General features: G+C 46.1%; 4 protein-coding genes across 4 annotated transcripts in view; 1 reads left to right on the forward strand and 3 right to left on the reverse strand.

Annotated features, from left to right (window-relative positions):
• Positions 1-2,911, reverse strand: part of Btnl2 (butyrophilin like 2) — a 16,105-nt gene extending 13,194 nt beyond the window's left edge. Inside the window, exons 1-2 of the mRNA XM_038344002.1 lie at positions 2,699-2,911; positions 1,300-1,383 (exon numbers count right to left, since the gene is read on the reverse strand). Of these exons, the coding sequence (XP_038199930.1) occupies positions 1,300-1,378 (79 nt within the window). The 5' untranslated portion in view covers positions 1,379-1,383; positions 2,699-2,911. The remainder of the gene's footprint in view (positions 1-1,299; positions 1,384-2,698) is intronic.
• A 6,521-nt stretch (positions 2,912-9,432) lies between these two features.
• LOC119823000 (H-2 class II histocompatibility antigen, E-U alpha chain) lies at positions 9,433-14,283 on the forward strand. The gene is made up of 5 exons (XM_038342730.2): positions 9,433-9,570; positions 11,753-11,998; positions 12,423-12,704; positions 13,219-13,387; positions 13,930-14,283. Exons 1-4 carry the CDS (start codon positions 9,489-9,491, stop codon positions 13,374-13,376), a joined length of 768 nt encoding a protein of 255 aa, XP_038198658.1. The 5' UTR covers positions 9,433-9,488; the 3' UTR covers positions 13,377-13,387; positions 13,930-14,283.
• An 878-nt stretch (positions 14,284-15,161) lies between these two features.
• Positions 15,162-36,004, reverse strand: LOC119823797 (H-2 class II histocompatibility antigen, E-D beta chain-like). Its single transcript, XM_042055773.1, has 5 exons — positions 35,874-36,004; positions 20,652-20,918; positions 17,437-17,718; positions 16,535-16,709; positions 15,162-15,243 (listed from the first exon to the last, which is right to left on the reverse strand). The coding sequence occupies exons 1-5, from the start codon at positions 35,968-35,970 to the stop codon at positions 15,162-15,164; spliced, it is 903 nt and encodes a 300-aa protein (XP_041911707.1). The 5' UTR covers positions 35,971-36,004.
• Positions 36,005-41,159: 5,155 nt separating this feature from the next.
• Positions 41,160-54,455, reverse strand: LOC119823798 (H-2 class II histocompatibility antigen, E-S beta chain-like). The gene is made up of 5 exons (XM_038343855.1): positions 54,356-54,455; positions 49,959-50,228; positions 42,515-42,796; positions 41,727-41,837; positions 41,160-41,320 (listed from the first exon to the last, which is right to left on the reverse strand). Exons 1-5 carry the CDS (start codon positions 54,453-54,455, stop codon positions 41,160-41,162), a joined length of 924 nt encoding a protein of 307 aa, XP_038199783.1.
• Between the last annotated feature and the right edge of the window lie 2,218 nt (positions 54,456-56,673).

Genomic DNA, 56,673 nt, shown 5'->3' on the forward strand with positions numbered 1-56,673 from the left:
TGATAATCCTCTATGCTGCTGGCCTAGGGTCTCTATTGCTGCGATGAAATACCATGACCGAAAAGCAGGTTGTGAAGGCTCACACTTCAGCATTGCTGCTCATCACTGAAGGAAGATAGGACAGGAACCCAAACACAGCAGGAACCTGGAGGCAGGAGCTGGTGCAGAGGCCACGGAGGGAAGCTGCTTACTGGCTTGTTCTCCATGATTTGCTCAGCCTGCCTTTTTTTTTCTTTTGTTTTGTTTTTGAGATAGGGTTTCCCTGTGTAACAACCCTAGTTGTCCTGGAACTAGCTCTTGTAGACCATGCTGGCCTTGAACTCACAGAGATCTGCCTGCCTTTGCCTCTCAAGTGCTGGGATTAAAGACTTGTACCACCAAGTCTTTTTTTTAGAACCCAGGACCAGCAACCCAGGGACAGCACCACCCACCATGGACTGGGCCCTCTCCCATGGATCACTAAATGAGAAAATGCTTTACAGCTGGATCTCATCCAAGCGTTTCCTCTACTGAGGGTCCTTCCTTTGATGACTCTAGTTTGTGTCAAGTTGACATACAAAACCAGTCAGCACAGTTGCTATGCTGAAGAATTTCAAGCATTGTTTGTATACCGGGTTCTTCTGCAGTCCCAGTAAGACAAATCAGGAGTTCAAGGTCATCTTGGCTACCAGCCGCAGGAGGTGAATTAGAGGCCAGCCTGGGCTGTGTGAGCCCTCTCTAGGCAGAGGGAGGAGCTGGGAAGCTTAGCAGAGAAAGATGCTTGCAGCCTAGCCTGAAGAACCGAGTTCAAGTCCCAGGGTCCACATGGTGGAAGAAGAGAACCAGCAATTTGTCTTCTGACTTACGCACACAAGCAGCGCCATGCACATGAGCCCCGTCCCACATAAATGTAACATTAAAAGCTAAATAAAAGTAGTTATAAGAATAAATTTATTTAATTCAGATTTAAGATGAAATAAATAGATACTGCTCAAAAATGCTCTCCAGAACTTAGAGATCTTGTGTCATCCGCTGGTGGGATTTACACGTGACATCCTTACCCACAGGGTTAAAAGAGTGAGACGAAAACTGCGCATGCTCCAACTGCCGAGTCAAGCGCACTTCCAGGTGACTCTCATTGCCATCTAAAGTTGTTACCCGCGCCCAAGAGATGAGCAACTGAGTAAGAGCTTTCCAGAGCCGGGGTTGGAAAGCCCAGCGCGAGCCCTGGACCTCTACACCCCGAGTTACTGCACCATCTGGTTGGGTTGTGCATCTTAGATCCGCAGGGCGTGCCAGCAAGGGAGGAAGGGACCCTACCTGGGTGCTTCACAGTCAGCAGAAGGAAGAGCAAAGAGGCAGCCACACCGGGCAGACTGTAGCCTGGGTAATCCACCATCCTCCCTGGAGCAAACACAGGAAAGAGTGCGGCTGTGATACCCAGCATGTCCTGCAATTTCCGCCCTGCTTGCTGTGGCTTGTTTGCTTGTCCCGCCAACTCGACACAAGCTAGTGCAGCCGTTCTCAACCTTTCTAAAGCTGTGACCCTTCAATACAGCTCCCCATGTGGTGACCCCAACCATAGCATTGTTCTCTAGTGGCTGCTTCATAACTGTAATTTTGGTAGTTATGAATCATACTGTAAATATCTGTGTTTTCCGATGGTCTTAGGCTACCCCTGGGAAAGGTTCATTTGACCCTCAAAGGAGTCGCCACCCACAGGTTGAGAAATGCTGAGCTAGAAGAGGGACCCTCAGTGGAGGAGCTGCCTCCTTCTGATTAGCCGGTGGGCAAGTCTTAAGGTGTTTTCTTGGTTAATGATTGATGATGGTGGCCCAGCCCACTGTGGGAGGTGCCGCCTCTGGACAGCCAAACTGAGCAAGCCATAGGGGGCCAGCCAGTAAGCAGTGTTGCCTCATGGTCTCTGCTTCAACGCCTGCCTCCAGGTTCTTGCTTGAGTTCCTGCCTTGACTCCCCTCATAGTAGATGGTAAACTGTAAGAGTAACCCTTTCCTCCCCAGGTTGCTTTTGGTCTTGATGTTTATCGCAGCAACAGAAAGCAAGGGAGGACAGTGTCCAATGGTGATGCTTTTTTAATAAACAACCAACACCAAACCCGTCACTGTCAAACCAGTGTCTGTCTCTAGTCTGTGTGCTTATTGATCGCAGCTGACCCCCTGCCTCACAGCTGACCGCTCCCTGTGAGGCGCATCTGTAGTTACTCCTGAGGCTCCACCCCCTGACATCTCACATAGTGCAGGCTGGCTGGCTTCTAACTTGTTGTGTAGCCAGGGATGGCCCTTTATGTTTTGTGAGTATTGAGATCAAAATTCCATGCACCCGGAGGCAATACTGAAGGCAGGAAGATGTCCAGCTTGAGGCCAACCTGAGCTGGAGGAAGTTTCCTGGTTGAAATGAAAAGCAGTCCCCAGCTAGAGACAAAAGCATTAAAAAGAGACTCAGCCTGGTGTGGTGGCTCTCTATCATCCCAGCACTCAGAAGGCTGAGGCAGGAGGATTGCCCTGAGTTGGAAGTCAGTAAGGGCTATAGCGTGAGAGCCTGCTTCAGAACACCACTCTCTGAAAACCGTGCAGTGGAGATCAACAGGAAGTGAGAGCCATCGCCAGCTGTTACACAGGCCTCACTTCCTCATTTCAGTAAGGTTCTCCAAATCCCGAGCCCCGCCCATCCTTCACTAGAGACTCTGCAAGCCACTCACCTGTCTCTCTCTCCTTTGGGGGAAACCGAGGCTCTTGCGTTGTGTTGCCTTTCTCACCCAGTGTCCCTCATCCACACGGCAGGTGTCTAAAGACGGGTGAAGTCAGGACTCGCTGGCTGGAGATGCAACCGCGGAGCAGACACAGGAAGCGGAGGCATCTTTGGGTTGGGTGAAGGGAGACATGAATGCTGCCAGCCTGGAGGCAGAGCCCAATCCTCAAGGTTCACTCTGAAAGGAGACTCCTGTCAGAAGAGCACCCTCACCTCCGCCCATCGCAATACACCCAAAAGCGAAACTCAGAGGCCGGGTGGACTTTGGCTGGGCTCTCTCTGATTTCGCTAGACTTCTAGGCACAGGTGTAGCGTTGGCACCTACCTTGTCAGAGTGCCAGCGCTCAGGCTGGACCCTGCTCCACACCCTGTCCAGCAGGTAGGACCTGGCGCCTGGTAGTGCCCCATATCACAGCTACCTTTGTCCTGCCTGCGAGGTTGCTGAACATCTATAGTTTTCTACATAGGGCCAGGCTCCCCTCGGAACACAGTCTGTGGTCCTGCAGGGTTGGGAGCATGACCGTCTATTTATATTCAATATTATCCCTACTGAAGAGAAAACTAGATCTTAGTCCCACTAAAGAAAACTGAGGGGGTGACGTTCCTTCCCCGAGACCAGAGCATCAGGCCAAGATGCTCTGTGTGTCTTGGTTGCTTTTTTTTAAATCTCTTTTGCTAGAAAACAAAAAGCTTTTAACCAAGAAATTATAAGGTTCCTGACGCAGTGTGTAGGAGGCTGCTGGGCACCCCGTTGTGTGCTCTTCTTCCCACATCCCTTCCTTGGGGCTCCCCTGAATTCTTCCATGCTAGTGAGGGGTCTCTAGATCCACTCTCAAGAGCAGGTAGAGCAGTGTTTAGCTTCTTTGGAAGAATTCTCTTTATTGTAACTGTGTAGCGGCAGAAGCATGCAAAACACTATGGTTGAGTTCGAGCTGAGTGTCTTGATTCCTTCTCTCTCAGGATGCTCTGCCAATCCTGCTCCGTCTAGCACACAGCTGCTGCTCTTGGTGCACAGAGGCCCCGCAGGGCAGCATGGGAGGAGCTAATGAGGACACAGAGCCATTTCTCCACCAGAGCAGAAGGGATGTGCCCTGTTTGTAATCGTTAGTTTTGTTTTCTTTCTTTCTTTCTTTCTTTCTTTCTTTCTTTCTTTCTTTCTTTCTTTCTTTCTTTCTTTTGTGTGTTCTTTTTGATACAGCATTTGGATGTCCCAGAACTCACTCTGTAGCCCAGAGATCTGCCTGCTTCTGACTTCTGAGTGTTGGGATTAAAGGTGTGTGCCGCCACCACCTGACTTTGTAATGGTCAGGTCAGTTTTAATTGTCAGCTTGACCCACATAGAATCTCCTGTGAAGGGACTCTCCATGAAGGATTGCATATATAGGGTTGGTCTGTGGGCAAATCTGTGAGGAAGTATCTTAGTCAGGTTAGTAGAGGCGGGAAGACTCAGTCCTGAATGCTGGAGGCACCATTTCATGCACTGGGTCCTGAGCTGCATAGGAGTGAAGAGGCAAGTGGAGCTGAGCAGGCATTTTACAAGAGCAGAGCAGCCATGACATCACAGGAGCGGAGCAGCCATGACACCACAGGAGCAGAGCAGCCATGACATCACAGGAGCGGAGCAGCCATGACATCACAGGAGCGGAGCAGCCATGACATCACAGGAGCAGGGCAACCACGACAGCCCAGGAATTTGCAGCCAATCCAGTTTTCTGAGGAAAACCTTTTGGCAGAGATTTGCCACTTGAGGAAAGTAAAGAAAGCAGGGGCTGGGGACGGGGTAAGCACAAGGGAAGGAAGGGAGAGAGAAAAGAGAGAAGAAAGGAAGGAAGACATGGAGGTCAATCGGTCAGTGATATATGAAACTTTCAGACATTTAAGTTTCAGACTGGGCAGTTCTTAGCTCTGGCATCGTCTGTTTGTCTGCTACTGGCTCTTTGGACTGTTGGGTCCATCTCGGTCCTAAAATCCTAAAAAGTTCTGAGAAACCAGTTTCTCCGAATGTTGAATTTCTCACTTAAAACTTTAATTGACTTTCAACTTGACGTTAAGAGATTTTGCAAATATGAAATTATTGTTTTCAACTCACCAATTATTGTTTTCTGAAAAATGACAAAATTGATTTTGCTGCAGATACAAGCAAGGTGCCTCCAGAGCTGGGAGGACCATGGGGTGTGCCCCAATCCTTCAAACTCCCCAGGACCACAGAGAATCAGACTCCAACCAATGCTTAATTCCTGTTCCCATAACTACGAACGTGCACGGCCTCTTGTCGCTTTGGCGCGCACCACCCTGCGAGGTGAGAACCTCCAGGCACTGAGAACCCTTCACTTGCCCCGTCAGAGTCAGTCAGGCCGTTTGTCCTCTTGGGTCCATAGATTCCTTCACCGACCCTGGAAGGTTCAGCTTGAACCCAGAGCTTCCGATTGCAATATTGTCTAACGGGAATCTAGCCCCCTCTCTCAAAGCCGGCTCATGGCTGTCCTCTCCAGAGAAGATGCGTTCCCAGAGGAACAAACCGGAGAAGTGTGGCCTTAACACTTCTGGCATTCAGGCTCATGTCGCACTGGGAATAAGATGATATCCTATTTGAGAAAAAAAATCAGAAGTAAAGCTTACTGGATACTGGCCCCCTCCAGCATTTGCACCCCTGAAACCTATCCCATTTTTTTGTCCTTTCTCTTGGCTGCTGTCTTGATCACGTGACCTCATGGCTCCCTCTCTGTGAAATGCGCCCCAATGACGACAGCTCCACGTGTCACCGGTAGGTGGCGGATTTGTCCAACACAAGGTGCTAGTGTTTCAAGGTGGTCGAAGAGACTGGCAGGATTTGGCTAAGGTCTGAAGAGCTGTGCCCCAAACCTCACAAATATTAACTTTCACCTCATCATTGTCTCTAATTGTGGTTGTGTATTTCATAGAAAACTCAGTTCAGGGCCTGGAGAAATGGGGCAGGAGTAAAAATAACGAGAGCTGTCACCAACTACATCAAGGACCCCTGAGGATCACCAGGACCAAAGTTTTGTGAGCAGGATGTGGGGAAGACGGAGCAATGGAGAGAGGCTGCTTCCTCAGCTTCAAAGCTGCTGCCATGTTTCTTTGCCTGGGATTCTTTTTCTTTTTCTTTCTTCTTCTTCTTCTTCTTCTTCTTTTTTTTTTTTTTTTTTTTTTTTTTTTTTTGAGACAGGGTTTCTCTGCCTCCTGAGTGCTGGAATTAAAGGCATGTGCCACCACTGCCTGGCCTTGCCGGGATTCTTAAAACACACCTCAAAAATGATCAGCTCTTCTCTCAGAGTCAGCCCAAACTCCAATAGTAGATCACGGCTGCGTGAGTCCTCCATCAGCTCAAAGGCTTTGGAGGAGTCAAGAGCACCTGAGGACGGTGGGTGGCCCGGAAGACTGGGGGCGGGGTGGCTCAAAGTTTACTTGGGGCTGTAGAGGAAGGAGGCTGAAGTATTAGGGACGCTGTATTCTCAATATTAGGGTGAAAGTTCCTTGCAAATGTATACAAAGTGTAGTAGTTAACAGGGAGGAGGGAAAATTACACCTCCGAGGCTGTGCTCCCCTATTTAATTCATGTCACCGGGACAGGAAGCAGTTGGCAGCTGTTTAGTTTCATGAATCCATGTGGATTTAACACAGTAAGTCTGGGCCTAATTTCATTCTAAATAGGAAAGTCTGACTCTGCCTACAGACCCCATAACTGATAAACCCAGTAGTGTCCAGGACACAAAATCAACAGACAAAACCATTAGCTACTCCTGCGCACTGGCAACAGGTTTTCTAAGAAAGAAATCGTGAAAGGAATTCAAACCTCGATAGTCACAATTCTCTACAAACTTAATAAAAAAAAACACTGAAGAAACCAGGCTTGCTGGGGCCCTGTGTCCCTGCTTCAGTGTGATGAACCACAAGTTCAAAGTTGGCCAGGGCTGCAGTGTAAGTCCTAGGCCAGCCTAGCTGAGACCCTGTCTCAGGATTATACTAGAATTTTATGCTGGGGTTATGATTTGGTGGAGGAGCACATCCTTGGCATGAGATGAGGCCCCAAATTTAATCCCTAGTATTGAAAACAATAATGAAAAGAAAAATAAACCGAAGAAGATACAGAAATAAAAACCCTTGCCATGTTCATTGTTTTGAAGAATTAATATTGTCAAAATGTTATTTTACTAAAGACAATTTAATAATTCAATGCCATTTCCACCAAAATAACCGTGCCACTGTTCACAGAGCTATAGAAATCAGTCCTAAAATTTACACAGAATCACACGAGACCCCAATAGCCACGACAATCTAAAGCAATAAAAAAGAAGCAGACCTGGGTGTGATCCTGAGCAGCTCAGGGTGCAGAGGGTGACCAGGGAGGGGGTGCTAAAATGAAAGCCGGGGTCTGCAGAACCCAGGCCACACAAACCTAAAATGTACTGAAGCCGCAGAACTGATCCGGGTCCAGTGTGGAAGGACTCTTATGCTGGGAACTGTGGGGCAATCTGAGTGGGAAAGTGAAGACAGACAGACAGACAGACAGACCTGTAGCTGGAATATAGATATATCCACACACATTCAGTAATCTTCATGAGTCGCCTTTGCCTCTGAGGCCCTGCTCAGCCCTTGGGGAACGTGTGGCAATGTGGGTTCGTCCACTCTCTGTTTTCTGAACACATAAACTTTGTGGTCTGGGTGGTGGAGAGTACAAGGGAGCTGTGTCATGTGGTGGGCAAGCTGTCACAGGCTTGGACATGGGCATCCACTGGGTGTCATCCTCAGTACTTGTTCCTTTGTGTCCCGTGGGGTCTGTTGGAGCTGACATCAGTGGGACTCCCCAGAGGCCTCTGACCTCTCTAAGCTAGAATAGAAGTTCAATGCTCTGACCAATGCTCCCCCAGCCTTAGGGTACGCTTCTTGTAATATATGCCATTCTGTGTCCTGAAGGAACTATGACTGGTAGCTCATCACAGTTTAATGTCACCAAGGAAAGTCATTCAGGTGACTCCAGAAATCCCCTCAGACATATGAGAACCTAGAGTTTTGGGAGAACAGGAAACCACAGACAATGTTCAAATAGAAACTTCCTCCCATCACAGAGAAGGGGAACTGAAAGTCATTCTCTGAAGTCGAGTTTAATGATCTCCTGAGCAGAACCAATCAGCAGCCAGGAACTTGGCAGCATCATAAGTTGCTGAGTAGCACTGTGGATTTGGAAGTACTTTAAACTTATCACACACTTGCCAAGAAGATGGCATTACAGAAGCTAACAAAAGATAGATGCAAAAATTGTGTTTGGATTTGGCTCTGAAAAGGGGCCAACCTATATCATAGCATTGGAGCATCAACCTCTCAGTCTGGAATGATCCTGTGGACGCTCCTGCCTCCAGGAAATGAAAACCTAACACTCAGCGGACAGAACTGCACTGTGGGTCTCCTCCTAGTGACCTGGGAGTTAATACCACATGCCCAAAGTGTCTGGCATGATCAGACCATCAGCAATCAGAGGACGGCTGCCCTCCTGGTCTGTGGGGGTCTTTGTATGGCTAGATAGGACCTCACACTACAGTGTGGAAGTGTAGAAGACCCATCCTGAGCAGTCTCCGTCCAACTGACATTAAACAACAATCCAGCCCCAGATGGGCAGGCTCATTTCCCTGTGGCTCTTCACTGGATCTTAGTCCTTTCTGTGTGTAACTAAATATTTTTCTGTGCATTACATGATTTTCAGAAACAAGAGCTGTGAAATCTCTTAACTTTCAGGAGCCTCTATGGAGAATCTCAGAACACACTTTTGACTCAGAACTTTAATTCTTATAAGACAGGAGAACTTCCACAGCTCATTGATGCAGGCTACAGGGTGGTAAAGTAAGGTCTTCCTGTGGACATTGCTTTACTGTTCCCAGTGGAATAAACTGGGCCTGAGCTATTCTTTAATAGTGACCTGAACACCCAAAGGAGGTGTCACCCTCAGGCCACATTCTGGCTAGAGATCCAGACCATGACAGAAATTGGAGGGTTATTCCGTACAGCCCCTGGCTTCTAGTGATTGCTGCCCATTTTCCCAAAATAGCATCCCACCTCTTTCTAATCTTTGGAGCCTTTGGACTCAGTTTATTTCCCAGTGTTCTCAGAATACAGTGGATGGCAATGGTTCTAGGATCTTGGGCTGAGCTGACCATGTTGGGGTCCAGCACACTAGGGACGGGCATTCAGCCAGCCAGAGTGACCCTCGAGTGACATTTTGTTACCAGAATCCAGGCATTCCCCATGGCCCAGTTGTTCAATTTCTTCTTAGATGATTCTGTGTCCCTTAAAAGCAGTCTTCCCAGCTGTCACACTCAGAGATACAATTGACATTTTCACATTAGTGATTTTTTAAATTTATTCTATCTTCATCAATGTATTTCAGACAAAAATTAAATTGGCATAGAAGAGGATGTTTGACCAACATTCCCAAACGCTTGAAGTTTTTTAGTTCAGTTTGTTTAAAGTCTTCCTTTTTGAATAAATTAAGAAATTTCTTCTTGAAGAGACTCATTTCTTGAAATCATAAGTAGAGATATGTTATTAAATAGTGGATTGCATAGGGCCTATTTGCTAGAGTCCTTTGCCTAGCAACAGATGTGTCAACCTGAACGATTTTTCTGATTGGCTGAAACTGAAGTGATTGGATTTTAATTCCTTTCCCTTCTTGTTAATTCTGCCTCAGTCTGTGATCTCTTCTGACCCCACCAACCAGCAAGAAGAAAATGGCCACAAGCGGAGCCCTGGTGTTAAGACTTTTCTTCGTGGCTGTCCTGATGAGTCCCCAGAAGTCATGGGCTATCAAAGGTAAGTGCTAAGCAAAGCAGAACCAGGGACGATAGACAGTGAGCATTTGCAAGACAGCGTTTGGGCTGAAGAGCAAGAGTGGGTCTGAATCTGAAGGCTATAACACAGCTCTAGTTCAGGGGAAATCCTTCCTTCCAACGTGGAGTAGGGCAGACTTCGTCGAGCAAGACAAGCCGAGGCATGCATTGCTGAGGACCGCCATGGCAGCAGAGGCCAGACTTTGGGGTGATGGGGAAGTCGTTTTTAAAAGGCACCAAGAAGGGCATATATCTGGGCTTTAATTTTTTAGAGAAAATTAATAGTTAAAGTCCTACACAATGTTGTGAAGATTAAGTGGGAAAGCATCCTTGAGAAGCCCTTAGAGCTGTTCTTGGCTGTGCTCTCAGCAGCTTGCTTTCGCCATGTTGGTCCTGTTGTATTTCAACCACAGGCACCGCCAAATCGACCCCAGAGGATGGGCAGGGAAGTGTGTTTAACTGATTGACCCTTGGGGCAGTGGTGGCGACGCCCACCCCTTGGTGTGACACAGGAGATGCTACAAGGTCAGAGGTCACCACTAGTGAGTTACACCTGCCGGAGAGTAGCAGCTTGAGCGAGCCGAGACTACACAGCCGACTCTGTCATCATCTCAGAGGAAATACAGTGTGCTGGTGCAGACACCTGCTCTGAGCAGGGCTCTGCGTCCAGGGGACCCTGTCCATGGCTTTAAGGTGGAGTCTCAGCTCCAGCCATGCAGCAGCCGCTTGGGCTTCTATTGCCCAAGGACTTAGGAAGGCAGATGCTCTTCCTGTGTGGGTGTGGCTGGAGGGAAGGGGCATCTAGAATATATGTTTGTGCAGAGAGGCAACTGTAATGAAGTCCCTGGGTCAAACATTAAAATCGGTCACCTTACTCCTAAAGACAACAGAGAAGCAGTGGCCTCCTCATCCCTCTCACTGGTTATTCTCCTTGTCAATCATAATAGACCGTGTCCACTAAAGCTTAGTCACACCCTAAGTGGTGTTTAGATAAAGGTCAAGTTTCAAGGTCAACCCAGGGTTGCCCCTTCTCACAGAGGAAGCTTTGGAGTGACCTCATAAGGTTGCACGTTCTCTGTCTCAACCTCCTGGGCACCCCAGGCTCCACTTACATCTCTAAGGGTCTAGTCCTTGGTGCTTAAAGCAGTTTCTGTCCGCAAAGTGTCAGCAGTGTTTGTTAGAGGCCTGAGGAGGTTCTAAGAAAGTTCTTGTCTCAAACCAATCCTGGTGGAGTGGGACTCCAGCAGAGGTCAAATATTGAGTAGATAGTGATCTGCTCCCATCACAGGGTAGGGAAAGGGATCAGGTGTGCTTAGTTCCAGAGTTCCTAATCAATCCTTTCAAATAGTCTTCTCTCTTCAGAGAGCACAGCACCAGGAGAAAAGACGGCTGGTGTGCTGACCTAAGAGATTTACATCCACACAGCAGGGAGCCAGGAATGCTTCTTTCTTATGCAATGCTGCTAGATTTCTAAAGTTATGAGGAGGTCATTAGACATCCACTCAAAACTATGTTTTCTGAATGAACCTGCCTCTTCCTCAAGGCTCAGGGAACATGGCAGAAGAGAGGGCAGAAAGAACCTAAGAGCCAGAGGATGGGGAGGGCCCTGTGAGACTCTGCCTTTCAGACGTGACAGGGCTGCTGCTTACAGGAATGAACTTGCAGCGGCTGTGGTTACCTGCCCTAGCCAATTAAACAATCCAGCAGGATGGGGGAGGGGCTCTTGAGACCCCGCCCCTCGCTGAGGAGTTGTTCACAGTTGATAGCTGCTGAGGAAGAGTTAGTTTTCTTTTGGTGTGTTTGTGTTTGTGTGTGTGTGTGTGTGTGTTGGAGTGGCCACTGGTAGGTGACTCATGCTTCTGTGGGTGACCTCATACGCAGGCACACGAGGACAACACTAACTTCTTGACTGGTAGGTTGATGAAGAAGGCTGTGTCTTGCCTCTCCCTCATCCATTCGCCATCTTTGACACAGCTCCCTTCTTTCTCACCTCCCTGCTTTACTCAGCATGGACGTCCATCACCCAGACCTTGTCTCCCAACCCCCACCCTATCCTCTACTCTTCTACTCCTGCCAGCCCCCATCCATCCCCTCCAACGCACACAAGTGGGCTCTCCGGCTCCCTCTTCTGTCTCCCTCCCTAACTTCCTTTCCTTTCTTTTCAGAGGAACACAGAATCATCCAGGCGGAGTTCTATCTTTCCCCAGATGACAAAGGAGAGTTTATGTTTGACTTTGACGGTGATGAAATTTTCCACGTGGATATTGGAAAGTCAGAGACCATCTGGAGACTTAAAGAATTTGGACAGTTTGCCAGTTTCGAAGCTCAAGGTGCATTGGCCAACCTAGCTGTGGACAAAGCTAACCTGGAAATCATGATAAAGCGTTCCAACCACACTCCAGACGCCAATGGTACTCCCTTCTCCTCTGCATTCCCTCCTCCTAGATGTGGGAACTCAGAGCTTTAAGATAGATGCTCTAGAAATCTCTTTCCCTAAACTCGCTAAGACCTAAGCTTGCTCAGCACAACAAACCCAATTCTCAGGCCACAGGCTCAGAGATGTTAGAACCTCAGGGCTTTTTTGTTCTGGTCTTGGCTTATTCATTCACTATCACTCATGAAGTCATTGCCCTGAGTCTACACAGGGGAAGTTAGGAACAGGTTTGGGGGTGGGCGTGGGTGGGTATCACACCACAATACTGATTCTGAAATGTTGGAACTGGGAATTGGATGGCATGACTCCTCAGGGCACAGCTTCAGAGTCCTTAGTTAGAATTGTATCATGCACCAGAGTGGAAAGGAGAGGAAAGCTGATTTATGTCGTGTTCCCCATAGTGTCCCCAGAGGTGACTGTGCTCACCAACAGTCCAGTGAGCCTGGGGGAGCCCAACATCCTCATCTGCTTCGTCGACAAGTTCTCCCCTCCGGTGGTCAACGTCACCTGGCTTCGGAACGGACAGCCTGTCACCACAGGCGTGTCAGAAACCGTCTTTCTACCCAGGGATGATCACCTCTTCCGCAAATTCTACTATCTGACCTTCCTGCCGTCCACGGAAGATTACTATGACTGTAGGGTGGAGCACTGGGGTTTGGAGGAGCCTCTGCTCAAGCACTGGGGTACGGCACATCTGTTGGTTCACGTTAAGACATCCTGCGGTGATGCTGGGTTCTGGACCCTTAGCACTCACAGTGTAGGGATGGGAACAGCTCAGTGGTACAGCACTCGCTTCACATGTGTGGGGCCTCAAGTTCAATTCCCAGCACCACACACTAAGAGTTCAGCGTTTCATAATGTTGATTGCAATTTATACCCTTCTCTTCTCTCTTTAACCGGACTCCTCCACTTAAAAAAAAAATACATGTATGGGTGTTTGCCTGTGTGTATGTCTGTGTATCATGTATGTATCCGGTGCCCTCGGAGGTCAGAACCCCTCCAACTGAAGCTATAGACAGTTGTGAGCTGCTGTATGGAAGCTGGGACTGAAACCCAGGTCCTCTGCAAGAGCAGCCAGTTCTCTTAAATGTGGAGCCATCCCTTCTTCCCCAGAATGCATTCTGTTGATTACACTGGTCACCACTGCTATTCCCTACCACCGTAATTGACAGCTACTTTATTTTTTTTTTTCCCCAGAATTTGAAGAGCATACCCTCCTCCCAGAAACTAAAGAGAATGTGGTGTGTGCTCTCGGGCTGTTTGTGGGCCTAGTGGGCATCATTGCCGGGGTTGTCTTCATCATCAAGGGTAGGCAAAGACGGAATGCTGCAGAACGCCGCCAAGGAGCCCTGTGAGACGGCTGGAGGTGGGTTAGGTGTGGTCGGAGGCAGACAGAAGTGAGGGTATCCAAGGGAAGGAAGTTGGGGGGGGGGTCTTAGCATTGGCTGATATCCCAAACCTCCAGGATCCATGATCCCTTCCATGGGTGTTCCTGGACCACAGTTTGAGCCTTGGAAATTTTCTTCAGCTCCCAAGACCATTGACTCACTGAGAACGCAGTGTCCTGGTGACTTGGGGACGTTAATCCCCAGACTCAGGCACTTCTGAACTCGGTGTTCCAAGGCAGCAGCCCTGCTGCCGGAGTCAGAAGTCTTTGAAGTTAGGCTCTTAGATCCTTGGCAGGAATTGGAAATCTCTTGAGTCAATGACTGGTATTGATCCTTTAGTATGAAAGACGCTTCTAGGGGGATCTAGGAAGAGGCAAGGCATGTTGACCTTTGTGCAAAATCGGGTTAGCAGTTCATGTTGGGAACCCAAATCGACACTTAAGGACTTTGGCAGCATCAAATGATCAAGGGGGTAAGGAAGGAAGCTGACTCCCTGGTAACCGTGTGTGTCCCACCACAGGCGATGCCTTCAACAGAAGCTGAACGAGGAAACTTGCTGTGACATCCGCTAAGCCTCAGTTGTTCACCTCAGCGGAGACCCGCACCTTCTGCAGTCTCCGGCCTTAAGTCTCCACAATGGCGGCAGGTTCTCTGGTCTAATGTGTAGCTGGGGTTCTCTGCCTCCTTCCTGTGTTTTACATTTTCCATCCTTTGCAGTCGCTACCTAATTCCCCTGACAAATATTACAATATTCTTTCTCTGCTGTGAAACTCTCAGAGCACTGCATGGAAGTATCGTCTGCTCTCTTACGGCTTGCTGTTTCTCCAAACTATGGAGTTTTTCCCTATAAAAATAATAAACATCTTGGATGGGTTGTGAGGTGTTTTTCATGTCTGATCAAGTTCTTGGTGGCGAGGAGGGGCCCGATTAATCTGTGTGCTCCCTCTACGTTGAACGTCGAGTACCTTCACGAGCTCTGGGATTAATCAGAAACCCCAGGTTCACTAGGGTTCTAAGCTTCTGCAGATGCAATTGTTTGAAGATGAGTCCTCGCCTGACAAACCCCAGAGCAGGGCTGCTGTGCTGCAAACTCAGGATCAATGTGGGGAGATCTGTAGGGAACTAGAGGGGGACATGAGGGTGAACGTGACCTTCCCCGCCTCCACCCCATTTTATACATGTATGGCATTCTCAGAGAAAGTTTAAAGAGATTCAGTATGCAAATAAGGTCAGCACTAACTGGACTCACTATCTATGTGCACATGCATGCATTTATATATGCCTGCGTGTACGTGCCTGCGCGTATGTGCGTGCGTGTGTATGTGCCTACGTGTGTATGTATGCACGTGCATGTGTGTGTATGAAGAAGTCATGGATTCTAGAAGTGAGAGGAAGTGTTTGAGGGATCATGGAAGGATCTGGAGGGGAGAGGGATGGGTGGAAATGATGTAAATATATAAATATAACATACTTATGTCTAAGCGCCCCAAGTAATTTTTTTTAAAGAAGAGATTCAGAATTAATACTTGGTTCATGTTAACAGAATCAGTGGATGTGGTCCACGCTAACTGAATCAGTAAAAACAGTCCACGCTAACTGAAAAATGGGGAAAAGCACTTGATCACCTGGATAGACTCAGAAAATGAATTGTGTGAGAACTTAGCATTTGGATTTAAAGGTTTTTCTTTTTCTTTCTTTCTTTCTTTTTTTTGAAAGAACTGCTATCTTACAAAATCTGTAATAAGAAGGAATTTATTTGATCTGGGAAAAGTCAGCTGTCCTGCTTTTCCCATCAGACACAGGCACAGATACCCGAAGCTTCCCCACTTGGTACCTAGGGCACACTGTGGCTTTATGGTGTCGGGCAGTGGAAAAAATGGCAAAATAAATAAACAAAAGGTATTAGGATTTCAAAGAATACAAAATTTAATTGGTTCCTTTTTGATATAACCAGATACTTAGGAAGAAAAAAACCAAAACAGACAAATGTATGTGATATTTTGTTTGTGCTGTAACAAAGCTTGCCTGACGAGCACCTGAATGCAGAGCTAGCCACACTAGTCAGCCATACAGGCCAGGCAGTGGTGGCTCACACCTTTAATCCCAGGACTTGGGGGACAGATAGATCTCTGTGAGTTCAAGGCCACCCTGGGCTACTTGAGATTGAATCTGTCTAAAAGAGAAACAGCTCACACAAAGGTGATCCCAGCATTTGGGATTCCATGCCTTAAATCCCAGCACTAGAGAGGTGGAGACAGGAGTGATATGGCTGGACAGAGAGAGGAATATAAAACAGGAAAAGACAGGAGCTCAGATGCAGACTGAGGATTCAGTCTGAGGATTCACAGAGACAGGATCGCCCCTTTGGTCTGAGCATTGGTAGAGGTAAGAACTCTCTAATTGCTGGCTGCTCTGCTTCTCTGATCTTCCAGCATTAATCCTTATATCTGACTCTAGGTTTTTTATTATTAAGAACAATTAGATTTCATGTTATAGCACCAGACAAAGGACAGGGTAATTTAAGGGGGCACCACAGGGGAGAGGAGGGAACTTCTGCAGGCCCAGGCACGGGCTGAGCAGGCCATCAGGGAGCACACGTCTGCAGGGTCCAGAGCCAGGAGGAGGCAGGTCCTGGGGAAGCACTGCCAGTGGAGGAACTTGAGCAGGCAGGACATGATTTCAGACATGGAGACAGGAGAGCTCCTTCCTTCAGCCTTGTCACCTCAGCTCAGGAGTCCTGCAGAGCACAGGGGACAGTGGAGTTTCCAGACCTAACTCTGCAGTGTCTTCTCTCACCCCCTCAGGCCTCCCTGACAGCGTGACTGAGCAGAGAGAACGTCTCATGCCCCCAGCCAAAGCTGCTTCAGAGCACAGGCCTTCAGTAAGAGCAGGGAACAAGGCTCAGTGCAAACCGCCTGGCCAGACTCTGGCAGTGCCCAGTGGCTCTTCCTTCCCCTGTGCGTTTCTCAGCCTCTTCCCTGCTTGCCAATCTTTCTCTTATCTGCAAGCCACTGCTCCTCGGGTTGCTCTCCAGCACCCACAGAGAGATGCATTCGGAAGCTGCTTGGACTTTGAGCTCACCTGGGGGACGGCCATCTTCACAGAGGCTCTACCTGATAACTAACCTTAGCAAAGCCACGACTCCCCCCTGAAATGCTATGGAGAATGTTGGCCCCACCAGCTCCTCACCTCTCAGATTCCTTGAGTAGACGAACAGCCCCCCTGGGAGGGATAGCAGACCCAGCACCAAGACCACAACTCCAGTCAGCATCTTCTTCCGTGCCGACGTGGACTGAGCCCCTGAGGAGGGAAGCCAGGTGTGGACTTTTAATCTCAAATTCAACACCCCTCGTTGAGGTCCTGATACTCGTTCAGAGCACTAGGGGAGCTAGAACCGGCCACTTCTGGGAAGATATTTCAGAATCACACGAAACAGTGGAAGACTAGCTGCTGCTATGGATGGGAATGCAACTATCTGGTGTTGCTTTATAAATCTACACTATCCCTTATAAGGAAAGTCATGACGTCATTTCTCCTAGCACAGCAGCAGCTGGTGGCTGGGTAGTGTTGCCTGGGTTCCACTTTACTCTTAATAATGCTGTCCTGAGGAGGTGTATCTAATTTCATTTCCTTTCTGGAGTTGTGGTCTAAACCTTAGAGGTACACTTTTCTCTAATTCTTGCCAAAGAACCTAGCTCATGCTGTGTGCCGTACTGGGGATATCTGTCATCATTGACACATCTTCACCCAGCCTATCTAAATGTTTTGTTTTTCAATGACTTTCTATTTGGGAACATTACCACATGGCTCCCGTCTTAATCAGCTCATATGTAGGTGTAGAGATGGAACTAGGCAAGGAATAAAAGCCAGTAACTTGGAAATTCTATGCATCTTTCTCTGTGGAATAAACCACTCCCCCTTTCTGGTGGGCAGGGATTCTCAGGGCCAGAGAGAGCTGACAGGCAGCGGTAAGCCACGCCCCTCCCGGGTGGGCGGGGATTCGCAGGGTCAGGCGCTTCCCACTCACTCCACTCCACTGTGGCAGGGCTGGTCAGGCTGGGATGCTCCACCTGGCAGGTGTAAACCTCTCCACTCTGAGGAACCGTCTCCAGCATCACTAGGGTCTGGAAGGTCCAGTCTCCATTCTGGATCAGGCCCGTGGACACGACCCCAGCCTTCTCCTCCTGGCCATTCCGGAACCATCTGACTTCAATGTTGCCGGGGTAGAAGCCGCTCACAGAGCAGACCAGGAGGTTGTGGTGCTCCAGGGGCTGCGTCTTTGCCGGGTACACAGTCACCTGAGGCTCAGCTAGAGGAGAAAGGGAAGTGAGAATAAGTCAAGAGGTGGAGTTGTCTCCCCAAGTTAGCTGCCTGTCTGCCTCCATCCACCCAGGCTGGCCGCCCAAACCTTCCTGTGACGTTAAGCCTAATAGCGGGGTTAGCTGGATCTGAGGAAATAGTAAGGTTTTATTTTATAGCCTGAAACATTAATTCATCATTGAACTGAAATATCTCCAGTTTCTCAACTGAAAGCACTGGCGATGGATCATGGGCACAGTACCGCGCGCGCGCGCGCGCACACACACACACACACACACACACACACACACACACACGCGCGCACACACACACACACGCACGCACACGTACACACATACACATGGGAGGAGCTAATGAGAAGGGCTCTACCCTGGGAAACAGGTGCAGAGAGAGGTGATTCCCAGAGGTCTTGAAGAAAGAAAAAATCTAAAAGGTCATTACATTTAGGGCCCATGCGATGGCTAGTCAGGTAAAATTGGCTGCTGCCAGGATGGATGACCTGAGTTCAACTCCTAGGACCGACACAGTGGAAGGAGAGAACAGCTCCTGCAAGCTGTCTTGTGATCTCCACACAGGTGACACGGCATTCTCTTCTCTCTGTCTTTCTGTCTGTCTGTCTCTCTCATGCACACACACACACACGCACACACATGTACACACATACACACTATGTGAAACTCACCAGAGGACTCTCTGTTCTTTGCAAAAACAAACATTTGAAATCACAGTTGTTATCGTTGTACAACTGGTGGTCTCTTTCTGAGCACCAGCTAGGGCCTGGGGCTCCCTGTTACCAGGGCTTGGCCTTGGCAAACTCCTTCACAGACCAGCCTCCAAGGGGCATTTGTTTTAAAAGAGGAACCTGGGGAAATGTTTCCTCTCAGTCCTACAAGTGACACTTCTAGGACCAATTGACACATTGACAATTTTTCAGAAATTCTCATGAATAAAAATTTCTTCAATGAAAGCAATGGAAAATAAAAATAAAAATAACCCGAACTGGAGAAATCACCCATCAAATGTCAGTGAAGTGTCAGCAGAGCGAGTCCATGGTCTACGGCCACACAGCCCTGAATAGGCCCAATTTCTGGGGGGCGGGGATGGCTCAGCAGTTAAAAGCACTTGCTGCTCGCTCTTGCAGAGGGCCCAAGTTTCTTTTTGGAGGCTCAGTCACTTGCAGCTCCAGCTCCAGGGCATCCAGCGCCCTCTTCTGGCCTCTGTGAGTACCTCATTCATATGCACACACACGTGTAATTAAAAATAAAACAACTTATATTTTCAAAAAGCTAAGCGGCATCGGGCCTGGTTAAAATGTGGATGGGAGAGCCTGCAAACCACTGAGGAAAACGCTGGAAACCAGAGCTGTGGACAACCGGTGAAGCTAGTGTTTTAGCTAGGGCTTTCTTTAGTATTGCCGTGAAGAGAAACCATTACCATGGCAACCCTTGTTAAGGGAAACATTTAATTCGGTGGCTTACAATTCGGAGGGTCAGTCCATTATCATCATGGTGGGACATGCCAGCGTGCAGGCAGATATGCAGCTGGAGAAGCAGCGGAGTGTCCTGTACCTTGCAGGCAACAGGAAGTGGTGTGGCACTAAGTGACGCTTGAGCAAGAGAGACCTCAAGCTCCACCCCCACAATGACGCACTTCCTCCAACAAGGCCACACCCACTTCAACAATGCCTCACCTCCTAACAGTCCCTTTGGGGGTCCTTTTCTTTCAAACCACCACCCTTAGAGAAGGAATGGACTTTCCCTGCCAGTGTGAACCATGTAATAGAAACACAGAAATGAAAGAAATGGGCATTAAAAATAAAGGGGAGGTATTCCTTTTTATATTTTTTTTTAATTTTAGTTCTACTTTTACAAAATTAATTAAACTTGTCCTTCCACAATTTCATACAGGAACATAATACATTCTGTTCGCCCCTGTCCGCTATTTTCCCATCTCAGATCCTTCACCACGAATCTCTCTTTTGCACATTTGCGTCTGTTTTGTTCTGAAATATTTGGCGACACACACACAAAAAAATAGTCTAACAAATTGAGTGTGTGCTAACCCGCCTCACCTGAAGAAGAATCTGCGGCTACTTTGTTACTAGCAGTACTATATAAAACAGCAACACAGTGCATTAAGAATAAAATTGTGCCTAAAAGCCAGCTTCACATCATTAAAAAAGGTTTATTTTTATTTCTTTATATGTGTGTTTGTGTGTGTATGTCACATGTGTTCTGGTTCCTGTGGAGGACAGAAGAGGGTGCAAGCCCTGGAGCTGGAGTTACAGGCAGTTGTGAGTGAGCTACCTAGTTTGGGTGCTGGAAACTTGAACCTGGGTCCTCTGGAAGAGCAGCAAGTGCTCTTAACCACTGAGCCATCTCTCCAGCCTGTCTAAGCATTTCAATGATGTAAAAATACATATGCCAAGAAAGAAAACAGACAAAGGGGGGGACTTTTAAAAAAGACTTTATTTTTATTTTTAATTATGTGTGTACATGAACATATGAGTATGTGTTTGTGTGTGCGTGTGTGCACGCACACGTGTGTGTATGTGTGTGTGCAATACTCATAGGGGCAGTAGAGAGACTCAGATCCCCTGGGGCTGGAGTTACAGGCTTCTGTGAGCCGCCCACCATGAGGACTGAGAAACTGTAAGAACAGAACATGACCTGAACCTTGAACTCTCTGCTGCCGCTAGAGGACCTTTTGACCAAAAAGAAGCCTCAGGAAGATCACAAGTGTTACAGAGTCCCTCTCCCGCCCCCCCCCTCTTTCACACACACACACACACACACACACACACACGCACACGCACACACACACACACACACACACGCACACGCACACACACACACACACACACACGCACGCGCACGCGCACACACACTTTCACCTGTGCACCTCCTCCAGCCCAATGTTTACCTTTTAAGTTCAACAGGAACCAATCAGCAAGTTGGTAGTTATTTCTGCACCTGTCCACTGAGGCCCGATAATTGTCCAGGACATCCTTCTGGCTATTCAAGTCCTCAGCTATGGGCTCCCCCAGCTCCATCACTGCCAGGAACTTCCCAATGTCACTGTCAAAGCGTGCAAACTCTTCCTGGTTATAGATGAATCTGATCACAGCCCTCATGCGCTCCGTCCCGTTGAGGTAATGACACTCACCCTTCAGCTGCAGCAGAAAATGTGCTGTGGGGACAGGGACAAGCTATTACAGGCTGTGTGGGAGGAGATTCAAGCAATGTCCCAAACCGGGAGGTCAGCAAAGGGAACTATGACGCCTGCAAGGAAGTCACCTCCTGTACCTTCTAATTCCCAACCACCTCACCATCAGTCCACCTTGAACAACTGAAGCAGATGGAAATTATTGGGCTTCGTTATTGCTGTTGCAATAAAATATCCTGACAAAGACAGCACAGCTGAGAAAGGGATTGTTTGGATGGTAATTTCAGGGTATTGTCTACGACTGCCAGCAAGCCAAGGCGAAAACTTACAGCATCATGTCCACAGGGAGGGTCAGAGAAAGAATAAGCACATGGAGCCTCATGGCTCCCACCTAGGGAATGGTGCCACCCACAGTGGACTGAGTCTGCCTACATCAGCTAACAATCAAAACAGTTTCTCACAGACATGTCCATGAACCATCCTGATATAGATATCATTAAGATGCTCTTCCCAGGGGATTTAATTCAAGTTGTGTCAAGTTGACAGTTCAAACTAAACAGCACAAAAATCATGCGGGACGGGGACCCCCTTCTGAACCACCTGCTGCCCCTTCTCATGCCCACAGGTCTTCACCCTCACCTGAAATAGCACCCATCTAGAATCATCTATAAAATACCCCTGAGTACTGGCCTTGTGCCAGGCCTTGCTGACCCTGGGAACCCTACGAGGGAAAAACTCAATCTCTTCTTTCTGCTCTTGGAGCTAAAAATTGTGGAAGTGATGAAATTATCTAAGGATGAGAAAATTCAAACAGAGGCACTTCTGTTAACAGAATAACAAGACAGACACTAATGACACGACACAGAAAGACACTGAAGAGTGGCTTTTCAGATGTGTAACTGTTGTGGAGGAAGCATTTGTGGGACAAGTGAGCTGGTGGGATGGTAACACTGGCACAGAGGGAAACAATAGAAAGTTCCCATTTGCAGACACCCTGTGCAGTCACCCTGTGCAGACACCCTGTGCAGTCACCCTGTGCAGACACCCTGTGCAGTCATCCTGTGCAGTCACCCTGTGCAGACACCCTGTGCAGTCACCCTGTGCAGTCACCCTGTGCAGTCACCCTGTGCAGACACCCTGTGCAGACACCCTGTGCAGTCATCCTGTGCAGACACCCTGTGCAGTCACCCTGTACAGACACCCTGTGCAGTCACCCTGTGCAGTCACCCTGTACAGACAGGTACCTGCACAGGTACCACCGTTGTCCCTTTAACAAATGTGCAGTGGAGTCAATTGACTTCTCCACATCGCACATCCATGGCAGAACAAGAGAGAGTTAGGCTGGAATGGAGGAATCTGGCAGTGATGTCTTGGTGTATAACAGCCCACACACTTCATGTAAAACTCCCTGGGTAGACACCAGCCAAGATGGCGGAACACAGGGCTTGATTCTAGTTCAGAGAAGAACTGGAAAGACAAAGGGAAAACTCATTTAAAGGACAACATTGAGGGAGAACCCTGAACATCAGCCAATCAGCGATAGGTAATCCAAGCAAATCAAAGAGTTGCCATGGTAACTCAGGAGAAAAAACAAAAAGCGAAGTGAATCAACAACCAGCATCGTGATGTCTCTTTAGTCTAAATGCTTGGGAGGCTGAGACAGGAGGATGGCAAGTCAAGGTTCACCTGGTCTATGTGATGAGCTTGGTGCCAATCATAATTGCAATACTCTGTTTCAAAACATAAAAATATGAAAATATAGGGATTGTGTAGCCCAGTGGCAGAGATTTTACATAGCACACCCAAGGTCATGAGTTCAATCTCCCATACTAGAGAAAAGGAGCAAGTTTCAATCTCAGGTCCTCATTTGGAGGTGTGTATCAGTTGCTTCTTGCTGCTGTAATGTAACTAAATATTTGATAAGAAACAACCTAATGGAGACCTTAGTTAATTTTAATTTTATAAAAATTTTGACTTATGACTTGAAAGGATAAAAGATAGTCTGTCATGGTGGGGAAGGCACAAGGGTGGAAGAACGAGGCGGAACATCAGACAGGAGAAGGCAGGAGCGTGAGGCAGGAGCACCAGACAGCTGGTCGCATTGCCTGTGCAGTAAGGAAGCAGAGATATCACGAGTGGTCCGACTGTAAAGCCGAAGGGCCCCCCTCCAGGGACACACCTCCTCCAGCAATCCTCTGCCCCCTAAAGGTTCCACAACTTTCAGGAACAACGGTGCTGCAGGAGACTGAGTGTTCAAACATCGGCGCTGTGGGGGACACTGCACCTGCAGATCACAGCTGGCAGAACCCCACTGTAGGGGACAGGTAAGCAGGAAAGGACCTTACACCCGGTCATAGACACAGCCGGCAGCCTTCCCAGCGGGGAGTGACAGTCCTTTCACACGGGACTATTTGGGGAGCCTGGCGGCCCAACAGCAACTGCTCAGCTCTGCTGTAATGAGGCTGCCCAGCAGCTCCTGAAATAATCACACAGAAACTATATTATTTAAATCACTGTTGACCCATTAGCTCTAGCTTCTTATTGGCTAACTCTTATATCTTAATTTAACCCATTTTTTAGAAATCTGTGTAAAGTTCCGGCATCTGTCTCTGGCGGGGCTACATGGCTTCTCTCTGACTCTGCCTTCTTTTTCCAGCATTCAGTTTAGTTTTCCCTGCATACATAAGTTCTGCCCTATCAACAGGCCAAGGCAGTTTCTTTATTCACCAATGGTATCCACAGCATACAGAGGGGAATCCCACATCACAGCTCTAGAGAAGGGATTTGCTTTGGTCCTCACAGTACCAGGAACCCATGCTGGTGCCCAGTCACGGCTAGAGGATGTCTTTGCAGAAGCTGACAATCAGCCCCTGTGGCCAGCAGAAGCCTTGGGTGGGTATGCACCTCACCAGGCAAATGACCCTCAGTATCTCACAGGACCAGTTGCTGCCATGGTAAGAAACTCACGGTCCATCCTACTTGCTCTCTGAGGGTCAGAAAAGGCCTCCTCTCCATCCCACAGCCTCTGGTGTGTGACAGCTGGTACAAAGAGCTGACTGAATTCACACGTGTCCAGCAAGAGTTGGCGAAACCCTGTTTCCTCCTACAGTTGCAGGTGTGTGACTCCCAGCAGCCCAGATCTCAGATTCATCCAGTCTTGCCTGGCCTTGGGAATGTGGTATCATTCATATTGTCTCCAAGACCCAAGGACAGACTCATCCATGTCCTGTAGCTAACAGTGCCACGAGGCTTATTCTCACCACAGCTTCCCATGGGAGGTTATCTACAGACATTCTTTATCTTCCTTTCTTCCTTCCTTCCTTTCTTCCTTCCTTCCTTCGTTCCTTCGTTCCTTCCTTTCTTCCTTCCTTCCTTTCTTCCTTCCTTCCTTCGTTCCTTCCTTCCTTCCTTTCTTCCTTCCTTTCTTTCTTCCTTCCTTCGTTCCTTTCTGTAACATGAACGGGGTGCTTGTTTGTTGGGGTTTCTGTCCCGCCTAGTTCCCACAGCTGTTTAGCCCCAAAGAAAATCACACATAGATCTCTATAAGTTATAAAGCTGATTGGCCCATTAGCTCTAGCCTCTCACTGGCTAACTCTCACATCTTGATTAACCCATTTTTCTGATCTATGTTAGCCATGTGGCTCAGTACCTTTTTCAGTGAGGCAGATCACATCCTGCTGCTTCGGTAATCTGGGCAGGAGTGGCAGGAATCAACTTCCTCCTTCCCAGAAGTCTCCTGTTCTCATTACATCATTTCTACTTCCTGTCTGGTTTTCCTGCCTATATTTCCTGCCTGGCCAATCAGCGTTTATTTATAACATGATTGACAGAATACAGACAATTCTCCTCCACCACCTTTCTTCTTTCTTTCTTCCTTCTTTCCTTCCTTCCTTCCTTCCTTCTTTCTTTCTTTTCTTTTCTTGTTTGTTTTTGGTTTTTGTTTTTGAAACAGGATTTCTCTGGGTAGCCCTGGTTACCCTGGAACTCACTCTGTAGATCAGGCTGGCCTCAAACTCACAGAAATCTGTCTGACTCTGCTTCCCAAGTGCTGGGATTAAAGGCGTGCGCCACCACCGCCCAGTTTACACAGACAATCATATCCATATTCTATAGTTCCAGGATGGCAGAAAAGCCCCGAGTCTCTGCACTATTGTGCTTAGCCTGAGGGGCTTGAATAAAGTCTCTTCCACTTTCTGCATCTCTAGAGTGTGGATAACCATACCACAAGCCTAAAATTGTCTAACTATGGCCCAAGCAACTCAGCAAAGATCTCCACACCTTAGGACTCCAGGCCACAGCTTCTGGTGCCACACCCCCTGATAACAATTAGCTTGTCTCTTCAGATCTGCAGAGACCATCTCAGTAGCTAATTCCACCAATGTTGCTAAGAATACCACAAACCTTAGTACCAATGGCAGCCACATGATGAAGTACACAGGGAAGTCCCCTCCTCCCCACTGTGCTCCACAGCCTTAAGCCTGTGGTTACTGGTACCACAGACCCCAGAACCATGAGACCAGCTATGTTCAGGTCTCAGGGATATCCCATTCATAGATTTACTAGTGTAGCCACTCAACCTTTAGGCCCCTTGTCTCCTGCATTCATCCTGAGCATTCTGCTGTGTCTTGAGGGTAGGACCGCTGGTGTCACATCCCTTGGTGTTGCCTGTGCAGAGAGACTTCAGCTCAGTGTTCTTCATATCCTACCCCGCGCTGCCATCAGGGCTGGACTCGAGTAGGCTCAGACACACTCCAGGGATGCCAACATCCACTATAAAGTTGTAAACCTTTTTGAACCCCTGAAGGCTTCTACTGCAGAGATGAAACACCATGACCAAAGCAATTTGGTAAGGAAAGGGTTTATTTGGCTTATGTTTACACACCTCTGTTCATCTCTGTGGGAAGTCAGGACAGGAACTCAAACAGGGCAGGAACCTAGGAGGCAGGAACTGATGCAGAGGCCATGGAGGGAGCTGCCTACTGACTTGCTCCTCCTGGCTTGCTCAGCCTGCTTTCTTATAGAACCCAGAACCACCAGGGATGGCACCACTCACAATGGGCTGGGCCTTTCCCAATCATTCACTAATATTCTACAGACTTGCCTATAGCCCAATCTTACAGAGGCATTTTCTCAATTGAGGTTCCTTCCTCTCTGACGACTCCAGCCTGTGTCAAGCTGACATAGACTCAGGCAGCACAGTGCATGCAGACGATGCTATCGTTAATTAAAGATGGGGAAATTGCACCGAGTACACTTTTGGGTTCTACTGTAACCAAGCTCCAAACATTCAATGTACTACTGACTTTCTGTAGCCTACTGTCTTAGTGTTCTATATCTGTGAAGAGACACTATGACCACAGCAACTCTTATAAAGGAAAACATATAATTGGACGGCTTACAGATCAGAGGTTCAGTCCATTATCATCATGGTGGGACACAGCAGTGTGCAGGAGGACATGGTGCTGGAGCTGAGAGTCCTACATATTGGCCAACAGGCAAGGGGAGGTGGTCTGTCTCACTGAGTATAGCTTGAACATAGGAGACCTCAAAGGCCACCCCCATAGTAACAAACTTCCTCCAACAAAGCCACGCCTCCTATGAGCGTATGGGGGCCAATTACATTCAAAGCACCACACCTATTTAAATGAGAAAAAAAACTTATTACAAAATCCAGTAACACTGGAAGAAGCAAATGTTACACTGGTTGCACGCGCACCAGAGAAAGAGCACAAGAACCAGTAAAGGAAATGCAACACCTCTAAAATCACAGTTCTCCATAGGCAGATCTCTGATGGAAGCATACAAAGTGTCTGGGAATTCAAAATAATGACACAGTTACAAGGTACATTCAAATAAAGGAAGCTCAAAGAATCCCCACTAGCTCTCACCAAAATAGTCCCTCACTGAAGCATATCATACGCAAACAAGATTGTTAAAAGTACCAGAAAACATAGACTACTACTGCACTCTCAAAGATGGGGCTGAGTCCCCAGGAAAGAGGGAATACTGTGGGACAAAGGACACGCGTGCGCGTGCGCGCGCGCACACGCGCACACACACAGATGGTGGTAAGGGAAATGGAGACAGAGACCAAATCAGAGAGAGACAGACATACACAGAGAGACAGAGAGAACTAATCCTAAAACAAGAAACAACTACCAATTTACATAAAGTGAATGCCCCTTAGACTTATATCAGATTTCCTGGAAGAACCATTATAGGCTTGAAGAAAATAGGAAAAATTATTGGGAAAAAGGCTCCCTATTGACTAAGACTATTATATACAGAAAGACTGTCCTTGAACTATGAAGAATAAACTATTTCTGAAATCATTAGAAACTGAGAAAGTTTAACATTGCTGTATCAGCTTTATAAGAAATACACAAGAAAATCGGACATTAGAAACCAAATGGCGACGACTGTCATGTGAAGGCCTGTGAATAAACACAGCAAATAGGGCACAGGAAAGAGAAAGAACTTCGGATGAGAAAAGCGTAGCCACAAAACTAAATATTAAGAGAGCTAGGGTTGGAGAGACCGGCTGCTCTTGCAGGGGTCCTGAGTTCAATTCCCAGCAACCACATCATGACTCACAACCATCTATAATGTGTTCCAGTGTCCTCTTCTGGCCTTCAGTGCAGGTATACATGCAGGCAGAACACTGTATACATAATAAATAAACAAATCTTTAAAAAAAAATTCAGAGAACTAGAAAGAAACAAAAATATGAAGCACAAAGAACATAATAAAAATTACAGAACAACCTTCCTACCTTATGATAAGAACCTTAAATAATGGGTGGGGAGAAGGCTCAGTGAGTAACACTGAGTAACAGTGAGTAACACTGAGTAACAGTGAGTAACACTGAGTAACACCGAATGACAGAGAGCAACAGCGAGGAACAGCACCTGCCAGCAAGCCTGATGAAACCCAGTTCCCACATGGTGGAAAGAATTTACCCCTGAAAGTTGTCCTCTGACCTCTGTACATACAGCAAGGAAAAAAAAAAAAAAGGAGGGAGAAGAAGGAAGGGAAGGAAAATGCAATAAAAAATAACTTTGAATACAAATGAATTAAATTCATCAATCAACTGATATTTACTGACTGTAAGGATAAGAAAAATAAGACTCAACTATGTACTGGTTACAAGAAACTCGTCACGTTTGCAAACATGTTACATAGAAACTAGGAATGAAGGCTGGGGAAGATACACCACACAAATGGAAACTAAAAGATAAAGTAACAGTACTCTACCTGGTTAAGCAGACGTTATATTTTGAAAAGTGAAAAAGACAAGAAGGTTGTTGCATAGTGACACAATGATACATTTAACAAAGTGGTTTATTAGGTATAAATAGGCATGCATCGTCATGAACCCAATAGGGGAGCACCATAATATAGAAATCAAATATTAATAGATATAAAGAGAGAAATAGATCTAAAATAGAAATATATTAATAATTGGGGTTGTCAACATGCCATTCTCCTCAACGAACAGAGAATCATCAAGGAAACTACTGAGTTTAACTACAGGGCACGGTCAACGGACCTGACGAAAGTCACAGAACACCCATCCAAGGGCAGCAGGGCACGCAGCTGTCCTAGCAACATGTGCACATTCCCGAGGACAGAGAACACGGAGAGCCATAAATGAGGGCTCAATAAATTTTGCATCAAAATTTATTGCTTACATTAAAATTATATCAAATGAATCATCCGTCATCCCAGCCCAGAATAAAGTAAAACTACAATAAAAAGCAATTAGGAAGTGGAAACATCACAACCAGGGTGGGTTATACAGCATGTCCCTAAATAAGCGATACGTAATTGAAGAAACTAAGAAGGAAAATAAAGAACTTTCCAGAAAGAAGCAAAAATAACCACACAAAATATCATCTGTGGGTATCAGCAAAAGCTGTATGGACAGGAAGTTTGGGGAGTTTTTTGTTGTTTTTAGAGTTATACACTAGAGTATGTTTATTGGGCAAAGGTGTGGGTTTCATCCAGACATCGTTAGTCAAATATAGCATGTACTTTAACCATGTTCAACCCCGCTTCCCTCTCCTGCCTGGCCTGCCTCTTTCTGGTGATTTCCATTCTCCAGAGCAGTCCTTCCCCTGCACAACACCTATCCTGAGTCAGGCTTACTCCACCTGCTATGGCAGTTGCCCCTCTGCACTGTTTTCTCAAAATGGTACCATTTTGAATTTGCTTACTTATTCCTTGTTTGGCTAAAGGAAACCTATTTTTTAGTAATAAATGCATTAACTAAAAATAAAATGATATAAAACAGTAAACAGCAACAAAAGTCAATGCACCTGAAGGAGTTAGAAGAGCAAGAGTAACCCAGACCTGAAATCCAAGAAGACAAAAAATTAATTTATGGTACAGATCATAAATTAATAAGGTAAAGCAAAGATATATGGCAGAAGTGATCAGTGAAGCAAAGAGCTGGTTTTAAAGGGATTATCAAGACTGAAAAATCATTAGCTATTCTAACAAAGAAACAAAAAAGAGAAATTCCAAGTCAGTACAATTCGAGGCTAAGAAGGGGGTGTTGTCAGTTAGCTGTCCAATACAAAGGCCAGGACACACTGCCTTGAAGGAGCCTAAGCCAAACACTGGGCAAGCCTGGAGCAGAGGGATAAACCCCTGGACAAACACAGCTCACAGTAACTGAACCAAGAAGATAGATGAGAACAAAATGGGCCGAAAATGAGAGTCCAGGTCTTAAAGGTACTGGCAGAGTCCGAGAGACTTTTGAAGAATTAATTCCCATTGTAGTTACACTCTTCAGAAAACTAAAATGCTTTGGTTAACCTTTCGTGAGGTCAGAATTCCCCGAAACAAAGGGACGATGATCCAGACAAAAATAAATCAGAGTCGTAGGTTTTATGAATAAAGGTGCCAAAATTTCCAGTAAAACTCCAGATTGAAGGTGTAAAACAACATAAACAACACGCCAGAAAAGGTTCTGATACAATTCATGTTGTTTATGGTAGAAAACAAACAAACAACAAACAAAAAAAGGTATAGGAGTAACGTACATTAAAATGATAATGACGTTATGTAAAAACCCACAGTCCTGTTCAGAGTGGGTGGAGCTACAGTCATTTCAGCCTGGACCTGGGAAGACACAGGCCCTCCACACTCACGGCTCTGGCTCAGGGCCTGACTGGAAGCCTTTGGAAGGGCTAATAAACAACTAGAATCAGAAGGATCCAAATCGGAAGGAAGTTATTCAAGTTTGCAAGCACGACGACACAGGAAAACCTAAGTAATCCACCCAAAAGCTGTTGGACCCAATAAACTCAGTGAAGGTGCGGCACACAGGAGACAGCGGCCCTTTCTGTAGCAGTAATGAACTTGTCAACAGAGACCTCTAAAGAACAATCCCGGGAGTGGAGAGGTGGCTCCGCGGTGAGGAGCACTGGCTGCTCTTATGCTGGGGTTCAAATCCCAGCACTCACACGGTGGCTCACAGCTGTCTGCAGCTCCAGTTCTTGAGGATTTAGCGCCATCTTCTGGCCTCTATAGGCACTGCAGTCTCATGCTGCACTTACATACAATTAAGCCACCCATAAATATAAAACAATTTTGGTTTTGAGGCAGGGTTTCTCTATCTCTGGCTGTCCTGGAACTTTCTTTGTAGACACAGGCTGCTGTGCCATGCTTTTTTTTGGGGGGGGGCCACCACCAAGTTTCTAAATCATGATACAGAGACTTAATAGTTTTGCATGCACTGCCTAGCTCATTTCTGGCTGGCTCTTCTAACTTAACTTATTTCTCATATCACCTTTCTTACTTCTGTATATCTTACTTTCACTGCTTCTCCAAGTCTGACTGGCATTTGTCTGGCTTCTTGCTTTGGCTGTGTCCCTCATTTCTTTTCCTCCTTCTTCTCCTTCCTCTTTTCTCTCTCAAGCCTAGAGTTCTCCTATTTATTCTCTGCCTGCCAGCTCTGCCTATCCTTTCTCTGCCCAGCTCTTGGCCGTTCAACTCTTTATTGGACCAATCAGGTGCCTTAGGCAGGCCAGGTGAAACAAATGCAACCCATCTTTTCCTAATTAAACAAACACAGCATAAACAAAAGTAACACACCTTTACACAGTTAAAATAACCACAGCAAAACAAATGTAACACATGTTTACATAGTTAAAATAATATTCTGCAACAGGCTGTCCTTGAACCCACAGAGATTCACCTGTCTCTGCCTCCGGAATGCTGAGGCTAAAGGTATACACCATGACTGCCCATAAAACAATCTTTTTTAAATGTGAGCATCAGAAACCCAAATAAGCCTATTAAAACACTGGAAAGGGAGCTATAAAGACAGCTCTCAGAACAAGACATAATGTTCAAATGGCCAATAAGTGTTTGAGAAATACTCAGCTTCACTAACCATGAAGAAAGTGCAAACCAAAACCACAGGGAAGCATTGTCACAGCAGGTAGGGTGGCTCAGTAAAAATTAATAATTGCTGGTGAGGATGGAGGAAATAAAAATTAGAACAGACATCATGGCGAACAGTTGGAGGTTCCTCATAAAAACCAAACACTTGTAGGTATCAGCCTGAATATGAAATCTTTGTACCCAAAAGAAATCTGAGTCCCTGTTTGCCACAGTGCTACTCCCCATAGCGAAGTGTGCAGCCAGCACAGGTGCCTACCCAAGGGCGAGTGGGTAAAGGAAGTGTGTGTACACAATGGAATCCTACTCAGTCATGAAGGGAAAGAGGTCCCATCGCCGGGAGCAACCTGGATGCAATGGGAAGCCGAAGGAAATGGACCAGACTCAGAAAGACAAATGCAACATATTCCCACCTACTTGTGACCTGAAAATTCAACCTGGATGAGGATCAAAGCGGGGTGTGGTCACTAGAGCCTGGGGATGGCAGAGGAAGGTGGGTGACAAAGCTGGAAGGAGACCCAAAGGAAGTCTCAGAGTCATTCTTGCTTTTCTGCAGCATGGTAGGGTTATTACAGAGTTAAAACAATCTACAGTGCACAGAAATATGGCTACAAGAGTAAGGAATTCCAATGTGTAAATGCCTGGTGCATGGGAAGATGGGATGCTTAGCATGATGGCCAGGCACTGCACACACACTGACATGTGAGGAGTCCCCACTGCACACACTGACATGTGAGGAGTCCCCACTGCACACACACTGACATGTGAGGAGTCCCCACTGCACACACACTGACATGTGAGGAGTCCCCAGCCACTGCACACACACTGACATGTGAAGAGTCCCCACCGCACACACACTGACATGTGAGGAGTCCCCACTGCACACACACTGACATGTGAGGAGTCCCCACCGCACACACACTGACATGTGAGGAGTCCCCAGCCACTGCACACACACTGACATGTGAGGAGTCCCCACTGCACACACTGACATGTGAGGAGTCCCCACTGCACACACTGACATGTGAGGAGTCCCCACCGCACGCACACTGATGTGTCAGGAGCTGAGAGACAGTTCAGGGTTAAGCGCACTTGCTGCTGTTACTGAGGACCCAGGTTTGGTTCCCAGACCCTACCAAGTCAGGTAGCTCCTAACGGCCTGTAACTCCAGCTTCAGGGGATTTGAGGTCCTCTTCTAAGCTCTATTGGCAATGTCACTCGTGTGTACACACACAATTAAAAAGGATTTCTCAGAAAATTAGGAAACAACCTTCCTCAAGACCCAGTAATACCACTTTGGGGTATATATCCAAAGGATGCTCAATCGTGCCACAAGGACATGTGCTCAACTATGTTCATAGCAGCTTTGTTTGTCATAACCAGAACCTGGAAACAACCTAAATGCCCCTCGACCAAAGAGTGAATAAGGAAAATGTGGTACATTTACACATGGAGTACTACACAGCAGAAAAAAACACAATGACATCTTGAATTTTGCAGGCAAATGGATGGAGCCAGAAAACATTATTTTGAGTGATGTAATCCAGTCCCAGAAAGACAATCATCACATGGACTCACTCATAAGTAATTTTTAAACATAAAGCAAGGAAAACCAGCCTACAAACCCCAATCCCAGAGAACCTAGACAACAATGAGGACACTAAGAGAGACTTACATAGATCTAATCTATATGGGAAGTAGAAAAAGACAGGATCTCCTGAGTAAATTGGGAGCATGGGGACCTTGGGAGAGGGCTGAAGGGGGGGAGAGAGCCAGGGAGGGGAGCAGAGGAAAATGTAGAGTTCAACAAAAATCAATAGAAAGAAAGAAAAAAGATACGATAAAAACGTTAACTTATAAACAAAAGAGTAATGAAAATAGGTTTTAAATATTTGTGTGTGATAGCAACACAATGTAACTCAGAAAGATACATATTTTAATAAATTATAAATAATAAAATATTTAATAAATTCTGCTTGTTTTTAATTATGTCATATCGCATGCACACACGCATGTGTGTGTGTCATAGCACATGTGTGAACATCAGGACTTCAGAGTTCTCCGCTTTCACCATGTGGACCAGGGGCCAAATTCAGGTTGTCAGGCCTTTTCCTCACTCAGCCACCTCACTAGCCCTCAGATAAACTTTTGCTTCCTTCTGAATTGTGCTTATTTTTACTCATGTATATATGTGTGTGCCTGCTTGTCTGTATTTGTAACACTTGCATGTGATGCCCACAGAAGCCAGGATAGGGTGTTTGGTCTCCTGGATCTGGAGTTACAGACAGTTGTGAGCCAGATCAGCAGTAGAGACAAAACTCTCACTGCCCAGAAAAGACGCTAACATGGAGGAGTGAATTCCAGAGCAGACAAAGCCGATCTTACTATTCTCAAATCCCGAGGCCTTCCTGAAGGAGACACAGTTAAGCATGTGCATGCAGGTGCTGTTCTGTGTGCCATCCTGTGGTTAGCAGCATAAGCCTGCTCTCATTCTGTCGGGTGACAGCCTTCTGCAGCCATTTGCCCAGCATAAGGGTGCAGGACGCAGCAAATAAGAAATGGGGTGCCCAGCCAAAAGCTGCCTGCTGTCTGAGTTCAGTTTCTCAGACTGAACTTTTGACCCTGAGTTTTATTTTGGAAACTCTGACTGAAGAGGAAAGGGCACACTTGATGCTTCTTCACTTTCTCCCTGCACAGCCCCACCCTTCTTCCCCCTCCCAATCCACAGCAGGAGGAAGTGCAGTGCGGTTTAACAATTAGCCCAGAGGTCACAGCTGTTAACTGTGGTGTCAACGTGAGGCTAAGTCTGCAGGTGCCCTGAGAACAAAGGCTGTCGGCTGTGGGGGTTTCCACCCAGATTTCACGTGAAGTATGACCCAGGTTTTGTTGCAAGGGCTGGGCTACCACAGAGACCTCACCCAGACACCACCTGGGGACCACAGGGCTAAGGCCACCACAGTCTCCATAAGGCAAAGCCAGGTATATCCATGTGAGAGGATTATCTCTGGACTAAACAGGGAAGCTGCTAGGTGGGCTGGGGCCAGATAAGCCATAAGGGGAGGCTCCCTGATACCTCGAGGTACCTCTCCCTCATACATTGCAGGAAAGAAAGACATGGATTTGGAGTCCTGATGCTCTGGTGTGTGCGCCTCCTCTAAAGTTAGTGTGGTGGAAACACCATCCCCTTACAACAGAGACAAGAAATATAGAACACTTAACAGGTGACCGTTTCATGAGGACTTGTCTTAATCAAAGGGCAATGACTCTATCGTGGGAGCTGGATCATTACTATCAATGTGAACTTGTAAAAAACCTCTCTCTCTCTCTCTCTCTCTCTCTCTCTCTCTCTCTCTATTCCTCTCTCCCTCCCACCCATTTTTGTGTCCTACTTCCCTGCATAGTAGGATCAAGAAGAAAATATTCATGCACTCGCTGTGAGTCCTTGAATACTGTGTCATAGTCTCTAGAACTACAAGAAATCAGCACATGCACGTGCGTGCGCACACACACATGCATACATACATAATACATATTTACTTCTTAGGTTTTGCATCATGGAATGGGAAAGGTCAGAGAGGAACTGTAAACACCAACAACTACATGGATGGAGGAGAACAGACAGCCGGATGAAGGAACCTACAAGATTTGGGGAAACCCTGGCAGACCAGTGGTCTTTATTTGCTGCTTAGCTTCTAACCCAGGAGAAGTTCATAGCCTTCATGCTATCTGTACCCCTGCTTGGGGTGTACAGGTTAAGTTGTATGAAATTATTGATTCTGAGCACTGTTGATATATGAAAATAGAATTTTATGTCTAAAACCAGTTGAATCCCCTCCTTTATACTCAGGCAGAAAGGCGGCTGTTGCTAGAGAAACCGTGTGGGCCAGTGTGAGCTCCAGCAAATGCCATCCGGAGCTAGGCTGTCAGAGGAACAACTAAGTCTTCAAGGCACTGGGGAGCACACCACGGATGCTCCTTGCCTAGGAGCCTGACGCAAACATTGAGTACCAGGGGCGGCTCCAGGTCCCTTCAGCAGTAGAGGGAGCATGCTGACTACTTCCCACAACAGCACCTCCACCACAGGGCTGCAGGGCTCATAAACACTGGGGCTCAGGGAGAAGAGAAGATGCCCTCAATCACTCCTGGCTTATTAGCCAGAAGTCCTAATGCTACGGATCCCAGGGAGGGCACAACACAGTCTTCTAGCATGGGGCTGCCCAATTGCCCTTAATTACACAGTTTCTTTCTTTTTTAAAAATCATCTTAATATTTTAGAGAGGTTCTGGTCAGGTCATTATTTTAACACTCTGATTTCTTTATCTTTTCCAAACCCTAGAAATGTGAGATCAGGCTGGAGGAAGAAGGGGGACAGGATCCATTTGTGACTCCATTCACAGGTCTCAAAGGAGCATCCAAGATTCTTTTATATGGGAATAGTTTGAGATTCCTATGATTGAAAGAGGCAGTCAAAGGAAAATGACAAAGAAAGAAGACCTAGTGCACACCAAAGGAAGCTGGTTCTTTGCTTTCCCCACCCGCAGCTGCTCAGCCCCTGAGATGCGCACTTACGTCGGGGGTCCTTGACCAAAGCCGCGGGAGGGCTCAGCACCATCAGTATCACAGTCATAGCTGCCACATAGGGGCCTCTGGGGAGCCACAAACCCATCGTGGTGAGGAGAGGAGAGGATGGTGGCCACAGAAGCAGGCCAGCTTAGCTGTCTGAGGACCGTGAGCGGCTCCACCCACTGGTGCTGGGCCCGGTACCTTCAGTGCTGAGGAACCAATCAGCCGCAGAGCGGGGCAGTATCATCAGTTGGCAGACAGAGGTTCAATGTGAAGGTGTTTCTGAAATTTTCAGTTTCTTTTGTTAAGCAGATGGCTTGGGCTCAGGCTTGTAAAGTTTTGATCAGTGTGTGTCTGCAGCATTTGAATGGACACCGGGCTGAGCCACCCTTCTTCTCAGGTTAGCCTTGACGCTATCACTCCGCCTCAGGACAACTTAACCTGCAGGAGGCTAGTCCCTCCTGTGGTTCCCATCGTGACTTCCCCATTTGCTGAGGGAAATCTCTCTATTCCTCATTCCCCTCCTACTTTATCCTGAGAAAGGACAGAAGACTATAGCTCAGGGAGGCCTATACAGTGTTTAAGAAGACAATCACTAAACATGAGCTGTGAATTACCGTATATTAACCAATCACACTGTGAAATAGGAACCTCATGCTGCATAATAGTCACACGTTATACTAATACAAACACAATGACTTAAATTAAGACTGTACTTGGAGCGACAGCTCAGTATAGGAACCCCAACATTCATTACTCTGTTCTGATAGTCACCCCTTCATCTGTCTTGATATTTCTCAGGGCAGGATTTCCCACCCCGCAGTGAAAATCACTGGAATTTATTGATAAAGATTAGGGGCAACTGACTTGGTACTCAGAGCTGTACCAAGAACTTTAACAGTATATTTTGATTTTATATATTTATATTTTTTACGGTATATTTTGATTCTACTTCCCCTTCCCTCAGTTACTCCCCGCCTTCCTCCTCACCTGCCTTTCCTGATTTGTTTGCATCAGTATAGAATGTAGGGGCTCCAGATATTGGTGATCCCCACACAATGTGAGGATGGACCCAACTGGTTCTTTTTAAAAACTGAAGTCCCTTGCTTTTGGGATATTTATTGTTAAAAACCTCCCCCAAATTACTGCAATCTCTTTGCCAATGTTCATTTTTTATCCATAATGTAGCCAGTTAATATCTCCCAGCAATTTTTAAAAATCATTAAGAGTTCACAACTGATCCCTCCTCATTTGTATCGTTTGTGATTGAATTTTTTGCAAACCTATTTCATACCATAGGTAATTACTAGAATCTCCTCTTGGTATTTTCTCAGGAACATTTTGTAATCCCCATTAAGGCAGTATTTTCTTTACTTTTTCAAACATTTTTTCCTAAGGTATCTGTATTTGAAACAGCTAATAAGGTATTATATGGACACATATAATGGTAAATTATTGATCAAAGAAGCTGTCCACGAATTGTTTCCAATGGCTGTTTTACAGACGATTGACACAAGGAAGACTATCTAACATCTTTTGTGGGATAATTTTCCACTGATATCTCTTTTTTAAAATATTCTATTTATTTATTTATTTATTTATTGTGCACACGATACTCTGTCTGCGTGTATGTCTGCAGGCCAGAAGAGGGCGCCAGACCTCATCAAAGATGGTTGTGAGCCACGATGTGGTTGCCTGGAACTGAACTCAGGACCCTTGGAAGAGCAGGCAACGCTCCCAACCACTGAGCCATCTCTCCAGCCCCCTCCACTGATATCTTTTAAAGGGCTTGGAATTATTATAAGCAGATCTCACCTTTAAAGTCCTGATTACTTTTTGCAAGCATTTTCAAAAGCCAAAATCAATTAATATTTTTCTAACTTTGAGGTTGGCTATCATTCTACTCACAGCCGAAGTCAATCTTTGTAAAAACATCAGTGAAACTTCCTTGGGGCCTTGTAGAACTGTTGTAACGAGGCCTCTTGTTCATTTCCCAGCTGCCCAGACTCCTGAAATAATCACACAGAAACTATATTATTTAAATCACTGCTTGCCCATTAGCTCTAACTTCTTATTTACTAACTTTTACATCTTAGTTTAACGTATCTCCATTAATCTGTGCATCACCACAAGGTCATGGTCTACCAGCAAGGTTTCAGCACGTCTGTCTCCGGCAGCTCCTTGGCTTCTCCCTGACTCCCCCTCCTTTCTCCTGGCATTCAGTTTAGTTTTCCCCGCCTAACTAATAATAAATAATTTTCATATTGTCCCTCTTCCTTCTCTCTTTTTAAAAAATGATTTGTTTATATTTATTCAATTAGTTAATTAGCCTAATTCACCATTTAAAAATTCCCAACGTCTTTCCAGCTCTGACACCAATGCTTGAAAGAGGGGCTTGTGCAAAGGTAATCAGATGTAGTGACGCTGTCTGGCCAGCAGGTGAAGCCGGCTGCCACCAAAGCAGCTCGGGCTCAAAAAGCTAGGAGGCGAATGCACAAGGCACTAGCTTCTGCCGCGGCATTTGTGCATGTTGATCAGAATTGGCCAGAGAGGGTAGCAGTGGACACACAGGTGTACTGTGAGGAGCCAGGGATTGGTGCCTGGGAGGGCATCCGTGGAAAATCAGGTTAAGTGGAAATTGGGAAAGGGGTGGGGGTCTATGTTCTCTGCTCACCACTGCACTGAAGTGGTGGCCAGCTCAGCTGGTAAGGTGGAATTATGTCACCTGTGTGCGGTTAGTAATGCCTCATGTGGGCACCAGATAAAGTAATTTCTGTTTAGTATAAAATAAAACTGATGGACAAGTACTAAAGACAAAAAACTGAGATAATCACAAGGGACCAAGAAACACAAGGCTGCTCTGCTCTTTACTTTTGTGCTGAAAAAGGCCTCACAGCCTTCTTCCTGGGACCCATTCTTCATGGAGCCTGCAGGGAACACTGTGATCCACTCTGGCCAGCAGAATGTGAACCCCACCTCTTGAACCAATCGCTAACTCCAGTAAACACTGGGCCACAACATAGATAAAATAAATCCCTGCAACAACATGATGCTGTGTTTTCAGTCTGGTTTAATTTTATTCAGCAGTGACTTACTTTACTGACAGGACTGAGCTGGGAATAGATTCTTCTTATCCACTTCGATCTCTTCTTATTTGTACATCGACCTCAGGACTCGGGGCTCTGATTCTGACCTAAGTCCTTCCGCGCATTAATCAACAGAGAATGGATATCAAAAGTGTTTATTGAAATGGACGCATACAGCAGGAGTCACGGCTCTAAGTGCTGCAGTACAAGTGTGTGACCTGACCTCAGGGCCCCAACACCACAGAAAGAGCCAGGCCTGAGGTCATGTGACCTGGAATCCTATTGCCTGGGAGGCAGAGACGGGAGGATCAACCAGTGTCCTCCAGATTCAGCCAGAGTCACTGCATCAAAATCAAAAAGAAAGTGGAGCGTTCCTCCGGAAGACACAGTATGTGAGTCTCCAGCTCCACATGCATGTTCACACATGACCACTAACAGAGAATGTACTGCCTTAGATTTTACCGTTGCTGTGAGGAGACACCATGACCTCAACAACTCTTATGAAGGAAAACTTTTAATTGGGGGGGTCGCTTATGCTTTCAGAGGTTCAGTCCACTACGATCATGAAGGGGAGCATGGTGGGGTGCAGGCAGGCGGGGTGCTGGAGCTGAGACTGCTACATCTCGCAGGCAAGAGGAAGTCGACTGTCACACTGAGTGATGCTTGAGGAAGAGACCTCAAAGCCTGCCCCACAGTGACACAAGAGAAGGTGTGGCCCAGGTTACAGGTGTGACATCCAGCCTCCTCCAACAAGAATACACTTCCTCCAAAAAGGCCACACCTCCTAATAGGGCCATTCCCTATCAGCTTATAGGAGACAAATTAATCAAACTAACTTTCTCTCTCTCTCTCTCTCTCTCTCTCTCTCTCTCTCTCTCTCTCTCTCTCTCACACACACACACACACACACAGAGAGAGAGAGAGAGAGAGAGAGAGAGAGAGAATAGATACCAGTGTTTTTGTATTCTGTAAAAAGTCTTTAACTCCATCTATTTTTTCTATTTTCCATTTAATTACAAAATTTCCATTTTAAAATGTGTGTCTGTCCATCTAGGAGGACAACTTTGGAAAGCTGTCTCTCTCACCTTTGTGTGGCTCCAGGAATCAAGCTCAGGTCGCTTGGCTTGCCCGGCAAATGCTTCCATCCATGCAGCCATCTCCCTCTCCTCATAGGTTTGTTTCCTCTAGAAATTCCTCTAGGAAACATGTTTTTCTCGGGAGCACATGGAACAGCATATTGGCCTGTGAAAGTATCATCTTGCTTGCTGTTTTGTTTCTTCACACCTGATTAAATTGTTTTAACCTTTTTTCTTTGAATGTGTGTACTTTTGCATGGAAAATGGAGGGAAACCCCAGTGTTAGAGACTGGCTGATCGGGTGGAACCCAGAGCAGAACCTTCCAGATTCTCAACCAATGCAAGCGCCTTTCTCTTACCCTCCAGCTGCTCCATAGAGCAAAGGACGGAGCTCCTGGGACTCAGAGCATCGCCCTGACCGTGTCCTCACCCACACTGTGACAGGGACACGGCAGGCACCCCCTCCTCTAGCACAGCCTCTTGTGAGTTCTCTTTTTGTGTGCTTGAATCACACGCCTGGTCTATTATATATTGTCTTTTCAAATTCAATATGAATCAGAAAAATATTCTAATTAACAAGTAATGTACAACACTAAATTTATTTTTTATACACTATCTGATATGTATACCCTGCACAGTGTCTTACAGAGAATCATTCCTTTTTCTTTGACTTTCTTCTCCTTGAAATGCCATGAAGCAGGTGATTTTCATTCTTTACTTATTTGATGAAAATATAAGAAGGCATCCTGACAGCAGCCTGGCTCAGAAGCTCCAGACAAAAGGGAAGGGACCTCTGTCCTGAGGCTGCAGACCAAGGCAGGGGCTGAGTCATCAGGAATAAGTTTTGTAGCATCCATAACCAGGAGCCAGGTCCTGGGGAAGCACTGTCAGTGGAGAAACTTAAGCCCAGAAGGACATCACTGCATGATGTGGAGACAGGAGAGCTCCTTCCTTCAGCCTTGTTACTTCAGCTCAGCTCAGGAGTCCTGCAGAGCACAGGGGACAGTGACATTTCCAGACCAAACTCTGCAGTGAATTCTCTCACCACCTCAGTACTCTACCCGACAGCACAACAGTGAGCAGAGAGAACTTCTCACGCCCCAGCCGAAGCTGCTTCAGAGCACAGGCCTTCAGTAAGTGCAAACTGCCTGACCAGGCCCTGGGGTCTCTATCTTCCCCTGTGTGTCTGCCTGGTGTCCCCCACGCCCCAGCCCCCACACTGTAGGGAAAGCAGATCTGTCTCTGAGGGAAGACTGAAGGGTGTTACCTGTCGTCTGGAGTCCAGACTGTCCTAGAAAAGAGAACAAAATAGACACTAAGTGCACGGAGGAAGATCTGTCAACGGACACCTGTTCCCATAGGCTGAGCTGCCATCTGAGATTCCTCTGGCATCACAGGGCAGGGCATCCAGGGCAGAGGGGAGTGTGGACAGAGAGAAGGGGCTCAGGAAGCCTCAGGCACACCAGCCCGGTGGCTCTTCCTTCACTCTTCCTCTGTTCCCAGTTCTCAAGTCAGAACCACCTTAGCTTTCCCATCTCCATATGCTATAATACTCCTTAGAGTTCAATCCAATAACTACAGAATGTTTGGTTCACAGTCCATTGACACTTGAGGTCACAGGGCCAGTGACATCCTGAGACAAAGTATGGCTAGTCCCTGAAATGCTATGGAGTCTTGGCCACCACCAGGCTCCTTACCTTTCTGGCTCCCGAAGTAGATGAACAGTCCCAGTCCAAGAAAGAACAGACCCAGCATGAAACCCCCAACTCCACTCAGCATCTTCTTCTGTGCAGATGAGGACTGTGCCCCTGAGAAAGGAAGCCGGGTTTAGAGATTTTCAGCCCAAATCCTGTTTCCCTCTTGGGGCCCCTAGAGTCAGAGCTTTAAGACCAAGGAAGAAGCCTCTCCTAGAAGAGCTGGTCTTGAACACTCTTGCTGATGTTTGGAAGCAATAAAACAGCAAGAGGTTCACAGTATGAAGAGACTTAATATGGCTGCCCTGAGCTGAGCTGACAGGAAGCCTCTGAGCTCTGAGAATGCACAGTCCTGAGGGTGACAGAGCTAAGCAAAGGCAGAGCTGAGACTGGACGTCCCTGAGGTCAGCCATGATCCTGAGCTGCCCTTTGTCCATTACTCTTTGAGCAGTAGCAGAAACACAACCCAGCCAGAGGCAGAGGCTGCAGCCAGGGCCAGGCAGGTCCCTGGGCCTGTGATGTCACTGAAGGCTCAGGAGAGCGTGTGGGGGCATAACTGCTTCCCAGGGGCAAAGGTGCTCATAGGAGATCACACACCTACCCTGTGAGCCATGCTGAAGGAGAGGACAGTGCAGAACCAGCGGAAATAGCGTGTGGGCAGAGAGCAGATGGGTAGGAATAAGACAAGCCCTATAGGGGGCGGGTTCGCACAGTCAGAGCTGACAGGCAGGGGTAAGCCACGCTCCTCCCGGGTGGGCGGGGATTCGCAGGGTCAGGCGCTTCCCACTCACTCCACTCCACTGTGGCAGGGCTGGTCAGGCTGGGATGCTCCACCTGGCAGGTGTAAACCTCTCCACTCTGAGGAACCGTCTCCAGCATCACCAGGGTCTGGAAGGTCCAGTCCCCATTCCGGATCAGGCCCGTGGACACGACCCCAGCCTTCTCCTCCTGGCCATTCCGGAACCATCTGACTTCAATGTGGCCGGGGTAGAAGCCGCTCACAGAGCAGACCAGGAGGTTGTGGTGATCCAGGGGCTGCGTCTTTGTAGGATACACAGTCACCACAGGTTCAACTAATAGGGAAAAGGAGGTGAGAATAGGCCATGAGGGCAGAGCTGTCCCCCCAGGTTGGCTGTGTCTGCCTCCAGCCACCCAGACTGAGGTCCAGGCAGGACTCAGAGTCTAACACAGTTGTCCCTGGACTTAGTGTCTGTTTTCTCACTTAGCTACCAGCGCCACTCCCTGGAGGAATCACCAGCTGCAGGTGGATTCCCTGGTAGGGAAAGAAAAGCTCATCCCCCAGCTGTTGCAATTTCTCCATCAGCTAAGTACATAAGTTGTGTCTCTAGGTTCTGTCTCTTCTGGTGTCTAGAGGGCAACAGTTCTGTGTGCGAGGCAGGAAGTCTTACTGAGAACTCTTTTCTCATCTCTTTCTGCAGGACTCTAAATAAATCAACTTTACCATATCTTCGGTCAATGTTCTCCTAATGTATTCTCCTAATGTGACTCCCAGGGAGTCAGTCTCCTCAGCAGCAGCTGTCAGTGTGTGCGCTGCAGGGTTTAGGAACTGTGCTGCAGTCCGCACCCGGACTCCTGCAGAGCCGTGGGCATGCAACAGAAGGTGGTGCTGGAGTGAATCCTATCCATTTTGAAGGAGCCAGGCCTTTTCTCTTACTGTTTTGTCTGGACAACACAGTGTAACAGCCATGTGGATACGTTATAATCCCATTCTCATGGAAGGTCACTGTAAACTCCCTCCATCCCTTAAATGTAGTTCAAAAAAGCCTTCATTTTCTGTTTTCTTTTTTAAATTTTCAGTTCATTTCTCTTACAGTCTTCTCAAGTTTTGTGAAGAGACACCCCACCTTGAGCTCTGTAAATGGGGTTTTCAACACCTCACATAGTGGTGGGCACTTTTATTTCGATTTGACACAAGCTGAAGTCATGTGAGAAGAGGGAATCTCAGTTTATAAAATGTCTCTATGCTGAGCCAGAGACCTCTGTAGGACTGGGACTGGGCCCAAGCCAGGAACTGAGCAGGCCCAGGCCAGGGACATTTACAGAAACAAGCCTGAACCAGTGATCCCCTCTTGAGCAGGTCTGAGGCAGCCACCTCCGCAGAAGAAGGCCTGAGGCAGTGATCTCCACAGGAGCATGCACAAGGCATGGGCTTCCACGGGAGCAGGCACAAGGATATGAATCAGGTACATGACTTCTGCAGGAACTGGTATGAATCAGCAATCTTAGAGGTCGCAGGCCTGAACCACTGACCTCTGCCAGAGCAGGCTCAAGCCAGCAACCTCCTTGGGAGCGGGCCAAAATGACCCTCGGGATTGCTGAGGGACTCCCAGGAGTGCAGGATTGATTGCTGAGTGGCATCGAGGAGCACCAGGGACCTCCAGGGAGACTGGTACCTTGACCCTGACTGAACCATGAGGAACAACCATCTGAGCTTGGCATCCACTGGCATCTGGAAGATTGATCGCCAGGGACACAGCCCCAACTCCACCAGCCAGAGGAAGAGATGGTAGACAAGGGAAGAACACACTCAACGCTATAAAGAGCAACACAGCAGTGATAAAACTAGTCCTACAATAGCAAGACTCGAACAGCCAAATATAGATGGAGCAGAAGAAAATGATCTAAAAAAAATAGCTTTACTAGAATGTTTGAGGCCCTTAAAGAGGAAATGAAAAATTCCCTCAAAGAAATGGAGGAAATGACAAACAAAAAATTGGAAGAAATCAACACATCCCTTAAAGAAAACCACAGAAAACCAATCAAACATATGAAAGAAACTATCCAAGACTTGAAAATTGAAATAGAGACAATAAATAAAACACAAACCAAGGGAAGTATAGAAAGGAAGATTATGAGAAAACGATCAGGGACCACAAACGCAAGCATGAACAGCAGAGTACAAGAGATGGAAGAGAGAATCTCGAATGTTGAAGATACAATAGGGGAGACAGACTCATAGGTGAAAGAAAGCATTAAATCCAACAAAAGCTCAACACAACATACTCAGGAAACGTGGGACCCCATGAAAAGACCAAACCTAAGGATAATAGGAATAGAAGGAGAAGTCCAACTCAAAAGCACTCAAAAGAAAATATATTAAACAAAATCATAGAAGAAAACATTCCCAACCTAAAGAAAGATATTCATATAAAGATAAAAGAAGCTTACAGAACACCAAATAGACTAGATCAAAGAAAGTCCCTTTGCCACATAATAATCAAGACACTAAATATACAGAATAAAGAAAGAGTACTAATAGATACAAAGGAAAAAAAACTCCAAGTAACATATAAAGGCAGACCAATCAGAATGACACCTAACTTCTCAATGGAAACAATGAAAGTCAGAAGGTCCTGGTCAAAAATTACACAGACATTATGAGATCACTGATGCCAGCCCAGGCTACTATACCCAGCAAAACTTTCAATCACCATAGAAGGACAAAACAAGATATTCCATGACAAAGCCAGATTTAACCAATACCTACCTACAAGCCCAGCCCTACACAAAGAAAAGGAAAGAAAACTCCAACCCACAGAAGTTGGCTACCTCCACAAAAACACAGACAATAGATGCTCTCACAGCAGCAAATACCAAAAAAGGAAAAACACACACAATAACATCAACAACAACAAAACTAAAATAACAGGAGCTAGCAATCACTGGTTATTAATATCCCTTAATATAAATGGACTCAACTCATGTATAAAAAGACACAGGCTAACAGATTAGACATGGAAACAGAATCCATCCTTCTGCTGCATACAAGAAACACACCTCAACCTCAAAGACAGACATCATCTCGGATTAAAGGGTTGGAAAAAAATTTCCAATCAAATGGACCTAAGAAACAAGCCGATATAGCTATTATAATATCTAACAAAAAACTTCAAACTAAAATCAATCAAAAGAGACAAGGAGGGACATTTCATATTAGTCACAGGAAAGATCCATCAAGAAGAAATCTCAAAACTGAACATCTATGCCCCAAATGCAAGGGTACCCTTATATGTAATAGAAACACGTCTAAAGATTAAATCACATATTAAACCACACACACTAATAGTGGGATACTCTCACCACAGGACAGGTCTTTCAGACAGAAAATTAACAGAGGAATAAGGGAACTAACAGATGTTACAGTTCAAATGGAGTTAACGGACGTCTATAGAACATTCCATCCAAACATAAAAGAATATACCTTCTTCTCAGCACCTCATGGAACATTCTCAAAAACTGACCCCATACTAGGTAACAAAGCAAACCTCAACAGATACAGAAAAAAAATGGAATAACCCCATGTATCTTATTGGATCACCATGGTTTAAAATTAGAATTCAACAGCAACACTAATTCCAGAAAGCCCACAAACACATAGAAATTAAACAATGCTCAACTGAATCATCAATGATTCAAGGAAGAAATTAAAAGGTCCTAAAATTCAATGAAAATAACCACAAAACATACCCAAATTCATAGGACACAATGAAAGCAGTGTTAAGAGGAAAGCTCATAGCACTAAATGCCTACATAAAGAAGCTAAAAAAAAAAACCCCATACTAGTGAGTTAACAGAACATTTGAAAACTTTAGAACAAAAAGAATCAAACTCACCAGGAGGACTAGATGGCAGAAAATAACCAAACTGAAAGCTGAAATCAACAAAATAGAAACAAAGAAAACAATATAAAGAATCAATAAAATTAAGAGTTGGTTCCTCAAGAAAATCAACAAAATAGATAAAACTTTATCCAAACTAACCAAAAGCCAGAGAGAGAAAATCCAAATTAACAAAATCAGAAATGAAAAGGAGGACATAACAACAGATATGGAGGAAACCCAAAGAATCGTTAGATCATATTTCAAAAACCTGTAATCCACAAAATTGGAAAACTTTAAAAAATGGACAATTTTCTGGATAAATATCACTTACCAAAATTAAATCAACACCAGATAAGCAAATTAAATAGACCTCTAACTGCTAAAGAAATAGAAACAGTCATCCAAAGTCTCCTAACCAAAAAAAGCCCAGGACCAGATGGTTTCAGCTCAGAATTCTACAAGATTTACAAAGAAGGGCGAATACCAATACTCCTCAAGTTGTTCCACACAATAGAAACAGAAGGAGCATTGCCAAACTCTTTTTATGAGGCTACAATTACCCTGCTATCCAAAGCACATAAAGACATTGCTAAGAAAAAAAATTACAAACCAATTTCACTTAAGAAAATTTATGCAAAAGACTCAATAAAATACTGGCAAACTGAATCCAAGAAAACATCATAAATCATCTACCATGATCAAGTTGGCTTCATTCCAGAGTTGCAGGGATGGTTCAACATAAAAAAAAAAATCTGTCAATGTAATCTACCATATAAACTGAAAAAAAAAAAAAACCCATGATCATCTCATTAGATGGTGAAAAAGCCTTCGACAAAAATACAACATCCCTTCATGATAAAGGTCTTGGACAGAGCAGGGGCAAGGAGCATACCTAAACATAATTAAGGCAATATGCAGCCAGCAACAGCCAGCATCAAACTAAATGGAGAGAAACTCAAAGCAATTCCACTGAAATCGGGAATAGGACAAGTTTGTCCACTCTCTCCATATCCATTCGATATACTTCTTGAGGTTCTAGCTAGAGCAATAAGACACCAAAAGGATATCAAGGGCATGCATACAAATCAGAAAAGAAGAAATAAAACTCTCACTATTGGCTGATGATATGATAATTTACATAAGCAACCCCAAAAATTCTACCAAGGAAGTGGATGGAAACTTGCCAGTAAGCCACTGCCACACGGCAATGCACAGATTAATGGAGATGTGTTAGTTTAGGATGTAAGAGCTAGCTAGAAATATGCTTAAGCTGCTATAAAAATTCCTGTTGCCACTTGGGCGTGGCCTCCTGTACTGTTTATGCTGAGGTAAAGCATGTGTCTGGCCTCTTTTTTCCAGCTGCAGCATTTGATTGCTGTCCCCCATTCCAGCAGAGGATTGTGACTTGTGAGTCTGCCCCTAAATAAATAACCCTCTGTTATTCTCGATTCTGAGCTGGTGTGGGATTTCCTTTAAGCATCCTTCTTCCTTGGTGCCCCACATGGATTCAGACTCCACTCCTAATGGGTGGATGGCCTGAGGACCTAACCAATCCACAGCTCAGAAAGTCTCCCAACCCTGCCTGCTTTGACTTGCTAATACCTAAGCAGTTTTTCGTAGAACCCGCACCACAGTGGCGCTAACTACGTGCAGTGACTTGGAAATTTCCCAAGCACACACATGCCCACTCCCCCGCCGCCCGGCCCCCTCTGCTGCATTCCTTCCACGTGGCATCTCTTGTGCAGCTTCTGGTTTGTGCTCCCTGCCCGTGAGTTCTGGGCTTCTTGTTCCATGTATGGAATTGATTTAATTGCTTTTAATTTGTCAAGCAAAGCATATTTCTCAGGATTTAACCAGTACTAAGGCGGGAAACTAAAGTGTCTCAGGACCGTTCGTGTCGCCAATGGCTGCATGGCTGCTAGCCGTGACTCCGCAATCATGACATCTGACATCTGCTGGATTTCTTGTAAGCGTCCTTCTTCATTAAGCTATTGGTCATACAGTATTACAAATAATAAAGTTTCTGTGTGATTATTTTGAGTCTGAGATGCCAGGAACAAACAAGCAGCCTCCCCCTAAAGATAACTATGCCCAAATTCCCAAATATTGTTTATATTTTTTTTACATTTAAAGGGGGATATGCTATAGAGATGAATACTTTACATTGGTATGGATCTTGCTTTACTGATAAAATTTAAGGTCAATTTTGTTATATGTATATTTCTGCTTTTGATGTATTGTGTTTGTGCAGCTCATTTAAATATGTAATGTATAAGAAATATAGGTTAATAGATAATTATAATATTTAATCTTGTAGTTATGTTAGGTTTTCTAGATATATAGAGATTATATTTCAGATGTATAGTTATTCTTCAAACCTTTCAAAGACTAACAGAATATGACATTTAAAATGTTTTAAGCACTTAGATCTTTTCATAACAACGAGGCGCATCTGCTCCTGGAAGCACCAATCTATTTCAAGAAAATGATGAACACCAAAGAGGCTCCTTATGGAGTTGGTTAGCCATTTGGACAAGAAACTACTCTTGTCTGGCCTGCTTGATGTTACGGTGTATGAACTGGACATGCAGGACCCACAGAGAAATGACTGCTGGACTTGCCTAAAGAAGGTGAGACAGTTCTTCAGGGTTCCTGCTTCATGAAAGAGTGTACGAGACATTCTGCAGGACAAAGAAGAAAGTGATTGACAAACTGCCAATAGGGGTGGAACTGACTTTCAAATTTCCTACTTCGTGGAAAAGTCTGTACTATGGGCCTGTGGGCTGAAGATGGGTGTCACAACGTTACAGAAGAACTTTGGGTGAATGTCCAGGCGGTGAGATGTCTCTGTCAATTCTGGAGTTTTGGAAGTTGCTTACAATGCATTTCCTGTTTACTTTGGTAATATTATATCTTTCTGGAGTCTTTGATGGAGTTGAAGAAAGATAATTATAATTATAAAAGATAGATTAGATATAAAACTTTAGACTCACAACATAGGATGGATGATAGAGTATTTTCCTTAATTTGCCAAATGTAAATGGACTAAATATTGGAACCATAATTCTTGCTTGATAACTGTTTTGTTGTATGTAATCTTGTTATGTTAAAGTTAAATCCCTCCTTTTTATTTAGGCAGAAAAGGGGATGTGATGTGGGATTACCCTCTGCATGCTGTGAATGTTTCATTGCCATAGGTTTATAAAGAAGCTTCGCTTGGTCAATGGCTTAACAGAGTAAAGCCAGGCAGAAAGTCCTAACAGAGATGTAGAGAAAGAGTAGGCGAAGTCAAGAAGACACCATGTAGTCTCCTTCCTCCTAACCCTCCTACTTAAGCCTAGATTAATTATCTTTAATACAGTTCCCACCACACTTCACTGTCCTGGGCAGTCTTGACGTTCTTCTTATAGCTGGAGAGAACAGAGTTAACACTGCAGAAGCTCCTGCTGAGAACACCAGTTCTGTTCCGGGCTCCCGAACACACGCGCGCGCGCGCGCGCACACACACACACACACACACACACACACACACACACATGCATCTTCCTACTGATTCCTCACAGTCCGTCCCCCCCCTCCTCGCTATTTCCAACTTCTCTCCCTCACATCTCACCCCTCCGCTGCTCAGTGAAGCTCTCCAAAATCCGGTAGTTGTATCTGCAGTACGTGTCCACCCCGGCCCGCGCATCCTCCAGGAGCTCCTTCCGGCTGTTCCAGTTCTCGGCCTCCAGCTCCCCCAGCTTGGTCACAGCAAGGTACTTGCCTACGTCGCTGTCGAAGCGCACGTTTTCCTCTTGGTTGTAGAAGTATCTATCCAAAAGCCACACGCGCTGTGTCCCATTGTAGAAATGACACTCGTGTTTAACTTGTGCCATGAACCGAGCTGTGGAGACAGGAAGGATCTTCATTTCTGGTGAAAAGACACCCGAGTTTGTGAGTCCCTCTTCAGCTGCCACAGATGACCAGGCCCAGGCTCGCCCCAGCCCACCTCTGACGTCACCAGAACTCAGGGGCAGAAGGACACACAGTCCTGCTCAAGTAGTTGACAAAGAGAGATGGAGGAACCCTGGGGAAATTTTCCCCATTCATAGAAGAAGCACAATCCTCCCTTCATAGTCTCCTGCTTGCTCCCCTCCTCCCTCCTTCCTTCCATTTCCCCTCCCTCCCCCTTCCTTCCTCCATCCCCTCCCCTCCCTCCCTCCCTCCCTTCCTTCCTTTTTTCCTTTACATCCTACAGCAGTTTCCCCTCCCTCCTCTCCTCCCAGTCCCTACCCCACCCTCCTTATCCACTCCTCCTCCCCTTTCTCTTCAGAAAAGGGCAGGATCCCATGATTATCAACCAAACAGTGCAGATCGAGTTTACCACATCCAGACTTAACAGGAGAGGAGGTGCCCACACTTCTTTTTAGCCCTCATCTATGATCTCCTGATTCTGAGAGGAAGCAGAGGTTGACTGGATGTTTTATCTCCCATGGTATTTTTTATTATTATTAATGAAAATAGACTTTTTTCAAACAATATATTATGATCACAGTTTTCCTTCCCTCAGCTCCCGCAGATCTTCCCCACCTCTCCACCCACCCAAATCTGTAATCTTATTTTTCTTTCTCCCACTAGAAAGATCAGGCAACTAAGACGAAAGAAAAAATTAGGATAGGACAACACACACATTCACACTCACAGGAATAAAATAAAAGCCACAAAAATCTTCAACCTTAATGTATGAGCAAACACCTGTATGGTAAGATAGAGAGGGGAGAGAGAGAGACAGAGAGACAGAGAGACAGAGAGACAGAGAGACAGAGAGACAGAGAGACAGAGAGACAGAGAGACAGAGAGAGAGAGAGAGAGAGAGAGAGAGAGAGAGAGAGAGAGAGAGAGAGAGAGAGAGAGAGAGAGAGAGAAAGAGAGAGTCTCCAATAATACTGTTGAGTTCACTTTCTATTGAAACATCTACTGCTGGGCACAGGGCCTGCCCTTAAGTGTGAGTTATACAGCCAGTGAGACTCTTTTAGTTTTTGTGATTGTGATATAATTGTATCATTAACAACCTCTCAGCCTTCCTACATACCCTCCTTGCTCTCTTTCAAATTCATGGCCTCTTTTGTTATTAATAGTTACATAGATATATGCATATACTTATACTTTCCTAAATACATGAACTCACCCTTCTCATCTGCACAATGTTACTTGAGTGTATGATTTTAGGGCTGACCATTTGGCATTGGATAACCAGTTGGTGTGCTCCTCCCTGGGGAAGACTATTTCTCACACCCCCAGCTTTCCACTGCTGTCCCTGGTCCTGCCTAGGGCTCCAGCCTGTGGGCTTTCCCTGTCACACACACTTGGTCAAGGCAAGTGTTCTCTGCTCAGTTAGGGATGGATGCTGCTGCTGGTCCCAGGACTCAAAAAAAAAAAAAAAAATGTTCCATTTGGGAATAAACTTGAGAACAGAACAATCCTGTCACAGGCCATGTAGGACAGCTGGAGTTGGTGTCCCGAATCAGGTCACCTCCCCAAATACCAGCACCCAACAGATGTATTTGGGCCAGCAGGGTGTGCCCCTCTCGATCCCACAGCTGCCCTTCCTGGAGATAAGCTGGAAGCCTGGTGCTCACCCCTCAGAAGACACCGCTCCTTTTATTCTTTGTGCTTTTGGTTCTCCCATAATCACAGCAGAAAGAACAGGAAATCTCCCTCAGCGCTGACCTGTGCTGACCCAGGGGATCCACAGAGGGAAAAACAGAGGCTGCCCCCTCCACTTTGGAGCTTAAATTGTGAGAGTGGGGAACAAATAGGAGAGGGGGTGGAGGTCTGCTAACAGGGAGACTTGAGTGACAGGAGGGGACAGGGAAGATGTGTCACAGATGGGGCAGAAGCAGAGGGTGGGACTGTCAGTGTTGGGGGGAGAGGGGCACATCTCACTGTCAACACTGAGTTCATGAGCAACAGTGCACAGGGTGTGAGGGCGGCAGGTGGGAGACGAGACTGTGGGGATCAAGAGGAGCCCAACTCAGAAGCTGTGGGGTTGAATGGAGCTTTGAAAACTATTGTAGAAGTTTGTGGAAATGAAAACCATGATCCCAACACTGGCCCATAATCCCTTATCTAAATTACAGACCCAGAGAATTCACAAACCAGATCTTTTTAAAATTAGATGCCAAGTGTGACCCCAGGGACAGGCGAGGGTGTCAGTCGGTCACGTGATCTTCTGTAGTTTCCATAGGGGTGGGGTGAGACACATCAGATGTATGGTTTTTCATTTTAACATTTAATCTAACTCGGACAATGTACAAGAGATTTGTTAACAGTAACTCAAATACATGTGAGCACCAGACATTATCATCTACCCGAATGAACAGAAAGATAAAGAAGTTTGGAGCACTAAGTAGGAAAATATTTGCTGCAGTCATCACTACTCAGGGGAGAGAGACCGCTGAGAGTTTCCGAGATGGAATTACCGATCTCTGTGTTTTGAGACATCACCGAAGATCGTCAGAAGAGACTGGGTTTGATTTATATTAAAAGACAAAATGGAGGAAAAACAACAGACTCGGAAGCCATACTAAACGTTAGTGTGAGGGGGGCTGGAGAGGGTTTAGCAGTTAAGAGCACTGGCTGCTCTTGCAGAGGTCCTGAGTTCAAGCCCAGCATCACATCGCGGTTTACAATCACCTCTAGTGGGATCTGATGCCCTCTACTGGTATAAAGTTATACATGCAGATACAGCACTCCTACATTAAATAAATAAGTCTTAAAAAAAAGAACAGTTGGTGTGAATCACGATGATGCAAGGGCAGGAGCCTGGTCTCTGAAGTGTGACAATGGGGTGGGACCCAGCCTGGAAGCTTCTGTGTCATCTGATGTGTGAGATGACAGCCCTTACAGAGAGGAAGCGCACAGTGAGCAGCAGCCCCCAGCGCTCTACACGGCCATCCCTGCCAACACCTAAGCAGCTCTATGAACACCATCCTCTTCCCCATTTTACATCAGTTAAAGCACAGAGGCTCAGACGGCTCGGCCACAGTCCCAGCATTTGGGGTCACATCTTAGCAGTGTTAATCACTCCATCTTTTATATCCCGTATGCAGACCCCAGACTTTGATTTTCCTGTGTGTGGTGTAGACGTGGGTCGTGAATCTGGAAGTGGATCACAAGATGCAAAGAGAAGTCGGGTCCTTTCCATGGACTGGACTCAGGACAGAGAATGTAGGAGAAAATGAAATACAGAGAGATTCAAACCACAACATCAAATGCGCTCTAACCCGCCCCGGGATCTCAGAAGAGGCCTCACAGACTTTGAAACAGCTCACACAGCCCATCCTCTCTAAGGCTGCATTAGCTGCCCTGTGTTCCCAAGGAGAAAGGGAACTCACCCACCACCCAGCAGGGCCCCCATGTGGGAACAGGCTGCACAGACTCTGGAGTCAAGGAGAGAGAAAGACAGAGCCCTGGGCTCAGCCTCCCAGGTGCCCAGGCGGTGGCCTCATGGCCTGGAGAGGATGCACAGGGCTCTTCCTGGGAAGCCTGCCCTGTTCCCCTGACTCTGTGGCACTTCCAGGGGAATCTTTTGATTACTTCAACATTGGTCTTTTTTGTTGAAAATAAAATAAACATATATACAAAATAGAATACAAACACACACATGAAGTTCTATTTTTAAAGAGAAACCTCTTTGTCATAGCTCAGCACAATGAGGACAAGCCCTGTGCAGGGGTTAATTTAACACCATGATTATCAGTCCTCTCCAGGCCCTGAGGACTACGACACAAGGCTGGAGATGCTCCAGGAAGAAACTGGAAAGCAGTGGCTGATACGTGGGGCCTCTCACACAGATCTGAGAGCACAGGCATCCAGGCTTCCATTGGAGAAACAGTTTGTATTTCATGTGAGGACTGTGGGCGGTCACAGAAAATATCGGTAGATTCAAGGGGCTTAACCTGGGCAGTGAGAAGTTGGCCCCCTTCCTCCCCCACCCCCAGCAGCTCAGCACCTGAGGTGTGCACTTACATCGGCGGTCCCTGACCAAAGCCATGGAAGAGCTCAGCACCATCAATGCCATGATCATAGCTGCCACCCAGGGGCCTCTGGGGAGCCACAGTTGCATCATGCTGAAGGAGAGAAAAGACCAGAATAGGAGGAGCACACAAGCATACACAGAAGAAACTATGCCCTCTCTTTGCCCATGGCCAGGATAGTAAGAACCAGGGGAATCACTGCTTTGATGCTGATTGGTTAAAGTCAGTATAATTAGCCAATCATCAGCACAGCAGAAAAGCATCATCAGTTGCTAGCTAGAGATTCAGTAGGAAGGTCTCCCTCTGAAACTTGCAATTCCCTCCATTAAAAGGGCAATCAGCCTGACCTGAGTGCTCAAGGCTCCAACCCCAGCACTTGGGAGGCAGAGGCAGTAGAGCCTCTGTAAGTTAGCAGCTAGCCTGGTCTATGCATGTTATGCCCAGATCTGCAAAGTTCCCCAAAAACCAACAAGAAGACCGAGTATCATATATAAAAGCAAAGAGTCTTTATTTTATACAAGTTTGGAAACTTGGTCTTTCTGTGTGTTCAACATATTGAAATAATTGGAGAGCCCTAAGCTAGAGTTGGGTTTTTATAGTAGTAAAGGTGGGGGTGAGGGGTTTCTGAGGTTCAGGACCCTTGATTGGCTGACATTTGTCTAAGGGTGTCCTGGTGAGTGTGTGCTGTCAGGTGATCCTATCTACAATGGTTGGAACGTTAGGAATTTCCTTTGGATGGTCTGTTCCTGGGTGGTGCCTGGGTTGTCTCAGTTTGTGGTCATTCCTGCAACCAGGTATTACCTCAGGGTAAACTCCTGAGACTCAGGCCTCCAGTAAGCTTGTCATGGCTAGCTAGGTCCTACACTGGCAGGTGATAATGGTTGGAAGTTAAGAACTTTTTATGGATGGTCTGTTTCTACTAAGCATATTACGGCTGAGTCCTATACTTTCCCATTCACAATCATCATCCATGAGAGGACCAAATCATGGGTTCTGCTTGCCCATGGTTTTAAGGAAGTATCATTGGGACCTAAGAACTATTTTAGCTAATAAATCCATTCATTGACAACTTTGGGCCTATTTTCTGGTATGTCAACAGGCACTATATGTAGTTATCTTGTCCCCCATGCCAGCTTTTCAATCTATTCTGGGCAGGGAGCATAGGATGACATGTTCCTTTCTGCAACTACTTCAAGCTGACATTGGGGCATTGTTATCAGGGCCAAAGTAGGTTGAAAGGCTAGTCAAAAGTAAGGAGGGAGCCGGGCGGTGGTGGCACACGCCTTTAATCCCAGCACTCAGGAGGCAGAGGCAGGTGGATCTCTGTGAGTTCGAGACCAGCCTGGTCTACAAGAGCTAGCTCCAGGACAGGCTCCAAAGCTACAGAGAAACCCTGTCTCGCATTAGAAGCACCTGGTTCAGACTCTGTTGAAGAGACAGGGGCATTCACATCAGCTGGACTGGTTCACATCAGCTTTCAGCAAGGCCAGGGCTCACAGTCATTTGGAGTAGGTTGTAGTCAGCAACTGATGCCTAGATGCATCTGCCAGCCAAGTGGAAGCCCGTTGAGATAAGTGCAAAATAGGAACAGAAGTTAAAATTTATGTACTTAAAGAAAAATAATAGATTATTGAAATCCATGTTGTAGAAAAAGAGCAGATAACGGGTATCTGTAAACAGCAGGCATAGACTCATACCTTTGGGTCCTAGCAAAAACTACAGATTTTGGTTAGAAGCATGTATATTTTTCTGCTGTCAAGAGAACTATGTATGGATTGGACAGAGATGCCTTTGGCCTGATGAGAAGTACCTTTTAGTTTATATTTAAATGGCCACTAGAATAAATCTAAAATCTTAACCTTGTGACCCAAACAGTAAGAAGTCATTACTCTATCAGCTTATTAGAACTATACCAATGAAAACCATCAGAAACATTTCCCGTATCTTAACCTGTATTTACATCTCAAGTCATTTATTTGGACCCTCAAAGCTTGTGAACTTGTATATCTTCAGACCTTAAAACATTTTTCAAGAGAAAGCAAGGCTTGATACACACACACACACACATACACACACACACATAATATGGAGAGAGAGAGAAAGAGAGAGAGAGAGAGAGAGAGAGAGAGAGAGAACTAACAAGCTGGATATAGCCTTGTGGAAGTATCTGGATACCTTTTGCTGCTAAACTGACAACATATTATAGCTGGCCTAGCCATCAATACGATCAGAGATCCCAGAAGGATAAATAAAGCATATCTGAGTGCAGACCAAGTAGTTTCTGAATCTATTAAAAATGACAGGGGCCAG

This window comes from Arvicola amphibius, chromosome 9, assembly GCF_903992535.2.
Source record: "Arvicola amphibius chromosome 9, mArvAmp1.2, whole genome shotgun sequence".
Taxonomy (NCBI): Eukaryota; Metazoa; Chordata; class Mammalia; order Rodentia; family Cricetidae; genus Arvicola; species Arvicola amphibius.

Bases quoted from the DNA above. Each gene is read 5' to 3' on its own strand.
- LOC119823000 (XM_038342730.2), top strand. From the start codon at position 9,489: ATGGCCACAAGCGGAGCCCTGGTGTTAAGACTTTTCTTCGTGGCTGTC. The intron at 9,571-11,752 runs GTAAGTGCTAAG...CTTTCTTTTCAG, and splicing joins GAAGTCATGGGCTATCAAAG to AGGAACACAGAATCATCCAG. The intron at 12,705-13,218 runs GTACGGCACATC...TTTTTTCCCCAG, and splicing joins GCCTCTGCTCAAGCACTGGG to AATTTGAAGAGCATACCCTC.
- LOC119823797 (XM_042055773.1), bottom strand. From the start codon at position 35,970: ATGGGTTTGTGGCTCCCCAGAGGCCCCTATGTGGCAGCTATGACTGTG. The intron at 17,719-20,651 runs GTAAACATTGGG...TTTCTCCTCTAG, and splicing joins GTTCCTGTTGAACTTAAAAG to CTGAGCCTCAGGTGACTGTG. The intron at 15,244-16,534 runs GTTAGTTATCAG...AGTGTGCCCTAG, and splicing joins GGAGTCGTGGCTTTGCTAAG to GTACCAAGTGGGGAAGCTTC.
- LOC119823798 (XM_038343855.1), bottom strand. From the start codon at position 54,455: ATGATGCAACTGTGGCTCCCCAGAGGCCCCTGGGTGGCAGCTATGATC. The intron at 50,229-54,355 runs GTAAGTGCACAC...CTGTCTCCACAG, and splicing joins TTTGGTCAGGGACCGCCGAT to CTCGGTTCATGGCACAAGTT. The intron at 41,838-42,514 runs GTGAGTGGGAAG...TTCCTTTCTCAG, and splicing joins CCCTGCCACAGTGGAGTGGA to GGGCACAGTCCTCATCTGCA.